Source organism: Mizuhopecten yessoensis, unplaced genomic scaffold (assembly GCF_002113885.1).
Source record: "Mizuhopecten yessoensis strain PY_sf001 unplaced genomic scaffold, ASM211388v2 scaffold2087, whole genome shotgun sequence".
Lineage (NCBI taxonomy): Eukaryota > Metazoa > Mollusca > Bivalvia > Pectinida > Pectinidae > Mizuhopecten > Mizuhopecten yessoensis.
This window is the reverse complement of record NW_018404371.1, coordinates 469053-541141: the sequence shown is the minus strand read 5'-3', so window position 1 is coordinate 541141 and position 72089 is coordinate 469053. Positions and strand designations below refer to the sequence as shown.

The 72089-nt window shown below is 36.1% G+C and overlaps 1 protein-coding gene across 1 annotated transcript; it reads left to right on the top strand.

Moving 5' to 3' along the window:
• Positions 1-20489: 20489 nt before the first annotated feature.
• On the top strand, positions 20490-54601 carry LOC110445115. Its single transcript, XM_021489526.1, has 2 exons — positions 20490-20728; positions 52644-54601. Exons 1-2 carry the CDS (start codon positions 20651-20653, stop codon positions 53952-53954), a joined length of 1389 nt encoding a protein of 462 aa, XP_021345201.1. The 5' UTR covers positions 20490-20650; the 3' UTR covers positions 53955-54601.
• The last annotated feature ends 17488 nt before the right edge of the window (positions 54602-72089 follow it).

The window sequence follows — 72089 nt, the reverse complement described above, 5'->3', positions numbered from 1 at the left end:
GTTCCCCGATTGAAATAACTTGTTTTATAATTGTTGTAAAACAAATAAAGGTTATATTTATACTGCGTTGCCTTTTTTGCCTACAATGTATCTAGAGCTCATTAGCTGTAAATTTATTATTTTGGCTAGGACCAGTCGTTAGCAACACTTTACCAAGTTTAAAGCCCCCGACAGGCGTCTAGTTGTAGAACAGCATGTGCTGAGTTAGAAGTTTAAGTCTGTCACAATCAAATGCTTAAAGGATAGTAGTTTTTCGCAGAAGTCCAATCGCAAGCCTACATTCCCTAAGCTAGCTAGTATTGTCAGTTTCCCAGTCGTGGGCGTACATGTACCCAGCTAGTATTTCTTTACATGCGTTGGTTTTGTACGTTTTACAACACTCTGCTAGCAGTTGTTTTCCAATGCCAAGTCGTTTGATATATTGCGCATGAGGGAACAGAGTTGGTACGTCTTGGTCGGTGTCTAGTTGTAGGTTTTAATACACCAAGCTACAAATCTAATACCTCTTGTCCAGGGTCCAGTACAAACGTAGAAATTTTAGCAGGTGTCTAGACGTTGGCATAATCACAATCAAATACTGTTTAATTGGTTATGATGAATGAAGGGGATGCAATTTCACAATGTTATTCTGTCAAGAGAATCTGTATCATCTATTAACAGACACTTAAGAAACCAGATTTGATTTTCGATCCCATTTTCAATATCGAAGATCTTTATCCTTTCATTTAGGCGGCCTCCTCATAGGAACCCGTCTTCATATGGCACTGAGTGTTTCGAGGGCATTTAAACAGAATCAAACAAACAAACAGCTGCCGAGATGTATATCAACATGTACCAAGTTGATTCCATCAGGCGTCAAGTCGTCCGTGGCTGCATTACGTGACGATCTCTGTGCGTGATTTGGATCAACTACCAGGTTATGGAGGTAATTGACTTAACGTCCGATAATTATTAACTAATTAATTCCAAAACAAATCCCGGACGGTACAATTTAACGTTCGTACATACGACAAGGTAGCACGATCTATGGTCTGCGGCATGAATAATTTACCGTCTCTGACTCGGTCGGTTACGTCCGCTGACGTCAAGCGACCCCGGGGGTACAGGTTTGAAGAGTTAATGCAGTAAATAAGATTATCAGGGTGATTGAATGATTTAACCAATATACATGTACCCAACACGGGACAGGCTGTCATAATTTTGTCGGAAGACTGCGTAGGGCAAATACACAGGTCTTTTAGAAAATCCAATATTGAGGTGAAACAGTGTTCCAGCTTATTGCTACAATTGAATTATTTTCCAGTATATCAACAGTATACATACATGTAGTTATCCGTCAATAAATGTAATGTGAAATCCATCCACCCTATAATATTTTCGCCAGGACACTTCCGGTGACCGGACAGCTCAGTAAGGTCGATTACCTGAAGTCCAGGGTTTGAATCCTGGTCTAAGCCGGTGAAGCTGTCACTCAGAAGTTTATTGTTGATTGTATTATTTTTATTTCGTTTTTGACATAATTTCTTTTCATAAAATCGCAGTAATGTATAGTTTTACTCTCAGAAATGATTCACTGAAGTCATGTCATGGACTTTAATGTTGCAGCTCCGACAACTCAAATATCATTATGACATCACATAGCACAAAACAATACTTTCATAAAAATAGAAATTACATCATAAAACGAAAAAATAAGTAGAGGAAAGACTTTGCTATCAATTGAGAGGATTTTCTAAAACAAATCGATACACGTTGGTCTTTACCAACGGTTCTGTTCTTATCATTGAAAGGTCAAACTGCATTATATTGTGCTTGTATGACCAACGTGTATTGGTCGGTCAAAGTTTTCCACTTTTGACACCAAAGCAGAACATGAACGCGTCCTTTCCTGAGGTTTGCCTTATTTGCTTATAATTAGCAGTACCCTAAAGCTTAACCAGGAAAAGACGGAACTAATCGTATTTTCCCCAAAGTGTCAGCAAATAATGGCTATCCAGCTCTAGGTCGGTGCGCGAACTGTCCCAGCTGTTAAAAACCTAGGGGTATTAACAAGTGAACGCTATTTCCAAACCCTATTACTACCAGATCAGGAACATCGGCTGTATCCGGCAGTTTATAAATGCAGATGCATGCAAAATGTTGGTGTATTCACTTGTTACCTCTCGGCTGGATTATGGTACATGTAACGCCCTGTTCTGTGGTATATCTAATTTAGCTAGTCGTCTACAGAGGGACCAGAACACTGCAGCACGACTGGTTACTCGTACTCGAAAGACAGAGCACATCACACCTGTGCTTTATTCATCGTACTGGTTACCTGTACGAAACAGGTCGCAGTACAAAAGTTTGGTGTACGCAAATAAGGCACTGAATTGAACCGGTCCCCAGTACCTACAGGAGCTTGTTACCCTGTATCAGCCGTCACGATCACTGCGGTCCGAGTCAGAATCATTGTTGTGTGTCACAGAATCTCGTACTGTGACCTATAGAAACCGGTGTTTTGGGAGGGTTTCGACCACGTTGTGGAATAGCTTACCATCTGTAATTAGAAAATTTAATACCCTGGCCAAATTAAAGAGGAACATCAAAACCCACCTCTTCACGTGTGAATTTTAGGCCCCTTGCAAAGACGTCATGAAAATACCACCCTTTATTTATTCATTTATGTGCACATTGCAATGATTATGTGCTTGTCTAATGTATTAAAGTGATTATAAGCCTTTGTTTTTGTTTCACAATTATAACTAATACTATCATCCATATGTTGTAAAGCGCCTTAAAGTAATTTTACAAATTATATAGGTCGCTATATACATGTTGTACATTATTATTATTATTATTACTCAAACGTATACGCGGGATATTGCAATTTGCAATGCTAAATGAATGGCAGTTTGCATCCCTTGAGGCCTTATATCTATTTGATCCACAATTTTCACTAATTGTTTTGTAATAATATATTCAGATATCCAATATGTATACCGATACTGTGTAATATGATAGACAAAATATTTTTGTAATGCGATGCATGTTAAATGATCAGAAAGCAAACTATCATCGGAAAGTCATTCGTTTTGTCGGATGACAAATATTTTAAATTTATTGTTATCACTGCTTGACGTCATAACCGACATATCACCAGGTATAAATCGTGAAAATAACTTGTTTGACGTCAGGAAAGGTGACTAGCTTGGAAAGTCCCCCCTGCTACTTTAACTCGAAGTTGAAACTAGCGATGCATCGTTGTCCTCTCAGACGCTGCGGCCGTTGTCTTGGAGATGCAGCTATAAAACCTATCAAATAATCAATCAATTTATTCCCCCTAAAAGGGGTTAAACCAATGAAGGTAGCCTATCTGTCGGAATGCACCAAACAGCACGTGAAAAAGAATTGTGATGTGCTTCAAGACAAACACCATTATTTTATTTGTACTCACTACGACGGCATAGAGTGACCTTGATTTCAATTTAAAGAGTTAAAAGAAACTAAAATACATTTTGACCTCCACGAACAACAGTAATAACATGCATTTGGATTCCACAATGAGTTTTGTTGTTTTCTTTTATACGTTGGGAAAGCTTCACCGAAACACGTTTAAAAATGGGATTTGCAGAAACAAGCACATCATCATTTTTTACTGAAAACATCCGTTTGTGACTTTCATGTCACGAACTAGGGCCGGCTTTTTGACAAGTTCATCTTAAGTTGCATTACTTGAACAAATACTCCATTACAATTGTTCGTGGCACAGGCATATTTATAGAGAGTTTAGTCGTTAGTTAAGCTTGATGAGCTCATGCTTATGTCTGAATATTTCTATTGAACGTATTTCGTATGTCAATATGATTCTGAAAAGATGTTCTCATGCTTTGTCGATTTTAACTCATACATGTATTCGACATATACACGCATTTGCCGAATAAAACGCCGATATAGTTACCTAGTGAAAATAAAAGTAGATAAGCGACAGCGAAGTGCTACTATAGAAACCTTGTTAATATTACCGATAGTATTCCCCAGTAAGACCTACCGAAAGCTCCAATCACAGTTGGTCGATAAGAAATCAGTTTACATGTTCTGGGCCGGAGGAAACTCCACATTTTACAGGTGTACAATCCACTTTATTGACATCACGACCGACTCCTGGTCTGAACAGAGCCACTGCACAACATTTGATAACCGGTTATCTACTTGTACCTGCGCGAACTAGAAATTAGTTTCTTGTAAACTAGATATTTTACACACTTTTTTGTTTAAAAATAAAGATCTTCTGTCAGTTGTAAATAGAGTTAATGCTCATTGAACAGACTGGTATGTAACTTAAACGATTGTTCTCTTACAGTTATTTACATGGCCATTTTATCATTATTTTGAATATTAAACGTGAATGTAGCAAAATGTCAATATAATGTATGGAATGTGAATCAAATAATTATAAGGATATGCACCACATTTCCCTGCAAACATAATCCATGATTGGCGTTAGAATAACCATACGTTGAAATGTATTTACCCGGAGCTCTCGTCTGAATATGACCTTGGAAACCTTTTTTCTCATTTAGGTTTATTCTGTGCTAGGTATGGAGGTTGTCAATGCCCAAAAAGTATTACATATACTACCAATGCATGAGCAATTATATACTAGTGCTTTCATTAGTAATTCAAAACTATTGGATGTGCCTCGCCGTTATATTATTAAGCTGATAGTTTTTATAATTGTATTTTCTTCGGCTGAATACAATTTTGATTCTAGCTGTTCTGTTATCCTGCCATATTCTCCGGTATACACCTATTGTTACGAATACATTTCTGCATTATCTGATATCATCAAGGATATCATGTTGTCTTCTCTATAGTGTCGGTTTCTCTTTGGTTTACTTCTCGCCATTCTGAGGTGAATAGGAGTGTTCCAATTTCATCGTTGTGTTAAACGCTTTGATATAAATTTAAATATATACCACTTCTCGCTTAGAGGGCCTGTCATTTGTTTGATTTGACATATATTTACGTGTTTAGTATCTCTGATGAAGCAGATTACACCTATACTTCTGAAACACCTGGTCTTATTCTCCTTATCGATTTCAATATCACACAATGAAAAGCTTACTTCCGTATAGATCATGATGGTGACCATATACTTGCCCCTATAGTTTTCATCAACCTACATCTTTGGAAATCCTGAGTTTTAAGCTTGTCCATTTCATTGGACGTAAAGCTATTTTTCAATCACTAAGAGAATTGATAAAATGTAAACCTATTAAATCAGTTACATCAAGGAAGCTTTATAGCTATAATATATATCTTATCTTCGAAAAGAAGAATACTGTAACAGAAAACGCCAACTTTATAAATGCCATTGATACATATGGAGGTTCCCTAACGACTGATGGTTGGTTATCATGTTTGTCTAACTCGAGTTATTGGAGAAAATTTGTTACAATATGTATGCAAAAGTTTGCTCAGGTTTTATTGTCGTTGTATTTCCTGAAATACACAGTCCCATAAAGTCGAGACGCGGATTCTTTGTCAATGTAGAAAAACACATTACTAAAGAACATCTAATAAGTGGAATAAAACGTAACAGAAACACACAAGAACCGGTTCTATATGTAACACTGGGAAGTATTAGACTAGAATGTTTTACGGTGAAATGAAAGCTCTGTGAAATAGTAGGCATATCTAAGATGTGCGAGTAGTATCCTTGTTTGCACACATTGCAATACAGAGTAAGCCTTACAATCCTTTCCTTTGGGAAATTCAGGTAGGTGTGTTCCGCCTGGATTCCTCCATTGTGATTTATAAGGATTATTCTGTCACACATTCTGACACCTAATCATTTCTCTGCCATTGCATATCATGGGAGACTCAATAGAAATCTTTAAACTATTCTTTCCTCATTTGTGAATAACCCCTGACTTGACGCTGAAAGATTGGCTTGAGGACAGGCCTCGTATTAGACCTGTTATTTTCGTATCACTACACTTGTTATGGACGGCCCAATCGATGACAACTAAATATTAAAATTTGATGTGGCGGTTAAGATCCTGTTAATGCCGAAAGTTACATGTCTTTGACGGATAAATAGCTATTTTCCCCAGTCGATCATAGTGATTAAACACAGAATATCAATAAACCGGAATTGATGTAATAATCTAATTTGCGAAACCATTCGACGGTCTCATATCTCCGGTTGTATATTAAATTATCCTCGTATGAACGATACTGTTGAAAAACATCTTGTATTTACGGGGCGAGAATATTAAATATTTCATGTACTATGCCTACATATTCACAACACGGACGAATCAACAGACAAGGTTTTCCGCACGCGCTTTGACCACTGTCTGATGATTGGTTAGCATACACTGATATGCATATCTCACAGGAGTCATTATTTGTTAATAGCTGTGAATTATGTTGACCGTATTAGGTTGGTTCAGCTGCTATTTTGTCTCGTTGGTCAGTGAATGATTAACCTGCATATAAAAAAAGTGAAGTGTAGGCTTTATTTGATCCATGTACATTTGACTGAGCAGTTCAAATCAACCGTACCAATGACTGATGAATTTTGCAATGATAATTGGAGTGCGCTGGTGGGATATATTAGATTTCAGGACTACATTATTGCACAAGTCCGTCAAGAGTTTTGTTTGCCTGTACTTACTTATTTTTCTATGTGTTCCAGTAACTGTTATGACCCTGTAAATATTCTTGTAGAATATAAATAAAGGATGTAAAACTTAACAAAGAGAAAGCAAACTGTGGTTCAAATATGACTTATTTTTTCTAACACCTCAGACAGGGATTTTGCACTTGATTTTTCTATCTTGTCCGATCTGTCTTGCACGTACACGCGATATTTTGCGGATTTCCACACAGCGATGTATTTATCCGCGCGGTAATGCAAGTGATACACTCGTACATTGTTTGAATTATGTTTCGCTGCTTTATGTACTGTTTGATGTTTTTGATACATAATGCTGTTAATACGATATAATCTCCATACGTCTGTGAAATATATTTTCGGCCTTTTCAGAACATTGTAAGCCCAAAAGCATTCAAAGGTCGTCATATTTATTTGAGGCCCGAAGTGATATTGAGTAGTTTTTCGAATTTAAAGGTGCGAAAAAAATATAGCCTGTACCTGAGCAAGATCAGGCTAACTCAGTCTCTGGCTAAGATTCTGTAACATCCCAACCTCGGCTTATGCCTTGGTAGGAATTATGTTGTAGAGTCGTATCTTTCTCTCAGATACAGGAAACCAGTTTTATTAGTCAAGTTACTGTTTCTATGTAATTAGTTACTAGTTAGTGTGAATTTAGCAGACTTCGCTGGTAGGGGGTTCCCTAACCCTTGGAAACCTAAATTTCACTACAATGTAGAACTAGAAAATTATTCATTTTATCTATCACCATTGTTATTGGGTTTTTTAAAGACATGTTTAGGCAGTAAATGTAAAAGAAACCTTTTAACTATCATAGTATTTAATATGTAAGGACAAAATTCAGGAGTTTGTTAGGTAGGGGCTGTCCCAATCACTAGATTCTCTGGATTGGCACATGTGATAGTTTGTTTTAATTTATTAATTTATTATGTATAATAGTTGTTCTTAACAAAATTATGATATGGTCTATATATTTTTACATTAAGATGATTGATCCCTGTTATGTAACTATATGTTTTTTTACTGTGTAACTATATACTTGTACGATGTAATTGTGATATATGACACTATAATAAACAAAATTGACTTGACTTGACTTGACTTGTAATATTCCCCATCCAACTGCAAATGCATATGCTTTTTTTCTTCTATCTGACTCTGTTTAATTCATTCTGTCTTTATATCTACCGTCTATACATTTTATTTCTTTAAAAACATATTTTATATAAATTGTTTCAAAACATAAGCAGAAACACAGCGCAAGTGGCAATTAACCTATATAGCTCACCTACAAACTAACAACTTTTGAGGCAACTTGTAAATTGATTTTAACAAAGAATTTCATATAAACAGACAGAATAATGTCCAGCTTCAAGATTGCATCCGACCTGGGGAACTGATAGTCCACCAGCAGAATCAACAACTACACAACATAAAGTAATACAAGTAATAATAGAAATACAAAGAAGGAACACCTTTAATGCAAAAGGTCTCATGCCAGGGGATTATCAAATAATTGCATGTCAGCATGGTTTTGAAATAAAAATGTAGTTGTTCCATTAACGTAGTTACAAAAGTTCCTTGGAAATTTGTTTGCGAAAGGTTAGTCGTCTTCCATACCATATCATATGGTTAACATTGGTTTTTAAAGATGTCTTCTTGTATTTGGTCTCTTTCAACAAATCGCTCACAAGCTACGCTAACACACTACCAAGCTACAACATAATACTTCATAATAGGTACATTTGGGAAATCACTTACAACAGTATCCCTGTGTTAGCAGTCAGCACTACTCAGTAATTCTCTGTTATATAGTTAAATTACCCCATTTGAAAACGGCATATTGTCTCAGCGACCTTTATGAGTACATAGATCTGTGAAAAGTGAAAGAAAACAACCATTGTCTAGGTACATGTAGCATCTCAATCCCAAAAAGCATTGTCTAGGTACATGTAGCATCTCAATCCCAAAAAAGAATGTCAAGATTTTTCGAGATTGATGACCGTAAAATACATAAGAATAAAAAATCTGGTAAAAGTCTGGTTTGCTTAACGAGTAGAAACTCAAGTTTTCAAAATAGAATTTTTTAATCACTTAATTTCAAGTTCTGTGCTGTGTATGTACTCTATCGGTGACACCTTGGATTACTTTTCAAAAATGTTATGTTTTAACTAATTCAATAGTTATTTAAGTAATATTATCTCCTTTTTTGCGTTAACAAATAGTCTTTGAGCACCGATTTTGTTCTGATTGTACTATCTAATATATATATATAATTATGTAGTTAAAGCAAAATGTTGAAAATGTACGTAATTGAATAGTACTTTATATTTTGAAAACGGATTTTCTGTCTAATCGTTCGTCAACATGCCTTTGATTTTGAGTCAAGAACGTTCTTCAAAATTTGTCCTCATATCTGGTATATGAATTCATGAAACCCAATTGTTTGGTTCAGTTTGCTTTAAAGAGTTAAGCGTTTTATTTACAGCTATGGAAATGCTTTGATGTTTTCCCAGGTGTGTAATGTATACGTGTGTGTTAAGGACGGAACGTTTTTGCCTACTTGCGATAACACTGATCTGACGCCAACCCTCAAGGTGCTACCTCACTGTTAAATCATACCAAAGGCACCATGCACTCGGTCACCTTATAACGACGACGGGTTAACCAATCGTCGCGCTAATTCTAAATACTAAACGTTTATAAAAAAAATGACTATTACAATTCTTAAGGATTTTGTTATGTCCTAGAAATAAAATATAAATAATAAATGTTTTCCAAGAGCCAAATGAGGACGGCCGCATCATAACGGTTTCCATTATAGCAAAATGTTCTTTTCCTTATTCAAACTTCTTGTCCTGTTACATCGCAAGAGTGTGAAATTAAGATAAATATCAAACAAACCATGAAATAAAATGAAGCAAAACACCCAAAACACATTGTTATGATGGCAGAGGAGAAATGTTTGCTAAAATATGTGTTCATGATAAACCTCCGGTATCTATCCGGTAGAAACAGGAAACAACAGGGGAATTTATTTGGCGATAAGACAAAGCAGTGTTCTGTTCGTAACACAGGACGCAGGTGTTGAAGACGATGGACAAGTTTAGTATATTTTCATAACAACACTATGCCGATACATTTAAAAGAAACTACATTTGTTTTCTGGCAAAAAGAGAGGATGTTTTGCTTTATTTATCAATCTTTGTTTCTTTTCCAAAATTAAACTAATAGTTTATAATCTAGTTATTCGTTTAAATAGTTTTGCTGTCAAAAACTGCGACTATTTTGTAGATATAACTTTTTTCTATTTTCTATGTATTTTGCCTTAAATGCTGGTATTATTGCAATATGTGGTAAAAAATATTGACATTTCAAATATCTGAAGGAAGGATACATTCAAATATCAGCTACTTCATACCGCTGTTTCAAAGCCTGTCACTGTGCGGTGTGATATATTGAGCCAGCAATGACTGATCGCATGCTGATACGACAGTGCTAATTAGAAATGTGAGTTAATTAGAATTAAATTAGCACGCAGCAATCAACTAGTCGTCTCCATTGTACAGGTTAACAACGAACAGCACTTGTATAACATGTAAGTTGAAGCCACATAATTTTAACTAGTCGGTTCCTTATTAGGTACTCTTCTTTAGCATTTAAAAAAATAATAGTTACACATTATATAGTTATGTATATAAAAAGACGGACTGAATATAATACTGATTGCTTCCTCGCCTGCGCTTTACTTCTTTTCTGTAATTAGGAAGTTCCTTGGAAACCGATTGGTATGTGTCAGAAATTCAACATATCCTCAAAATGTTCAGCAGTGCAAAGTTCTATTCTTCATTGAGTTAGGTGTATGGAACGACAGTATTAAAACATCTCGCCAGTCATTTAAATGTGTGAAACAACAGGGCTTTATGAAATGTTCAATAAGGGATATGTTAACCATAAAAGAGTTCAATAATTATATGTGGTAGGTTAGGTGTTCCTTACAGCCTTGTTCAAACATTCTCTTCAGTAAGTCATTGGTATGGTTCATAAGTGATCAACAACTGTATTCGGTAAGTTACGTTCATGATTCAACAGTGTTCAGCGAGGCTGAGTAAAGTAATGGTAAGTTGTGTTCAAAACATCACACCTTAAGTAACTAAATGTATTTTACAAAAATGTGCAACAATCCTCAATACTAAGTAAAGTGTAAAGAGTATACAAATGTTTATCAAGTATTTTTTCTGGTAAGGTAAGTGAATGGCGGTACATCGGTGTTCATATCAACAATTCTCGTAAGTAAGCCAGATTATATTAGTGTTCAAAAAGCTTTACTTATAAAGGTAAATGATTGAAAATTGCTTCATTAAGTTTTGCGTATGAATCATCATTGTTCAACAACTCTATTCAGGCAGTTAGATGTATGGTATACTTAATTTCAACAGCTCTCTTTAGAAGCCAAATGTATGATACAGTGTACACTAGATTCCAACACCTCTCTGACAGGCAACCATATTCATTTGCTTAGCAAGTAAATAGAAATAACATTATACGCATCAATTCATTCATACAGTTTGCATCACTTATTCGATTTCCAATTTTTAGGTGATGAATCAATAAACGACAAAAATATCCGAGCATATTGCTTTTTGACACAGCACTGCAACTGATTGTATAATTAATCTAACGGCAAATAGAAAATTGACGGCTGAATTAACAAGATTCCTCACCCAAATTTTCCAGAGAGTGCCTGACTAGCAATTATCTGATTACTCGTTCGCAACCATACTTCTTCTGTTGACCATCTTTCACACGACCAAATACTAATAGATGTAACACGCCTGGTGCAAACAGAGGCGAAAAAGGAAAAAAAAGAAAATTAAAAATCAAATTATCTAAATATGTTTAAGGCCTAGTGAATGTTAATTTATTTTGTTTTGTTTTGTGATTTTTTTCAATTTACCAGAACTTTGATTGCATTCTGTACTAAACTAAATTACAAAGCATTATTGTTGCAATACATTACACACAAAAATTCCCTTAAGGGAAACATAAGTTTGTTTCTATTCTTAGTGACTAACTACAAATAAGATAGAATGACTGAAAAAGGTCGTTAAAATCATCATAACAAATATTTCTGTTGGTTTATTACTTATCAATGTACCCAATGCTACTTGAAGCTTGAGTTGAATGCTAACTCTGTATTTTGGTATTTTTTGCTGTTGTTAGCAGTATTAAAATGCTTGTTCCTGTCTTGAGATTGTCCATCTGAATCAATAAGATTTAGTTGAAACATACATTGCATTGATACTTTAGTAGTGTCGGTTTTGCAAAGACTTGAGGTGCAATTCATAAGCACATGGTTGAACAGCAACGATCAAATGCGAAATATTTCAACGCACACATTACGAAAAGGTACTGTAAAGCCATTGGATTCCAAATATCACATTTGAGGATTTCTAATGGTCTTGGGACTGCTTATCTGAAGACTTTGTATTAAAGTAGAAAAGGTCTATCCTTTATTTGTCCATATGTTGAAAAATATAAAATGGATCATTATGAAAAATAAGCACATCACAAATAGAGGTGATTGCACCTATTCTATATATTTCTTTTGAAAAACTCGCAATAGTATCGATGTCTTTGGAACACGTCCTTTACCGAGATTACTTCTCAATGATAATAAAACACGGATAATTATACGTTGAGGCCTTGGTAGTCAGACTATTGCCAACTAAGACCTTATATTAATGGCAGGAATACAAGGTGTCCGAAACCGGTGTCACTTGTTCTTAATTATAAATCTTTGTTCGATACATCAATACACACAATACAAGAGTCACAATATCACCCTAATCGAAATTGTTTCCACGGCTAATAAAGGGCTTCAAAGCTGACAATCCTGTAGGTGTTCTAAAAAAAACATCAACTCATTTCTCTAGTTTCTTTCATTATTTTAAGCATTGTCTTATTTAGAAGGTGATTCCATCAAAATTTGGATTTCGAAAAAAATCATATTATTTTTGCCATTATCCTTAAAGGGGCTGGTCGGGGAAAAAATTACAAAATAAATGGGTCTAAATGCGCTCTCTGGCCTTCCAAAAGTTATCCCACGGCAATATGATGGTCGAGTTCTACTTGCAATGTCCAGTTTTGACCACTGAAAGCTCGGGGAAGCCCCACGTAAATTTAGCGCAGATCTATTTATATATGTCACGTGGTTGTTTCGAAAGTGAGGCAGTGAAGATAACAACAATAGCACGCCGTCTATCAGCCATGTCGGCCTCAACTTGCGGACAAGACAGCAATACTATACGTAAATAATTGTTTTCAAAGGTCATGTATGATGCAAGTGTAGTATTCATACCTATATGTTGTTGTTATATATAACGGTATTAATACCGCGTGCCTGTCATGACTTTTGCATGCATCTTTTTATTTCGTCGCGATGTTTACATTTGGCCTTGTTGATGACGCGCATGCGGTAAAATTATATCACTGATATGGGTTAATTGAGGGTTTTAGACTGTCAGGTGACGATTTAGGATTTCTTTAATATAATTATAATTTTTACTTTTAGGGAGTGAATTTCAGCCAAAATTTGAATCGGTATAAGAAGGTATTTTAAACATGTGTATGCCATTTTAGCAAATATGACATTTTTTCCCCGACCAACCCCTTTGATTTAATCAATCGGGCGCCGGAGCGGGATCGGTTCATATTTTTTATGCACTCATTTAAAAAAAAAAAAAAAAAAAATTTTTTTTTTTTTTTTTTTTTTAAAGGGAAGTGGGTGTTTTTTGTATTGATTTCTCCTCAGTCCTGTCACTGTCTTTTTAAGCTGAAGCGTATGATTCGTTCTTCGATTTTAAGTCATCATGCTGCACTATGGAGTTTGATTTAAGTAAAATTACTGTTAATATTCATAGCTGCAAACAGAGTATAAATAAGGTAAGAACAAGTAAGATAAATTCAATTCAATATGCACGGTACCCGTCAATAACGTTTTACGTAAACTGGTGAATGCAATATCGTGTTTATGACACGATTGACTATGCCTACTGCAACATTTGAACCAATCTTATAGATACAAAGGGGTTTACAACTTTAAATTGTCAAAAACCCTTTGCAATCTGTATGCTTAAGAAACGGGAGCATCAGAAATAAATTGAAAGGTTAAAAAAATATTTTTAACAGAATTATCTTCTCATAGTTATTTGTCCTAATACACGAACTGTTGAAAGAACAGTTAGTGTGTAGGTGTTTACTTGTATCAATAAGTATCAAGGAACCGACAAGAAAAAGAGCTTAACACACTAATACGTTTCATGATATTTATGAACTGTTGAAATCGGTATGTGACTCGTATACGTCAATCAGAACGGCCTTTAGCGTAACAGTTAATAGCCAAAGTAATGACCCTAAGTGACATAAAGTTTGTCTAGCATGACACAATTATCCCATTTATTGATGGCGGTTGTGTTTAAGTATGTTATAATAAACATTGCAACAATGTGTACTATGTATGTCCTTATAATTATCTGTTATGAATAATATCAATCACGCACATACAGTTGCTCCACATTCTCTTCAATCCGCGATATAACTCATCAGTATTTAAAATCATGATACAATGACACACTCTCCAGCGTACATACTGTAGCACGGTTAGTTGTTAATTTACAATATTATATGTGTAAATAGAATATATCTGAAGCTTTCCTTGTGAATACCATGTATAAATGCTCAGCAGAGTGGGGATATTTTTTCATCGGTGGATAAATGTTGTATATTCTGCCATAAGAATGGAATATATTTAATATTCGACACACATTAGCATTAGGGTTTCTCTTTATGACACTTTAACCCCGTTTATAACAACGAAAATTCATCGACACCAAACCAGTTCGGATTAAAAAGCGCCATACCCTTACAATATAATGCTTAAAAACAAGTGCGCGCATTCATTTTAATAGACTTCTCACAGCAATCATACGTTTTCTGCTAAAATTTAGTAAACATTGCCTGAATTATAAGTTGTGTGGTTATATTGATATCTTGTTTTATTCAAAATAGGAGGAACTAATTTGATGAAGGTTTTCTTTCAGTGCTTATTGATATGACAAAAAGCAACTTTAGTATATAGTTTATTTAAAGACATAGAGTATAGTTCATTACCACTTTTGATAGTTAAAACGCATCACTCAAAATTCCGAAACCTTCCAACATGCCTGTTACATGTACGAGAAGGTATTGTAAAGCTATTTGGATTCAAAATAGCAAATTTGAGGATTTGTGATGTTCTCGCAACTCCTTATTTGCTTACATAGCAGCTACGAGCCTGAAGACTTTATGTTGTTATAGAAATTAAATAATTCAACCATACGCTCTTTTTATGCGACCAATAGTAGTCTAGTCTCCACTTGCCAAATGTTGCAAAGATCCATCAATTATTTGTTCTCATATTGAAGAATGTAAAATGGATTATTATGAAAGATGAACGTTACACAAATACAACTGGTCGCATCTTGAAAATCAAGTAAAAGATACAGTTTACCAAAATGAATTACACTGCGTCACACAGCTGGTTCGTCCCTCGATGACTCTTTTGTGATGCTTGGCGGCAAAAGCTTTGCTCTAAACTTCTGCTGAAGAGGAACGGGTTTGCGTTTAAACCCTTGATTTTATTAATTGTAAAATCTAGAGAGGCACTGGTTCATTAACTAATTCAGAGAATGAAAGAAGACATAGAAATAGAAATAAAGACCATCAGTGTTGATTGGGATTGACGTTTAAGATAAGGCAAGTGCGCGTATGAAAACTATAGACGGCATATTAAGTATTTGGGTTGGATTAGGATGGGTACCCTTCATATATTAACAATTAGTTTAAAACGTCATGACCTTTTTAATATGAATTAATTTGAAGAAGTGGTTTATAGTCAAACATCTAATGAATTTTAAGACAGCTATATGATTTAATATTTAACGTGTTAAGAAAACAGGATGGAGAAAAGAAGGAACGCTGGAAGTTATCAAAACTAAGTGCTGACCGTAGCACTTGAAGATTGCATTGTTCAACGTAAGCGCTGGTGAGGATAGTCAATGTTAAGCAATCAACTTAACAGTGACAGTGTAATCCAAATTTGGAAAAACCTCAAGTCTTGCTATCAATCTCGCTCTACGTAATAGTCATTTAATGTTAGAAAGGTAAGACACTGTGTTATTTTAAATCTGATTGCCGTGCTCTTCCTCACGTTCAACAAACGGCCTGCTCGCATAAAACAGAGTTGAATTCTATAGTTTAATAGTATTACTCCAACCAGTAAGTGTTACGCTAGGATTACAGTTTCGTGCAAGTTGTGAGAATAAAAAAAGTTTCGAACAGTTTTTTCTTAACAGGATTTCTTTTCATATCAATGTTCCATATGTTTGCAGTTATTGTGTAAAATCCAAAAACGAACATTCATTAGTGTTTCTATTTTCAGGCTTAAGGTATATATCAACAGATTTCAGCAAGTGATATATATCCTATTGTGTCTAAATGTATATTAATGCATAGGGAATAGCCATATATCATTTAAAATTACAACTCGTAGTTACGACCAATGGCTAGACTAACGGGTTTTAAACTAAAAAGACACGCTTACAAGCATAGTGGCTCTTCAGGTTTTGTTATCGCACAGTTAATAGGTCATATATTCAGTAAAACTGAAAAAAGAAAATATTTACAAAATTTGAAAACGTACAGGTTAAATACAATACAAAACGGTTAAAGGGTACCAATGAGGGTATTATTGCTTACATATGCTTCTTATTATATATACAAATATGATATGGGTATATTCACGTGATAACACAGTATATTATGTTATAAAGTAATACATCTTATCTAATTAGTTTTCAATAGTTTTGTAGAACATTGCAGTTTCAGGAATCGGTTTGATTGATTCATAGACAGTTGCACATGTGTTGATTATATGGATGCAACACCATAATTCTAGCTTTTCACTAAACCGATATCCAAATTAGGATGCCACAATACCCGCATGAACTAAAACCGACCGAATACAAAACTAGCATAAAAAACGAAACGAAAAAACATTACCACTCGCGACCAGCACTATCTGCATCAACACTCCACGAACCAGTTACCAACAAAGCCAGTACCTAATAATGCAATCCGCCATAAACACCAACCTCCAAAAACGCTAACACTCTAAACATCATCTTCTTACATAGTACAAGGAACCAACATCACAGTAGCTCAGTGTGGCAATAACAGCCATTAAGCAGAAACAAAAATATTAGAAAAATAAAGGGTCACAAACCTGCAAACCATAACGATAGTACCACACATTCTGGTAGACAATAATGCCAGTGACCTTTTAAGCGACCAGCAGACAAATCCAATACTCATCAATTTAATAGATTACAATGCAAGTACAAATAACGTCATCACAAAACCATGCCAGTATATCACGCGCCAGAAACCAACAACTGTCACCAAAAAGGTATATACATCGGCTCAAACTCTTTTCGCGGGCAACCAACGAATTCACTTCATATCATTTCAAGTATCTAACAATGCAGGAACATAACAACGACATCACAAAACAACGCCAGCATCTCACACGCTTAAAACCAACCTCTGTGTCACCCTATGTTTCAACAACGAGAGTATCCCAGAACGCCAACACATATTAATGGTATTATCCGACGGACGATAGCAACACACAAATCTTGTTGCCCAAAACATCAGCTCAAAGCTTTCGCACCTAACTTATTTCAACACTGTTTTATAGACTTCGTATCTGATATTCTTTTTTTGCGAAAAACAAAGTGCATATGCTTGCTTTATTAACAAAAATATATATGTTCTCGTAGTGGAGAGTTGAGCATGACATATTTTCAGGGAAGCGATCTCTGGGTATGCCTAGTAAATTAGTTATTCACCTACTAATTAAGTATTCGTTTGTATTCTTCTACATGTGTGGGTGGTGTTTGTCGAGATCCAATTTTCTGCGAAAAAAAAGTTATCATTGTTTAAAAATGATTCATTTAGTAAAAGCACACGACGTTCTCGTAACTAACCGTTGTTTGAAGTTTCTTTTTTCAAACATAAAGTGATTGAATTGTGTGAATGAACAATATTGACTACGATACTGTAAACCATCATATTTTTTTTCATTTCATTTTTTTGTATTTTTTTTTTGTAATTGAGAATTAAAGGTGGGGTTCTTAATCTTCCCACACATGGATTTTATTCAAACATTGCAATTTTCATGTTCAGTTGACATCACTTCAGAACCTGATATTACTATTTTAAAGTTTGTAGAGAAAAGGCAGAAAGGGCATGTATTGGTGTTTTCTCTGAAAATTAGAGGATATCCCAATAGTTGGTGTTATAAGTACACACAATCAGGATTGCTTACCATGACCACACTCATTTACAAATAACGACCGAAAAATCACACTTGAACATTCAAAGTATATTTTTATAGGTTTTCTTAGATGTCTCATCTTCGTCAGTCTTTAACAATAATCTTAGAGGATTGTATACGTAAAATGATTTTTTTAAATCTAATTTAAACTGCGGTAACATAGTCTACCAGCCTTTCTTTAATACTTACCCCACTAACACATTCGGACTGAAAATGGATCTAGAGGACATTATTGGAGGCAGTTACCTTTTGATGCCATGCTTTATAAACCTTAATATTTTTATTTATTTATTTTTATTTTTCACATTTGTATTTTACATATACAAAAAAATACGACATTCTCTCACATCCACATTCACACGTTCAAAATAACACTTATTCGTCATCCTTTACCTTATTTCATCATCATCATCATCATCATCATCATCATCATCATCAGTATTTATACCCACCACTCAAGTATAAACAAAAATATCTTTGACTCACAACACACATTTGCTGCCTGACTGCCTTGCAAGCTATCCTTCCAACTTAACCTATTTTGCTTATTTCATATTTTATTTCTTATTGTCTTTTGATACACTCCCCTTTCATCTTCATTTAGTTTTTTTTTACATTGTCTTACACTAGTCTCTTATACTATACTACTATAGATTTTGTTTCAGTTTAAAACCTGTATACAGTATGTCTAGAACTTGTTCAGTAAGCAGCAGGATATATAGCGGAACAGTTTACTTCCTCAGGTGACTTTAAGGTTTGGGTGCATCACCATTCAACTGGTTTGGTCAGGGGTCAGATTCATTCTTGACATAAATCACAAACAAAATGCAATGTCTGAATAAAGTATGATGTTGCAGATTCCACAGATCCTATCAAAGACTATTACTGTTTCTGCCCCACTGGTAAGAGAACTGTTGGAATTTGTGCACATACTGTTGTATATTATACTTTCTGGAAAATTCTTTAAAGCAAACTTCATCAGAACTACCTTGTAAGCATGTTTCTAACTTAAAGGAGTCATCTTCTTAGATAGAGGCCAACTAGTATTTTGAAGGTCTTTGGAGTGTGTCCCAGTCTAGCAATTGCGCTGATCATTTATATATTGCCCCCCCCCCCCTCCCTTAAGCTAAGGGACGATGGGTGATTGATACAGAAGTATAGAAATAAACCAAACACTTATTTCTGCCAAAATGCAATACAAGTAGAACAGAAGCTGTCTATTTGTCCTAAAAAACTCTCCCCCATCCCCCTTCCTGAACTATGGCATGTGTTCATACTATCTGATATTCATTTTTTCGAATTAATTGATAGTGATAAAAGTTATGTATATAATGACAGTAAAACATGTTTAGATAAATGCAAGCTTGTGTTGCAGAGATTCAACAGAATGGAAAACACTTTCCCAGTTTTTCAGTTTTGTTAAAATATTGTAATGAGACACTCTATGGAAATTTGAAATTTGTTGTTCGAAATAACATACATTAACAATTTCAACAGAAAAATGATGACAATCTGGTCAGTTTTTGTTCATTGTCAACTAAACTATCTTACCGACATATTCAAAACTGGTATCATTTTAACTGCTAGCATGTCTGTAATCTATATAAGCAGTTTTCATGGAATGAAATACAGTAACAAAAATGTTATTGAGCTTCAAAAGGAAGTAACATGCATTCATTTGACAAAATAAAACTTATTGTTTCACTTGTAAAGTTTAATGAAAATCCGTGCGTTGGCAGGGTTTATGGGAATTTGAACATAGATAAGCACCCTCACTTTAGAGTTATACGTAATTTAATGCAAATAGGTATCAATAAAAAGTATGGTGTACATGTATGTTGATTACAATATATTCATATTTTTTTTGTTCAGTGCTATGTGTCCTAGCAAAGATTAAAGTCAAAGTCAAAATGGACAACATAAAAAACATAAGTTACATAGTCGAAATAGCTGGTATTGATATTTGTATTAAATTAGCATTTACAGTATCTAATCTATATGAACATATTTTTGTTTAATGTTTTTCCCGCTGCCTTCAAAGTTCTAGCATGAAAGATTAATTTGGTATCTGATTTTAGCGCTGTTAACTGTATTTCGTGTGAAGAGGTTATCTTTTACAGACAGATATAGAGATAAGTGCTTAATAGGGCTTTATTCTGTGTCAGAGTTTTCAAAGTTATCTGGTCTATCGCTATCATTGGTGAATTAAAGTCATGTTTTAAACATGACTTAGTCATGGTCTCTCTTGGAGCGTAGGTGTATTGGTCTGTCAAGCGTATAACAGACGTTTTGGAATACCAGCACATCGAAAAACCTTCACAATAAATGATGATGTCAGTATTTCCTGCGTAGGCGACGTCATTGTTCTGTGTGCAGACCACCTGACAACGGACTCATTAAGCGTGGCCTAATTGATGTTTGACAGCCAGTCTCTTTGTTAGGTTGTTACAGATCCCTCCCTAGTCGTTTCTGTACGGATCAATCCTGTTACTTATAAGCAGGCGTGAGTGTTCTCCTACCAGAGACTACGTACCTGAACAACCGACAACATGCTGACAGGAACAGCTGCCATGTGGCTTCTCACGATAGCCCTCCTTCTGGTCTGTGGCCGGATTAACGGTTTACAGGTAGGCCTTTGTTCTTTTTTCTGTTTTCTTAGATAGATGCATATTTGATAAAATATTTCCCAACTTATTTTTTGTATCTCTGGTACGTTTATCGATTTATAGACATCTTTGGAGTGGATTTTTTGTGTAGTTTTGATCTCATATGTCTATCTTTTACATCTTTAATTTGAAAGATTATTAGACAAGGTTGAAAAAAAATAAGATAAAAGGTACCAATTCATGAACAAAAAATCAACCGATTATAAAATTGGTACAGTTATTACGTTATGATTGCAAAATCAGAAAGTTATTTTAAACCCCCTTAACAAAAATGGAACATATATACATTACGGTAAAAATATTATTGTCAATCAGTTTTCAAGCAATTATTATTTAGGTTTTATATGACATATAATTAACTGATTTTAGTGTTTATTCGTGTTTGAAATTTGTAAATTAAGACATTTAAACTATTTTATCAAATAGTTAGACGTTCCACGAGCGCAGTGTTATATGTTTATTTGTTCATTACTCTTCAACTCTAACGGAAACCACATCGAATGAATAATAATCATACATACTATTTATGTAAGTCTTTTCCTTGATAATCAAGATATCCGCTGTCAGAATTTGCTTTTGAAAAAATATATGGCAGATATCATAATGATAAGGAATTTCAATACTTAACAACCATACTGAATATAATTAATTAACGTACAAAATGAAGTTAAATGTATGTTTGACATTATTTCATGATGCTCCTATGTGCCTTTAGTGATATTAATTAAAGTTTGAGCTTGTTCGTAACTATTAACTTAGTTATATATAGTTACTAACACGGACCTTGTTCACCAGTTGATTCTATCACTGATTTTTCGTTTGTTTCGTTGACTGTTGATAACGGAGCGATGGACAAACTGGGTTATATGTTAGCTTTTATAATAAAATTCCATGTTATGAATGTTATCAATGATTGAAATAATAACGCTTGACAGACACTAAAATTAATTGTAATGATAAAAACGCTCAAAAACATTCCGACCATGAGAAGATATTAGTTCCTACCTAAGGAACAGTCCGGGTTATTGTAATTAGTAACTTGGCGATATTCGTTTGTGGATATGCGTTCCTAATCATCATACAGAGCACCTCGAGGCTTTGTCGTATCGTAAACGCTATGTGTTTTACCGCTATTTATTTCCGTGTAACGTATAGGTTCCTGACCAGTTCTTGCCCGTGGTCCATCTGTGGTTCCTCGTTAACTCTGTCCCGAAGGTTAGTTCTGGTTCTTCATGTCTTCATTGCAGTAGTGCAATAATTGTTCCTCATTATGATTTCCCATCTGCAGTCCAACTATGGTGCCAAATAATGTATCCTTGCAATCCATATGTGGTTCCTCATCAACTCTTTCCCGAAGTCCAGTTAAGGCGCCTGATCTCTTCAATACCGAAGTCCAATAATTATTTCGTCTCATGATTTATTACCTGCAGTCCAACTTTGGTTTCAAATCAATTATACCCTGTATTCCATCTATGGGTTCTCTTTGTTATTTCTCGTCTGTACTTCATTGATATAGTTCCTCACGTTTTTTTTTCGGAATTCTAATATATAATATTATAGGTCTATAATATATATATTTGTTATCACCTCTTTCCTTCAGTCTAGGTCTTGCCCCTTTTCAAATCCCGTCTGCAGTCAAATGATAGATTATTTTCTCCTTTTGACTATTGTCAAGCTATTGCCCTTCTTTTCCCGTGTCCAGTCCAATGCAGATATCTCTTAACTTTTTGTCTATGTAGCTTTGATACGGCATCATTTATAGATTTATATACCCTTGCCACTCATTACTGCACCTGTAGTCTTACTTTGGTTGCCCGACGTCGATCTATGGTCAATGTTCACTTCTCGCGTTCAGTTCAATAATGTTTTATGGACAACGTCTTAAGTCCAGATATGCTTTCCCATTATCTCTTGCCTGTTGTTTTGCTAAGGTTCCTCATACCCGCTTGCTCTTTGTCAGCCTTTAGCTTCCTTTTTACTCCATGTTTTTAGTAAAATTATTGTTCTGCATCGGTTTATGTTTGAGTTTTTCTTTTTCATCTTTCTATAATGATATTGGCAAGGAAGTATCATGACCGGTGCCAAACTTATTTGGAAACACCTACCCTTTTCGGAGTAGTTTGTTTATATGTAGTATTGCATTACAATACAAACTACTGCCACCTCACCAATACCTATCTCTATGAAAAAAATGAAGACTACATTTCAGCAATGATCACCTTTCCTTCCCTTAGTAGAAACGTAACATCCTTTCCTTTTAACGGTGTTCAGGCACCAATATGGACTCAGTACATGTAACATGATGTACGGGATAGATGAATCATGTCAAATATTGTACTACCTATGCAGGCTATGCCTCTGTAATACTGTAAAAGCGAAATAAATTCTCGCTTATAGAAATCTCGGCGTTGAATGACTCTTTAAACTCTTGTTCGCGGTGTGGTAATGTTTGCACTGGTAATAGTCTTAAATCTTTTTAAACATACTGTATATTTATAAACTATATTTTAGAAGTTTTCGATGGATATCTTTGCAATAATTTACTCATCACAAATAAACGCAAGCTCTTCCACACAGCGAAAAACATTCCTTTTATAGTATGCCATGTATGGTGACGGATACTCCTGATCTTTTTGCTTTACAACTGGATCTTGATGTCTTTCCATTTGTTATGGACTTCTATCTTTTTGTGTGTTCTATAGCCACGTTCCTGGTATATCCGTATCAGCTCTCAGAGATCAAACACTTCCCCTTTTGTATTGACGCTGCGATATGTACTATTTGATATTTACCTTGTAAGTTAGTCTCCATTGATTGTTTTAACCTCTCAGACGAATCAATTACTATTTAAACTCCCTGCACTGGAGTTTTAATATTACCTGACTTGGGTTAGAACCCTAAACACCTGTACTCTAAGCATTAGATAGCTCAATGACATTTTACCGCTTAAGTTCAATCTAGTTATTTCTTATGTATTAAAATTAAAACCAAATGTATATAGCTTGAGTCGAAAAGCTAAAAAAAGCTTTTATAAAAAATAGTGTATTTCTGCAGGTGGTTTTGTTGCTTGTTTGTGCGGTCTTTTTGTTCTTTTTTATAAGACATTGGCAAAATAATTAGCTTTGCTGTCTTAATAAAAACTCTTTTATCAGCAAGAGTATCTCATAAATTATACTTTGTTGAATTTATATGGTAGTATGAAAAGAATATTTTGAATAGTTTCCAACTGATGCTGTTTTTTCGATTGATGATAAAATTAAGAGGTAGAATCCTATGATTATGCTATCTTTTATATTTTGCTGATTTTCATGTCTTAAGAGCCATTTTCATATCTTTAACCATAAAAAGTCTTTTTAGCTAGCTATTGCTTATATATCTAAAAAATAAATAAAAAGGTATCTAGCAGATGAATGAATTGTTCAAAGCTTGTTATGAATAAAGGAAATGTACAGTGATGATAATAGTCATATCCAGATACATAAGAACGGCCGTTATTCATTCAGAATAGTTGGATGGCAGAACCAGTAATAAACAAAATAACTCTATGCTGACTTAGCATTATCACTAGTAAAAGAAAAATAAATACATATGTAGCGTTTACTATTAATAATTGTTTCGTATAGCATCGATAACGTTAATGCAAAGCAAAATCTGCTTTTCGCCATTAGTGTATGCATGCTACAAGGGCGTCAAATGTCAAATTGCATTTCCAACACGCGCCTTCCACTAGCATTAGATACAGGTTTACAGCCTTTGGTGACCCCGGTTGTGATACGAAGCGCCTAAAAGTTATGAATTTGTTGCATAGTGAGTGAAATGAATACCATTATACAACTGTACATAGACAAAGAGGCAGTATTCATTTAGTACAGAAAAGACCCAAGTAATCAAAATCACTGCTATTGAACTCTCTATAATAGACAATGCACTAGCAGAGCCGATTTTATATCGCGATAAGACTATTCACAAATAATATTTCAGCACTGAAAATTGTAGGTTTCTGGGAAAACAGTGAAGAGTTGTCGATGAAGTAAATAATAATCAATTTGTGGGTAGCATATCCACTTTATAGGTTTCTATCGATAGGTGAACGTCCCGGGTCGAGTGACATACGAAATATATACAATTTCGTCACATCATTATAGAGGTAAACATAACAAATCGCTCACTCATTCATAGCTTCGCAAAGGAACCAGTCGGTTTTGAAAGGTTGCGACATGTTTCATACATACATTGTTTGTGTAAAAAGTGAAATTTTGATATGACGTCATAGGTCATCGCTCCGCTACTCCAACACTATCGAATGTTTCAGACTATTTATAACACACATATCGTCCTGTATGGTATAGATTGGTAGTTTCTTATATCACTAGAATAAAACCTTTTTCTGCTATCTCAAGCCGCACAAAGTTAATCAGACATTAGAAGAAGTGTGACGTAATATCGCCCTTATTACAATCATATCCGCCTGACGTTTGTACGTCTCGACACGTCTTCCGGTTCCAGATTCCTTTAGATATTCTAATCATTACGATCCTAATTCATATATCGTGTCTCTCAGCATTGTGTGCTCTCGGCTATATTTTCCCGTTTTTTTCTGTATTACTGTTAACGATTGTTCCCCACATCCTGTATTGTGTTCGAGCATGGAATCATTTTGGAGTTTTGTTCCAGCGTCAATCTGATCTCTTTTTGCGGTAAAAAAAAACGTTTACACCAAGAATTTGGGGTACAAGTCTTCGTTTTGACAAAAGTATTTGTTTTTGTCGTTACATTAATATATATATATATCAATTTTAGTTCTGTGTGAATACGATTATTTTGTTGATCACTCCCATCCTATGTGAATGGTATGTTTGTTTCATACTACATATGCATGCTCACAGTTGAAACATAGCACCTATGTGTGCAATCAGTGCTTTGGCCGTAACGTTTACGGCACAGACTGTAGAATCGTATCAATCTATAAAGATGCTATATATCTGATCCGTCACATATTCCAACACCGACAGGACATCAATGATCATCTCTTCGTTAGTTTAGTTCAAGGTTCCTTTCCCCACTACACTGTGGTGTTTGGTAAATACAGTATTCTTCCCTTTATATTTTGTTTTAAATGCAGCTGTATCACAGTTGGGCCATCAGACTATTTTGACTAGGTAGCTCAGTAGGTTATAACCAAAGTGTAACACTTTAAGGGATTGTTAAATGTATTATTCAAAATCAATCAAGGTCATGAAAATAACAAAAAGATGGTCAAGGTATTGAACGAGAAACCTAAAAATGCACACATGTGACTGCACTTTTAAAATATGATAAAAGATTCAGTTAGCAAAACAATAACTACACTGCACAATACAGTTGTCTCGTCCTTTTTGGACTCATCAGTGATGCTAGAGGCTGAACATTTTAAAATCCAAATGTGTTTTATCTAATACTACAATGTTATTACAAACGCTGACAGCTTACAATGCGAATTTATACACGATGAAATCAACAACTCCAAATCAATTTCACAACTAAGACTGTGACGCCAAAACCTCTGTTATAATGACGTGTTGATTGATGGATTAGGATATGGTTTCTGACACATCCCAGTCTTTTTATCAGTTTACGGTCAATAATCAACAAACTATTACAATCAAACCTATATTAACATTTGATAAACAGTAAACCAATCAATAGTAACGGTGCGCGTTGAAGTATTCGATCTCAAGGTGTATGTATCGATTACTTAACGTGTTTCTTCAATGGTCACGGTACGTTCGCTATTCTAGGTAATTCATACCTAGCTCATAAAGCGACTGAAAGCGCTGGACAGTACTGAGCCATTGAATCAATTAGGCGATCCGTCATTTAATCTACCAAGTACCATTTCCACTTTAAGACACAATCATGTTAATTCTAAGTAATTAACCTCCTTAATGTATTCTCCTCAGAGTCATGAAGGAGTGCAAGGTTAACATTTTCTTAGAGAATCCGGTTGATTGTAATATAATGAATACGAAGGGAATGTATTAATGAATTGAGAATTCAATCAAAAAATAATGTAATGAATGGAAACCGAATGGACGAAATATAGGAGAAATGTACTTGTTATTAATTCAACTAAAATAACAATATTAAACACGAGGCCATAGTAACGCACATTTGTTTCATCAACAAAATGCTTAACTGGAACTACTAAAAGATGATTTTAGCATCTTACTTTTACATGGAAAATGTTGAAATAAATGTATCTTCAAATATTTTCTTTACAACCTGGCCCGGCACTCTCAGGATTTCATTTGTCGGAGTGAAAAATAACATATGGTACTTTTAGCGGTTTCTCATTCTAGCGCCTTTCCGCTTTAAAACTGCGCTAAATTAACATGGCTCATACTTAGGTTTCTGTATACTTAATTATTTTGCATATATTGTTTGTCTTTAAACTCATCAATGCCAAAATCTGATAAAGTTTGGTAATGGGCTTAAATTTCACTGCGTGAAAATAAGAATGTTTACAGTATCTGAAACATGAAACGTTTATTACCTGTAGTTGTATACATAGATCGCTCTTGTTATTTATTGCATATTTTTCATTCATTGTTTTCTTTGTCAATAGAAGACGTCATGTATAGGAAGAACATAACATAATGCAAACATTTCGGAATATGTAATAATTTGAATATTATATTTTACAGTTGATATTTTAAGGAAAATTCTGTGCAGAAATGTTGTTAGTGTAACGACTTCATTATCACTTTACGAGTAATAAAGCATACATCAGAAAACAACATAGTGCTACTAACCACTAAACTGTATGATATCGTTCTTAAAACGTAGCGCGCTACCGGGCTTTCAAAATCTCCGTGTTCAACAGTTAATGTTTGGTCGTATAAGACATTGGTTTGATGTATAGTCAATGTTGTCATGTCAGCCACTCCCTGTGTGCCTGTGTACAGAGTATAAACACTGTTCTACACGCCAGAGAATACACATCAAATCAAATTTAATTATTAATTGGAAAATAAAAACCGATAGATTTTCTAGGCGGTTGTACCGTCGCACCTTTTGTTTGAGTTCCGCTGTGACCCAACGAACCATGCATTATGTGAAGGCTTTTTAACAGAGCTGATTGGAAAATGCGGATTTGCCTAACCCAGGGCACTTCTGGGACCCTTAAAAATCTCACTAATATAAATCTTCCAAAGCGTGAAGGATGTGTGTTTTTTAACGAATGATTATTGTAAATCGGCAATTTTGAAACCTATCTTCAGGATCTTTGTCAAAATTTCGATGAAAATGCAATGTTCCGTGAATGATTAGCAAATTTGAATCAAACAATGCGAGTAAAATCACGAGAAAACGCCTCTCAATGATATTAGTTTTACCTTTGATCGGCCAAGTATGACAAGAAGAATACAAATGGTTAGCCAAGTATGAAGTAGAGTGGAGGTTCCGAACGGTCGGCCAATTTGAGAAATGTTGTGAAATGTTTTTTTTTAAGTAGAACTAAGTATCATTGTATTCTGACTGCCTTCATCACCGTTCCGAAAGAGGAGTTCGATGGGTAATTGTTCCCGCTTCAAGTGGATTGAAAAATGGAGATTTTATGCTTTGATTCTTTCTCGAGAGAACAATTAGGCTTAAGTTTATACCAAATAATTGCTGTGAAGTGTCTGTACAGCCCAGTGAAGGTCTCGTAATCAGGCAACATTACAACACACGCTCGCGCGTCGTAAAGTGCTTAAAGTCAAAATGGAACAGAAGTTGTTTAAACAATGGTGCCAGGAGTAACACTAAAGTTGATTAGCTAGCTCTGTTGACACTTGTAGGTACTACGTCGTTAATCATACCCTGGCTTACAAATAAAACTTAATTAGATATGATGTTTATTATTGTAGCTTTGATGATGCTGACGACGTTGTTTTTTTAATTCCCTTTCTCTCGTGTATATACCTATTAAGAGTAATTACACCATTTCATTGTCGTAATTATGCAGCTAGGTATTACCATTATCCCAAGTGCTGATACATCATGCATATTTAACATGTGCCCCTTTAAATATGTTTTATTGAGTTATTTTCAGTAATTAGCAAATACATTTAACAGCAGGGTGGCAATTTCATTATCAGAATTTACATTAAGATAGATTAGGAGTTTGATTTATTTACGATATTCACAATAAAGGCAAACAAGCAATAAACAAAATATAAAAATGACAACAAAAACGTAAACCGGACAAATACCATGGACAAAATATATACTAAGGAAAAAGATTAACAAGAAATGCAATGACAAATTCCAAGAATAAGATGACCGTGTGCTCTGGAAGAGTGAAATAGTCTGCTTCATCGAGATCATTTGTGTAAAGTTATGTCAAATGAAAATTGGGTCAGGTCCTCCGAGGTCAAACTGGGGTAGTGACGGAGAAATAACAAGCCGCATTTATGAGCGTCGACTTTCATAATACGCAAGGAATATTTCCCAATCAGATCATACTGTCGACTATAAATCTTTCCAGTACTCTTCATCGGCTTGTATCTCTTGAAACTTGTTGTTAGTTTACCGTTCAGCAGTTTTCAAACAAACACTTCCTAATTATTATCAAAAAGGTTGATGCTTAATCACAAAGGACTAAAACTGCTTTATATGACAAAGACATTTAATGATATTACACTGTAATGATATATTAGAGATTTGATGGCAACAACTGTCTCAAGGGTGCAAGCAACATTTGATGCTATTTTTCGTGAGTATTGGTTGATTTCAGCAACATTTAGAAGGTGGTGACGTTAATGATATCCCTTTGTGTAAGGAATGTAAAAGATTTCCTTGGAAGAGGATCATTTGATTTATGTTTTGGGGAAGTAAGTTTTATAACATATGATTTCGGAGTAAGTCGTTTGATTGTTACTTTGGGAATACGTAGTGTTTGATGTCAATGGGAGTACGAAGTTTAATTGATTTTCTTGGAAGTAGATACTTTGATATATTTTCTCAGCAGTAAATTGTGTTTCGCATCCTTGTGAGGAAGTCGTTTGTTTAATTTTCTTGGGAGCAAGTAAAGTTTGATTTCCTTGAGAATGATTAGGGTCTGATTTTAAAGAAAGTAAGAAGTGATTGATTTCCTTAAGATTAATATATATTGTTTGTGTTTCTTTGATTTAAGTAATGTGTGTTTACAGTTGATTGTTCGTTTGTAGTTGTACATGTAGTTTTTAAGGGGCTAGTTCAAAAGGGATTGTGTTTCATGGAAAATCTTAAAACATTGATGCGTCTCAATGTTTTTAAACATGTTTTTAAGCAGAGGAAATATGTGGTCATGTGTTTTATCTTGAGAGTAGGTACCAGTGACCGACTAACGTCAGTGTTATGTCATAGACATTGGACATGTTGATATTGTTTGTGAAATTTTAAACACACATTTTAAGCACACCATTGTTGATCATCTGACATACGCTGAGAGTTCATCCGGTAATTGAGCAATACTCTAATCATCTTAATATGTACTGTTCGTACATACTCATTGGTTGGATTATAATCACGTGGGTTCGGCGAATTTTACTATTGACCCTGTTTTAACCATTTTCAGAACAACAGGTAAATATATGCGTTTTGACGGCAGTTCAATTGTAACGCCACACTGCTCCCTGTCTAATGCAGTACTTTCCTTTTGTTCGATTGCTCACACGTTCAATCGTGTGTAATTATTAAAAATATTTTGTCGCATCTGATATGACAACTAAGGACTTTCCTAATGGTGAATATGTGGTTATATGCAACTGAAAAAGTGATATTGATCTCGACTTCGTCAATATCACGAACGCATGTTCATATAAACACATATTCACCTCAACAACAAAAATCAGAATCGGTAAACAGTAGTACATGATCTCGATTTACACAGAACAGCGTGAGGACAACTGTTACATTTCGGTGTTTTTTTGTGTTTTTTTTAATGACTTGATTGCGAATAACGAGTCAATCGGGTATTATTAGGTACAAGTTGGTCTAGTAGTGGTACTACCAACAGGCAAGATCGTGAAGAGTATGAATAATAAACCGATCGTGACATGGTGATAAGGCATACGAGGAAACCCGGTTTTATTAAAGCATATATTGCCCTACCTGCTGCAGGCCTCGTACAACATTAATTGTTTTGACTGACATAGGGATTCTAGTATTTCTCTCGCTAGTGTGATAAAAAACGATATTTGATGAATGCTATGGTTTTTTGTTGAGCAAAACATCTCATTTAGTAATTGGTTTCAGATTTTGATTTGAAATATATACGAACATTTCTTTTTGCGAAATGTAACAACTACAACAATTAATTTAACACACGCCGACCATGAAACTACATTCATTTCTTTTTTAAACTATTGAAATAAAATGTGCATGTAACATTTTCTTTAAACATCCATGTCTACGTTGAATGATACACATTCGCTCAATGGAATATTTACACTGTAATAGCAAAATTGAAGGTACGAAGAAAGCAATTAGACAGGTCTCAGGTAGAACAAAACCTGACAAATTGCTAGGCTGACCCTGTCCTTTTAAGATTATGGAAGAGCGACACCCGTTATACTGCCCCGCTTTTTGTTTGAAGATTATCAACGGATCAGACTAGACTACAATTATCATCCATTAGGTGGTGCATACTGAGCCTTCGACTTTGTCGAGACATATTTCAGTGTTGCATACAGCGTAATTGAGCGTAACCCCTGTAGTATCAAAGATAGTGGGTGGGTGGGGGTATCGGTGACCGATATCAATAGTGTACGAATAGCGTATCTCGGGGGCTCGTATCACCGGTGTACGAACTAGAGGGGTGTCTCTCAGGCCCGTGTCAACATTGTACGACAGCGTGTCTCGGACCCGTTTCAATAGTATACTTGTGGTGTGTCTCTGACCCATGCTAGCAGTGTACGTACAGCGTGTCTCTGGCCCTTGTCCGAATTGTACGATGGAATTCTCTTGGACCCGTATCAATAGTAAACAATAGTGTCAATTGTGTACGTGGGGCGTGTCTAGGACTTGCACGTGAGAGCGATGTACGGCTAAAACCATAAAAATATATCATTGTTAATCCAATCATCTACAGCCTTTATTAATATTTTTGACAGACATTTGTCTTATTTGATACAAAGCAAACTACGTCAGGCGTTCATAAGTGTGTGTTTATCAGCAATATTTTACCTTGATTGGAGATTCCTTCACAGCAATAAGACACAACATGTGGTGCAGACTCATTAATTTTCGTCAAACGTAGCTACGAGGTTCACGGAGTCAAAGACGTATCGGAATTGCGAAATAATAAAACATATCCACGCGTCTTAAAATTACTGTCAATGACAGCTGAATAATGGTGTACAATAATTCTGTGTGATTTTATAGTCAGAGGAAATGACCCTATTGAATCGAGTCAATACGACAGAGTATTGATTTGTGATAGCGATGGAATGGGAACGCCATTCTGTATTGTTGTACACTTTAATTTAATGATTACATTGCACATGTTTATAAGGTACTATCAAATTAACTATATGTTAGCCGGCGGCCGATAATGCATATTACATTGCTACTTAGAAAACTCCCAAAGAAATATGTCAACTGCTCTGTCTGTGTCCGTGTCCAGAATTTTAGTCAAGCTAGGCTTTATAGGATCTCACGCGTGTTCACGTGAGCGTTGTAAAGATCTGTAGAAGGTAGCATTATTTTTCTATATGAATGAGAATGGAAACAAATCAGAACAATAGTCATTGTACACATGCATATAGAGTTCGATACGTGCTCTACGTGTATATGGACGTATTGTTTGTTTCAAGACACACATAGACTGAGTAAAGTAGGTGTCCAATATTTTTGTATGCAAAACTTGGCCTCCCACTATCACTGCGAGGGAGCGCTTTAAACATTACGCAGACGATCGCGACACTATCTCACTGACTTTTAAATCTAGTATTTATTAGAGAATGATGTATTTAAACTGTTGAACTCTAAAAAACATCACTTTAACTTCCCATTTGAAATCTTATTTTTCCAGGATGACAATAATTTTGATTATTCATTTCTGAAAAGGAAGCCATACAATGCGGAACTTTTATGAAAATTTACAATAAAACAGTAACAATGACGTCGACACTTTATGCGCTGACGTCGGCAGTTTCGTTGCATCACAACCAGGTCATTACAGGGTCATGTGCGTGGTATTAAGCAAATGTTATTAACTGCATTAGCACGGAGATTGTAATTATCTGTGTTATTTGAGAAATTGTTCATACAATTTCGACAATGTGTTATCCACGCGTTTTCCATTTTCGTCAATTATTAAAAATATGTTTTGAGTTTAAATCTCTCAACTTAAATAAAAATATATACCAGAAAACACTTGCACTCATTGGAAAACAGCTTTGCACGCTCTCATCGAATGCGAATTTCGCTTTTACTTGTAACTGACTACAGTATTACTTTCAATCAATCATATTGCAATAAAATCATAAATGGATTGGACTTAACTTTTCGCAATTTGTTAATGTCATTTCCTCCAAAATATTATGCATATTTAATTTGAACAACACTAGCGTAAGTGTTATAATTCTGATCATTTCAATAATAACAGATATAAATCCGATTTGGCCGAGTGAGATGAAAGGGAAAATGGACGTGTATCACATGTTGTATTGTCTTTCAATTAGTTAAGTGTGTTTCATGACGGAAGGCAGCTGACCACAAAGCTAATATCTGTCGACCAAGACGCACGAGTACGAAGTGTTTGGTCACTCACATCGTCTAACTGGTCTACTGTCGGTCAATCCCGTGCCCTGGTAAGCGTTCCACTATTTCACACACACCGTCCTTATCGACGCTGCTCCTTCTGTCGTATGTGTCAGGAACGAAAGATAAGCCTAGCGACCGTATTCAGAAATAATTTAGATAAATACGTAAAAAATAAACTTGTTAATATGACCTTTTTGTCCGGTCAACATTGCTGAAGTTCGGAGAATTAAGGTATAGGGCGGGGTTAGTATGGCAGTCTTGAAGATACTAAACCGTCTGATGGTAGTGTTCCCCGTACCATTGTTAGAAACAGTACCCTTGAATAGGAGTTACTTTACAGGTATGACAATAGATGTTTTTTTTTAAAGTTCTTTAAAGAAAGAGATATTGTGGGTATGTTTTGACAAAAGTACAGATGCATATGAAATAAAGGTAACGACAACAATATCCTTTCTGAGAGTAGTAAATACAATTAGATCAGATTGTGATTTTAACTCAGCACGTGAAATTCAAAATACTGTTTATTTTATCAGTGGAGCTACTTGCGCATCGGTAGTTTACTGGATCAGACTCATTTAAGATATACAATAAATTAAAAAAATGCGAGATTACTGCAAGTATAAATGATACAGTGAACTTCCCTCTTGTTTCGTCTGTATTCAGAATAATTGCCATCAGTTCGGTATGAATAATACAGAATTAGTTTGTTTTGAACACAAACAGAAAATAAAAACGTATTTTGCGAGCTTTCGAAAACGTGTTTCCTTTGTCATCAAAGAATTATTTGAATTTACACTCTTTGCTTGACAAAGGAAACAGACGTTTTCGAAAGCTTGCAAAAGACGTTTTCAATTCCTGTTTGTGTTCTAACAAACTTACCCTTTATATTGATCCTTTATATGATACATGTAGTGTTTTGTATATATTCACCAACATTGGTACATGTACTTTGTCCTATGAAGTTGTACGTGTCGTCAAAAAAGATCGTTCTGTGTTATACAGCAATACCGCTGTATCAGCCGAGTTTATACGCCATTCTATTACACATTGAAGTTGATAGATCGGACAGTTAAATAGGAAATAATCACAATCTCCTTTGTTATGTCCACATTCAAATGAAGAGTCTATTATCAACTTAAACCTATCGAGATCGTCATTTATAAAACTTGCACGGTTTCTCATTCTACAATATATCATCGGTCATTTATCATTGGATGTAGTATTCTGGGTCTGTTTTGATTGACGCCTCGTCGTGTGAGTAGTGCTAGACATACACTCAAAGCGGTGTTTTGTCACCTTTCGGAACCTGCAAGATCATAGCTCTGCCTGAGATTTTACTGGAAAATACAAAGTTGTATTTGCTTACAGCTGGCAAATGTCCCTGATCGGTCGAGATGTCTGTTTATCCATTTTTATACAATCATTTCACTGTCTGCTTCAATGATAAATCTCTCTTCCGCATTTAAAGGTAGAATATGTCGATCTATAACGCACGTGCGCGTCTCTCCTGTCATGCACAGTGCGATTTGTCTTTATTAACATCTGAAAAACAAATGACTTTTTTACGAATTGTCATAATGAACTCGAGTTTCGCATGGTAGTGTGAGGAGATATGAATGTTATGCTTAAAAAAACCCAATAAATACGCTCATAAATACCGCGTGATAGTTTCAGTTGAAGCTAATCTATGTTGCTCAAATAGGTTCGGAAGATATTCACTTTAAATTGATCTGTATAGCTCGATAACAAATAGCTTCGATAAAAGAAATGTCTCCACTTTACGTAAGATGTATGTTTATAAATTTCTTATTTCAAGCAGTGAAAACATCACGTATAATTATAGCATGGTAAACTATCTTTATGAAGTGTTCCAAAGTATCATTAACGTACATATGTAAGCGGTGGTCCTATCTAAGAGTTTTTTCGCACTTTCAATATTGTTCTGAATTCTGAATACGCTAATTGATGACCATGAATGTTGCTTTCTGTTGCGTAATTTGTGGTTTCACCAATTCATGAATGTGGCAAGCTGTTAAAACATAGCTGTCACATTAGAGGGACGGCAGAGGGATAATATGGATTTGAGATTCACTTAAATACCATATCGAAGGCATCTGACATAGTTCTCCACCCGGTCATATCATAGAGACTACGGGTGGACAATATGGCTTTGCGATATAGAGCGTAGATCATCCTGTTCCGGGTGTTCCCGTATACAAATTTCTGTTTTACTGCGTTCCGCATTGATTAAGATCTTTCATGTGATCATGCTCCCGGTTGCCCCCGTATGGAATGTCGTGTTAGTTTAGTTAAAACTTAATTATATTGAATAACCAAATATTTTTACATAAAATTTCAGATTACTGGAAAAACAAGCTTAGAACTTATTTGAATTTATTTCCCAAACATCTTTTCCAATGATGATTAAATATATCCTTACTTCTGTCAGACTTCCTTTTGTCTGATATTTTCAATTTAACTGTATATTGTCGTATCATGCTTTCACTTACTGGTTATTGGATAATTTGTAATAAATATAAAACATAACTAGAATTGATTACACAACTTGCTGAAGGTCGGTTCTACTGATTATACAGGTCCGTTTTCTAAAGTTCACAATGTCGTAAATATGTCTCCCACGTCCCAATGAACAGTCTATCTATTGGGGCGCCCGAAATAACACATGTTTACGATGTTATACAAAGTACAAAATGATAGATACGAACATTTAACATGAAAACCGATATCAAAATATTTCCTTCAGATCAATTTTTCAAATTTTATGTCATTGATGAAAAGAGATACAATGTGACAGAAAATGATTAATTTACAATTCTGAAAACCAAATCATTTGTCATTTGAAACAGATGAGTATTTGGAAACAAATCTGGAGCTTTGTTTATTGATTGACGTGTATTTCGTGTTTAACAGTGACATGAGACAATAGCATAGGGATTGACTCTTCTCATAAATCCTGGCTTCAAGTCATTGTCAAGTGCCAAACCGATAACATTTCTTTATTGTATATGCGTTTCAACGCTATCGGGATAGTGTGCGCGTGGCGCCATCGTGTAGTCCTAATATGCGGTATAGTGCATATTCAAGGATAGAAATACACTAACAAGGATTTGAATCAGCTGCTTACATAGTTTTCCATCATTGTTCAACTATCAGACCTCCGGACAACTTGGCCTGCATAATGTGTAATTTTTAAGATACACCACTGATCAGATAGTTCAAAAGCACACCAAGGATACATTGGTTTCAAATAACTGTCAAAACCACTAATAGTTCGTAAGTCCGATATTCTAAAATGTCTAATAGTACGAAATCTCGACAAAAATAGACACACTCCCTGTCAAATGTTAATTATTCAGGATTAATTGTCAAAAAACCCGATAGTCCGAAGGTCCGATAGTCTAAATGTAGTCTGAAAGCTAAACTTCTGCATGTTTAAAACGGAGTTCAAAGGTTGTTAGTTTTCACACTAAACTCTCGGGCTGAACGGTTGGTGAAGCGTTAAAATAGGAAGGGTTATTTTTTACCGTATAGTATTAAATTTCATTGGAAAAAATGTTAATACAATAACATTTAATTAATTTCCAATAGTTATGAAAAAGTTGCAAACTTATATCAATCACGTTTGTCTTGCTGAAAGCGTGAAAGGAGGGAGGTATGGTAAGAAAACGGAAAATCCGGAGGAAACACAACGGTCATTGCACAGGTGACCTCATACCCTTACATTGTATCATAGCCGATTTGGAAAATGAATCCCAGCTGTCTTGCTAACTGTCTATTGCACTAAACCACTGCGCAAACAAACATATAATTTCGCATAGTAAATTTGACATATGAACTTAAGCCCAAACATTAAATTATTGGGGATAAACTGGCTGGTAGCTGCGTGTAGCCTCTGTGAACAGGGATACGCCAAAGGGCTTAAACGAACATGATCAGGCGACAAAAGAGTTACAATGATTAGCTCCCTTGATATTTAAAATCTCTCGGACTTGTACCTCGGAGACATTGATAAAGACATCCTCACTTCGGAAAGCTCTGTTTTGTACGTCTGACATTTAACAAGGATTATTGACGTCTGCGCTTAATATACTTATTTACAGCACATTTTACGGCGGGCTGGAGCAGAGATTACCATAAAAAATGGGAGTTAGAGAAAAACGATGAGGTCGCACGAACGACGCTGATACATGTACTTAGGATTTAAATGCACAATCTGAACATTTACGGTGAAATGAAACCAAACCAAATCTAGTGGATAATGCTCTGTAGCACATCTTAAAGGACGTGTGAATGAGCTGTTGGTTTTTCTACCATCATGAATATGCATTGCAATCCTTACATACGCGCGAAATACCACAACAACGGAGCTATTTAGCGGTATAATTCACAATCAGTAAGGGGATAATATCGTGTTATCTCCGATAAATTGACCAAGACATGAAACGTTTGTAATGGAACAAAAATAACTCTTTTCGCCGTTACTCGAATTGACACTTACCGTGTGAACAGTAACTTACGGTTACATAAGAGTTGTTTACAGAAGGTATTTGAGTTAGAACCATACCCGCTTCAACTGCTGGAAGACCGATACAGAAGGGCCATAACTCTAAAAGTACAAAAACTGACATATTTTATTGATAAAAAATGTGTTAGTGTGATACTATTACCGAACTGCTAACTTTTCTTATCACTCGACATAAACATTTTCTGATCGACTATATGTCACGAAATGTGGTTACAAGTCGCGATCCGCGCTGGCCACCATCCAAGTCCTTAAGATCACACACATGTATCTTGTATTGACATGTAACGTATTTGCATAACAGTCTTATATCTGCTCAAAATATGTTGGATACAGCTGATAACATCATATCAGACATTACCGGTTGCATAAGTAGCCATCGAAGCAATCTAATTGACGTAAGCGACCTCGACAACCGGATATTCCCCCATAAACACCAGCGACCTTGATCACGACGGAAGTATGAATTTCAAAGCGATCTTTCAAGGCACAAGCGACCTTGATTAAGCCGGAATGTTAAATACAAAGCTTAAAAAACGATCAAAACGACATGCTTGCATCGGAATCTATAAAAAAAAACACATCGGATGTTTCCGATTTGTCTACTTAACGTTACATTTCATCTTTTATCATTTAGTATTTAATTTGCAAAACAGAAACTTCCGATATTTTTCAAAAAAAACTGCTGTAGCAACAGCAGACGGCCTATCCGGTAAAGGAAAAGTGATGAAGGAGAATGGTTCAATGTTAAGCGCGAGACTATGAATCTAGGAACAATTGGCTTAAAACAAAACAATAAAGAAGATCATCGTTCAAAACATGACACCATGCATTGCATTATTGGAACATGTAAAATATGGACTAAGGTATGTCTTGTCTAATTGACACAATGGGAGACCCTGTAATAGTCAACTCCAAGGTTTCCAATTACCGCCTAGCACAAATGGAAATAAATTTACTGTCAAAACAATTCACGATTACACTGCACGTCTTTGTTGATCTTATGCAGGCAAACTATATTTGCTTGACCGTTAATTTCCTTTCGATGAGAAATCTAAATTTCACCAATAATTATTTATGATGTTTTCCCCATATGGTGGTGATGATATATTGTTATTTTCTCCATTGCTCATTTCCTTGTTTGTTGGACCTACACACTACTCCAATTATACGGAACCAAGTCGATTTAATATAATTTAGCGTGACCATCAAAATAAATATTGATAGGGAAATGTGTTATTTTAGTCGGGATTCAGAGACAACCATCAAATTTCATTGTCAGATAATGTTCGACTAATAAATAGAGGTATCAATGGGTTTTGATTATTGAACGGCTAAATATAGGTTCGATTTGTACATGTACTGGGTGACCTTTATAGTTCATGGTTTGGTGAACGACCCAATAGAACAGTCACTGTAACAACAGTAGGTTACAGTTGTATGTTTGGGTGGACGACCCAATAGAACAGTCACTGTAACAACAGTAGGTTATAGTTGTATGTTTGGGTGAACGACACAATATAACAGCCACTGTAACAACAGGAGGTTACAGTTGTATGTTTGGGTGGACGACACAATAGAACAGTCACTGTAACAACAGCAGGTTACAGTTGTATGCCTAGGTGGACAACACAATAGAACAGTCACTGTAACAACAGTAAGGTACAGTTGTATGTTTGGGTGAACGACACAATAGAACAGTCACTGTAACAACAGTAGGTTACAGTTGTATGCCTAGGTGGACAACACAATAGAACAGTCACTGTAACAACAGTAAGGTACAGTTGTATGTTTGGGTGAACGACACAATAGAACAGTCACTGTAACAACAGTAGGTTACAGTTGTATGCCTAGGTGGACAACACAATAGAACAGTCACTGTAACAACAGTAGGTTACAGTTGTATGTTTGGGTGAACGACACAATAGAACAGTCACTGTAACAAAAGTAGGTTACAGTTGTATGTTTGGGTGAACGACACAATATAACAGTCACTGTAACAACAGCAAGTTGTATGTTTGGGTGAACGACACAATTTAACAGTCACTATAACAACAGCAGGTTACATTTGTATGTTTGGGTGAACGACACAATATAACAGTCACTGTAACAACAGCAGGTTACAGTTGTATGTTTGGTGAACGACACAATAGAACAGTAGAATACAGTGGTAGGTTTTCCATTCCTGAAATAACATTTCTTTTAGGAGGCACGGTAATCTAGTGGTAGGAAGCACTGGCTGTATGCTTCCCCAGGGAGTTGAGAAAGATATTGGCTGGTTGCAAATGCCCTATAACCACGAATAATAATTTATGAACCGCTTTGAGACAACCTACGAACTAGGTTGTGATAGAGTGGAATATAAGAACATCAAATTATCATTATTATTATTATTATTATGAAACGACAATGTCGTCTAAGTAAAATAATACAGCTGTTCCTGAGTGAAGATGACGTAATAGATTGAGTACATCAAGTGGTTAGCGGAGGTTGAACTCTTTGAATATAATTCTCCTATATTTCTGATATTTGCATAGTGTCTACTGCTCCTTTCGTGCACGATCTCGAAGTGCAGGTGCGCACATGTATTCATGTCACTTTTTTGTACCCAATCACGACTGAATTTCTTCTCGAATCCGGTTGTAGACGCAATGGCAAAATTGACAGCGACCTCTATAGCATCGAATGCAGGGTTTTGTGATATGCTTCTTTCGAGCGGGTACTCATCTCCCCGTATAGCTCACTGATGCTGTATGTTAGTAAAGTGTGAAAGTTTTCTCCTTTTTGTTTCTTTATCTCCTGGAGTATGTGTTAATTATTTCCCTCTTGAGAGGAAACATTGTGGGGTCGTTGACTTAAAGATCATACCCAGAAGTTGTACACAGCAGCGCTAGTGTCACACTTTCCGTTGTCCGTGACGTACAATTTACGATTTAATACAATTAACGTCGAAAACAGGCGTACTGGACACTCCCACTAAGTAACGATCGCGTAGTGCTGTTGTTAATGCGCATGCCCTGGAGGGCCATATTTAAATATCAGATTATCTGTTGAAATACTGTTCTTTCTCAAAACTCGATGGTCGGTTATGCTACAACATTGTTTTTATAAAATATTACGCTTAAATATATGTGTTGCGAATTTGCGCCAGAGCTGTTCATAACTTGACAAATACCAATTCAAATAAATACTATATAATTTAGGTATATCTATATTATTAATCTCATTAATAAAATAATTACAGTAATACTCGAAATAATGCCCTTAATTTTCCACCTCGTTTATCGCCAACATATTTCATTGTTCCTTATTCTCGTTTTCTTAAGAATTCCCGTGTTTATTATCCCTTATTTATCGCCAAACCTCTGTATGACGCAATCATATCTTCAAATGGAAAACTGATGGCCTTATAACGAGGTTTTACTGTAATACATCATTACTCTAATGATTACTGTGTTTTATATGAAACGTCTCCATTAATATTTGAGGTTATTTAAAGAGATGAATTCCAAAGCAGGTCTACATATTACAGCCAGCATTGAACTGTCCAATGAAACAATGTGAAAGGTTGTAGAGAAAACAACGATTGTTTAAAGGATGCGCGTTCTACTGCCAAGAAAGAGAGAACGCATCAGAAACTGTTTAAATCGCTTTTGAAAAGAAACTTTAACTTGTGGATTGTTTACGAGAAAAACAATGAAGATTAAACGGACAAAAATATAATCAACATTAGTGTACTGAACGTGAAACTTCATCGGGGTAAGACTAGGATTCGAACCCTAGACGTCAGATTATTATCCAATCGCTCTGGAGTTGACCCGATGGTAATAAAGTTATAGCAAAAACGAAATAAATTGGGTAAACTTCTGCACGATGTCAAGAACATCTAACAGAAACCAAATATCTCACCCTCCTAACCCCTCTGTACTTACTCGGTAGTTCGCCTTATCAATTAAACGTTAGCGTAATGTTACGTTGCCGAAGGACAACGTTTCGAGACATTTGTCGTGGTTTTCTTATCATAAGCGTTTTTATTGCCCATCAAAAAGTCTAGACTTGTCCCCGATGGAGCATTTCAGGGAAGGGCTGGACAGAAAAGCAAGAAAGGCGCCAATGTCACAAACCAAGCAGCTCTGCTTAAGAAGTTGTTAAACATCCCTCTAAGGAAAAGACATACCTTGATCGGACAAATGTATGTGTTATTGAGAAATGTTAAGTGTACCTTGTTTTAACGTTATCCAAGCTGTCTGTGACTATACCACGAAATCCATCAGGATTTAATACCCAATGACTGAATCATCTAAGCGTGCAAATAAACGAAGTAATTTATGCTTTTACCGCTTAAATTTTACCTCCGATATATATTCTCGCTTGTTTATCATAGGTTGCTTTTTCAACATACCTGTGTAACTACCTTTTTAGTCAGCAAATATGCCGATGGAATTCTGCCCTCAAAATCCAAGTTGTTACGCTTACTTCGTGCTCTGCGCCCCTGGTATTTAATGACAAAATCGAAAGCAGGCGATGAGCTATTTGATAAGATTAAGTTAAAATAACCTGATTAGTTGATAAGCTGACTTCAGTTTTTTGAAAACTAAAGAAGACTGACACCCGACTTTAACGCCGGTCAATTTTAACGTTACGCTGTCGTGCGATTCTTTCGATATACTTTTAAGGAAAAAACCGAATCTACTTTTATCACCCATAAGGTAATGAGTATAGAACCTTTGATTTCGTCGTAACAAGTTTTGTATTAAGAGGATGATGGGATTCCTGATCACTTGAACAGTCCACTTTTTGCGACGAATACATATGATGCAGCACAGACTGAATCTATACCAGCCGTTACCTAAAGCTTGTGATTTTGCGAAATGGGAAATAAATAGAAACAATCTTAAAATCAATAAAAATCCTTTGGCTACATCGTTTTACAAATCTAAAATATGTAGTAAGTTAAATGGAACTATAGTGCCCTGAATTATGTTGTTTAATCTATAAACCTCTTCGAAACATTCCGTCGGCAGTTTTTATTGAAATGTTTGTCATCCTAAAAAGATCAAAATCTGTTGAAAGACTTGACTAGCCGACTTGAAATAAATAATGAAATGAATTAATAAGGAGCAGTCTTGAAGTCGGCGCATGCGCAATTTAAATAATTAGGTAATAAATGTCAGTTTGCTTTGTAGACATTGTAGAAGCCATTTGGTTATTCAAACCTATCAAAGACAGGTGACCGATATATAATTCCCGATACGAATTAACATTTGATATAAACAATGGTTGTCACAGTGTCTATGATACTCGTGTTTCCCGTATTCCCAGAGACGTTAAGGTAAGGGTACCCTCATAGCAGCTAGTGCTCGACAGTTACATAATGTGTATACAAATGTAGACAAGAACGATAAATAATTTAATCAAAACGTAGACCATTATAATTATCTTATCTAATGCTGACATAACATCTTCTGTCGAGGTTAACACAATCTTTTTTTGTTACAAAAATAACATTGAATGTAAACATGTCCCAGTTTATACGGAATATCTGAGTGAAAAGCAGGATGAATCTTTGCATGGATGCCTTTTTTAGAAGCCTTTCTTAATTTCACGAAATGTAAAGATTTGATATAAGTATACCTTTTAAATATTGTTAATGGAACGAAGCTTCTGGTAAGGACACGCATGCGCTCACGTGTCTAAAAAGATATATATATATATACTCTTATATTTTATCAAAATTCAACAGCATTGCACTACTGTAATAAGAACTCAATTGCGAACAGCAAAGATCCCAGATATCTGGCTAATCCAGCTAATGGCCTTTTGGTTTCAGTTATCATTCTCAAGGCTTACTAAATGTTATTCCTGTGCCAACTAATTGTGTTACCGTACGTACATGAGCTGCCGACCCGATTTTACATATTGGAGATTCCATCCGTTATCCTATTAAAGCTGTGTCGTCACTAGGATAAGACTATTAGGCCTCGCGTATTATATACTGTATATGCGCTATGAGGATATGGAATCGAACTTGGAGGAGTCATACACTTGGTATTGTCTACGTACCTTCCAGAGTGTATTGCCCGATAAACCCAGTGCATTAGGTATATATCTCAAAGATATCCCCGGCTTAGAGGATTTTAAAGTGAACAAACGTGGTTTCGGGTTTCAAGAACGGATGCAACATTATGCTTAGATATACTTACTGAAGAGTTTCTTAAAAAAAAAATGCTGACGATTTCTTAAGGTTTACAAGATAGGAGAGAGCTTTTAATCATTGTGCGATGAACGAGTATGCGTTAGATCCTTTTATGTATTGTAACGACTAACAGTTAAGTTATATGTATCAACTAGATACCTAAGAAATATTCTTAAAATGACACCAATGGTATTATTAATTAGGAAACAAGATATTGGCTGATTACTACACCTATTCGTGTTAAGCCTTTCGAAGCATCATTGTTTTAAGTTCAAAGTGTTTCGAGCTGTGTTGTACATGTACGACGCCTTTCAAGGCTGCTAAAATCATAAATTATAAATTTCTACTTAAAACCTTTCGTAAAGAATATTGTTATCTAAGAAAGTACATGGTGAATGCGAATATTAGGCCTAGTGTCGTCAACATAAAAAGGTTTTGACCTTGACATTGTACGAGTTTGACCATTACTGTAGCATCTTGTGATCTTGTAATTGTACCGATGTCAAAATGATACCGCCCCATAGTCAGTAAACTCGACTGGAAGACATTCTAAGATAACTCTTGATCGATAATTGTGTCAAAACAGGAAGTCGCAACTATATAATCCTGGGTAATGTGTCACATAATGGACACCTGGACTAACTGGAGCTGAAAGGTTCCGGTCCGTGTGTACTGGCCTGATTCGGACAATAAACTATAACAATCATCTGTATTCATTTTCTTTACTTTCGAATAGACAAGAGACCTCAGAGGATGTTACGATAGTGAATTTTCGTTCTTTGCTGTGTAATTCAAAAGTGACTTTCTGAGAAACAAAATTTTAATACAAGATTCGTATTTTTGAATTTGCACGAGACTTCACACACTAATCACTTGTCATTGAAAATTCATCATTCCATGCTACATCTAAGAAAGATTTAGTGCCGATGGGAACTGATTGACTTTGATGAAACATTGTCCTTATCATAAACCCGACGTTTGTTGCAGCGACTACTTTGAAGCGTCAATCGCAGGCGAGATTTTTTTTTATTAATTCAGCAATGTTATAAACTAAGAAACTAAAACGAATGGTTAAAAACCATAATGTGTATAATTATTAAAATATTATCTCTTACAACACCAGGTATATACAATGTACTTTACAAATAGTGTGTAAATGTAAGCATGCACATTTGATGACGTGCAGGCACTGTTACATTGTCAGCATTTCATCATCCGGTAAATGTCTAATATCAGCCACTGTGACGTTACAAAGAATAGGGCAATGACGTCACGAATTCGCATTTTAAAGAAGAGGGCGTTTTTTCCCAGGGCTTTTTAGGGACATTTGTATTTTTTTTTAATTGATTTTTATTTTTTATTAATTTGGTAAATTGTGCCAATATCTTTTTTGATGTGATCCAATTTGCCATCCTATATATGACAAAACACAACCACCCTTAAGGAGGGAAAGGGATATGTTTTGTCTTTTTGGAGTAATTCTTAAACACGGAGAAAATTTGTTTCTAAATAGACCGAAAAATTACAAAATAGAAACGAAACGGCAGAAATTGGGGGAACGGGTGGGGAAAAGGAGCGGGGTGTCCTCGTACGAACATTCATAATGAAATTCACTGTCAAGAATAGCTCCATATGATGAAGTTGGAACGCCTTTGCTCAGTGCAGTCCAGAAATAATTTGGTAACATACGGTGCAATAGCATTATAACCATGTCAATGACTATCCAGTACCATTTGGGGACACTCCATTGATGTTAAGAGACAGAGTTGTCTAAAATTGGCTATGTGACGTCATTTAAGAGGTTTGTACCGTCCAAATTAGACCGCAACATCAGAATCAGTGTCCCAATACATTCGGAACGCCTCGGGTTATACATGTACTGGAAGTCGGCCGACCGTAATTATCCATTGATATAGTTATAGCGCCCGATAATACACCGTGATATTAGAGCCTTACATAGGTATTCCAGTTTGACCCCACTAACCCCAATTTCTCATTAGGAAATGAATTAAAGTAATCATCCAGCTCTGACATTAACCAGCTGCCCCGATGTCTCTGATATTAGCTTATACTGAGCCAATTACTCCGCATAATGAGATGGTTACTTTAAACATGGCGTTTTGGTCAGTACATTGTCTGGCAGAATTCATTAAACAGTATGTCTGTCCTAAACTTGTTTACCACCTCAATCAAGTATTGTTACAATGAGAAGCATGGGTACCATCAATTTACCTGTCGTCTCCTTCAAATAAATTACGTTGAAAAACCAGGCTATCTTCAAAACAACTAGCACTTGTTATTACTCAGTTGTTTGTGTTTGTAAGGGGTTGTACATTGTACGTCACCGCACCCTTTAAGGTCACGTGATGACGGGTGCGTAGAGAAACAGTGCCAGAAGAAAATAAAGAAAAAAGACAACAATCTCAAGTGTTGCATTATTTATTGTTTCCTAAGCACAAGGGGATACGTTGGCCGAGTGTTCACCGTGTCTGACCGTCTACATTCACAAGCCCTCTACCACTTGGTCGCTTGGATGAGACCTACGTGCACATGGGGCAGTCGCCAGGTGCTAGCCGCAGGTCGGCCATTTTCCGGGTTCTCAAGTTTTCCTTTACTTCTCAAACTTGGCCCGTCAGTCATTAAATGAAAAGTAATATCAATCCAAACCCAAAAAGAAAGAAAAAAAAATTCTGCAAATGTCCTCACATAAGTTGCTTCGTATAATACCATACACTGAGATTTAACAGGCCCATTCTTCTCAAAATCTGTAGAGCCTCATTTACAGACCACAAAAGCCTATTTTGATAATGATCCAGTATCTTTTATTTCTTTAAAGCTCCACCAAAGTTGAGACAAATCGAAGAGACGTACCAAAGTAGTCAACTGTTTTATTTATTCCCTTTATTATTGCCTGGATTTCCAAAATCATAAAACGTACTATTAGTCCGAACGGACAAACTCATTATTGAATTATATAATTATATATTTGTTAATAGAAAGGGGTGGAAAGAAGCAAACCAAATATTTTTTTTATTTGGTTAATACTAACAATACCAATAGCATTCGATGTTTTATGTAAATGATCAAGCCCCACTTCTGCCTAATTTGCAGAACGATGGCGACGTTCCGAAAGTACATTCACAAAAGTTGGCGCTCCGCTATACCGGGAGTGAAGCCCATGCCTACCAGCATGGCGGCACTGGTATTTACACATTGCCAAACGCTCTGTACCTGAGAGCTTGAACCTGAAAGCAGGGGCCGGTTATGGAATTTAAAAACCCCAGCGCAAAACTTGATCATTGTGTTACGTGCACTCGTAATCCGTAGGAAAACAGTACGAAGCATTTACGCCAATCTCGATATCACCCTAGCAACTACTACGATTTACACGTGCGTTATTTCCACTTATGTGTGTTGACGTGCATTAAACCAGTCGCGGCAATATCCATATTACGTCATAGCTGAAATGGATCTTTGATTGGATCATATGAATCGAATGAAACGCAGATATCAGCAGAATAGTGAAACTTTTTCAAGGTTATCTTTTAATCCCCTTCCATTATGTTACAATTCATTTGCATTGCGACTAATGAATTAATATGCCATATTTGATTAATCAAATGGACGATAAAAATATCCCAAGAATGCATACAAAAAGAGCGCCTGCTGTGGAATGGTATACAGAGGGCGTGGATGACGGCAGGATGCATGTGTTTGGGTCAAGCATTACGGGATAGGCGCGGTATAGTCCGAATTATTCTGACGTTTTATCAACTTTTTTCATATCGGTCTGTCGTCGATTAACGTCGGAACTCCGGCCCTCTATAATATGCGGGAAATATGCGACCCGCGCCCGGAGCGCACTTCAAACTGATATTTTAGAAACAAATCGTCACTTTCACACACATGTCGCACATGGACCGAAAGATCTATTCTTTATGCACAAGATGAACATACATAACATGCCCCAAACAACTAATACAATCACTAAAATCATATTTTTTCAAACTGACTCTGTTTTACTCTAGTTTTTTGATAGCCCCGCCTTCCAATGCCACGTGACTAAAATCTCGCCGGCCTACGTCATAACGTTGGGAAATACCTTCGGTAACGCGAGATCTTGTCAAGTCATGTGACATTTCTCATGGCCTAATTTCCATAAAAAACATGGGTTGGTATAGAAAACGTTGGAAAATGCTTTTCGTAATGATCTTTGAAACATGTTATTGATACCACCTAGTGCATAAAGAATAGATCTTTCGATCCATGTGCGACATGTGTGTGAAAGTGACGATTTGTTTCGGGCGCGGGTCGCATATTTCCCGCATATTATAGAGGGCCGGAGTTCTGACGTTAATCGACGACAGACCGATATGAAAAAAGTCGTTAAAACGTCAGAATAATTCGGACTAGGCGCGGTACTGTGTTCTTATCATGCTAATGATCCGGTGTCCGGGGACTGCTATAGCTCAAACACCGATACACCTAATTATCGATTAACTTTCATTTTAAATAAAAAATTACTGAGAAACGTCTTGCATTATACAAGACAATTTGTAATTCCTGCCTTGGAGTGATGATTTTAAAAAACACAAATACAAAATGTACATGCAATTTTATTGATTTTAAGTCATTTCGAAAATAAACATTATGAAAGATTACTGTTTAAGCTATCAACAGCGTGTTAACAACGATTCGAACAACGTTTACGTATGTCGCGTGATTCCAAATGTCATCTTTTACAATGAAACATGTAGTGATTTAATCGAAATGTTGTCATCGAGTTCATTCGGATCATTATGCTGGAGTGACAAAATCGGGCTTCATCTTAATGGCTAATGAAATACTGATTATTTTCTCTGACATGACTTAATAGTCATTATTTAGTAATCATAACGAATTTGTATTGTAACAATGAATCAACTTGATATAATTATGGTATGTGTCCGGATATTTTTCTTAAAATATGAAAATTATTTTATTCAGATAATAAGGCGATCTAGGGCCAGTTATTCAATCATTATTGGTTAACGTAACGAGTCGTTTTCTAGCTTTTTTACTCGAATTTTGAGAATGTATTTTGAATTTGTTATTTATTGTATTTCTGTCTTAAGAAGATGAATTTGATTTCCTTTACATAAACTATAATTTTGAGTTTTGATATTTTGTTGAAAATATACTACAGCGCAACTTTGTTATAACGCCGCTTTTTGTTCAGAGAAGATTTCAACGTTATAAAGATGTCAATTTGAAAAAAGTTATATAAAGGAAATCTTAAGAAAAAATGTAAAAGGGACTTCGAAACTTAATGCTCATAAACCAGATGCCAAATTTCACAAATGACATTATATCGAGGTTTTACTGTATATGGAAGTTTTGCGTTGACACATTTTAAGAAAATCGGGCTGTTGTAAAACCTGGCCCTGGTTCACTCCATTTTAACACGTACAGTGCCCCATCGTTCGACGCCTATACTCACCCAAATGACAAGTCCTGTACTAATCAGTATAATTGCCTACGACTCGGAACACCTGCAACCCAGGACATCACAGATGAACTCACGAGGTTGATTATCATTTCCAGTATTTTGCTTGGCAAACGTGTACAGTGTTAAATTATACGTTTGGCTTCAAAGCTGCCATTTATTCTTATATATATACACCAGCTCGTCAATTTTCAGGGGCAATATCATAAATGTCGACGAAGTTGGGTCTCGCGAAATGAAATTTGAAGGAAACAGCATCGAACCAAATCGAAACCTTGCATACACTTTTAAAATAAAATGTAATTTTCACATGTCACTTCAACTCCTTTTTATTATCTTTTTCGAATACTGAAAAAATTCAAATTTTAAAAGCATTTGTCATGTCAAGCTTTTGCTCTGTTACAAAGCAGAGTAGTAAAATCTGTATGCAGAAAATCGTGTAATACCCACCATCCAAAGAGCAAGGGGATCCATAATTGGGGTTGGGCTGGGAGGGGCCATCTCCCCCGAACAGAGGCATTTATTTGACGTAATTGTTACATTATTTCCTTAGTTTTTTCATGAATGAATTAATTGATTAATTCATTTGTCTTTGTGACCATTTTCTGTTTAATCGTATCAGTACTCGCAGCGTCAAATAGAAGTCGGTTAGGGCAAGATAACGTTCTCCAAAGGGGAATGGGGGTAATGGGGTCTTTCCTTGAAAGTGGACTTGATTGCATTTAGAAGCACTCCAGGAAGCGATTTAAAGCTTACAACGGTGACAACTGTTTAGTCCTGCACAAAAAAAGACAAATACATATGATGCAGTAAAAAAGTTAGATGTGTCTCGCTTTGACCTTTTTTCCTATCTTTTTTTTTCTAGTGAGTATCATAGCGTTTGGGAAAATACAGCGAATGTACACGACCGTTCAAATATGAATAAGGGTTAACAGAAAGTACCAAAAATATCACCCAACTTTTTATTTAATTTTTAAAGTGGAGGATTACAAACTAGAAAAAAAAAAATCTTGCATGTTCCAAATGCAATTTGTTATACAGAATAGGAAAAATCATTTTTATTCAAATCAAACCAGATGAAAACTGTCCCATCAGTGTTAGATCTGTGGTGCCGTATGTAAATGTATCCATCAATGTCACGCGTACCAGACACATTGGGTGATGAAACAGATCAGCGACCCTAATACAAGCAGGTATTTTACACCGGAAGTTAATTAGTCAAGAATACACACCGGATGTTAATTACTTCATAATAGCCAATCTGTGCCCAACGTTACACGTGATGATGGTGATAATTACACGAGACCGTTGTCAAGTCATTACCACCTCCAATAGTTAAATCACGGGTCTGTAATTGGTTCTTGCAAAACACACATTCCAAATCTACCTAGCACATCTCGTTCCAGTTTATTTATACATTCCGTAAAATATACAGTACTTGTCTAACCTTGACAGAATGTGCGCATGACTGGTTCATTTGGTCATTTCTTGACCATTACATGGCGTCACTTTATCTTGTCTTCAATGTGATTTATGTTTTTCATTTTGTCATCGGTTTTCGAGCAATCACATAAGTTACCGCGCGTAAATATGTTATTGTCTGCACCACGCACGTGACCTTCGATAATCTATGTCACAACTATTGATAGGTTAATCGTGGTGGAAAAATAGTTTTGAATAAATGGCATAAAACCTATTACATCAGCTAGATTGGATTTTCTCATTGCACAAGCACACGCGAGCGTACCTTGGCTAGCGGCAAATGGAGTTAAGAGGCAGCGCTCTATAAGTATGGGGCGTATTTGTAATATAAACATGTAAACGCTCTCGTAGAGTAACACTTGGATAACACAATTTAGTCGTTAGTTTGTCATATGTGATTGTGTGTTACAGTCGGAGTTCTTGAAACACCTGGATAGCCATAGACATTGGCTGTGCAGACAAACCTGATCTATTTCAGAAAGACGCGTAATAATGACATACATTGTACGCTGCCTACTCGTGACAAGTTTTATATAACAGTTATTCATACTCAAACTCACGTTGATAATTGTAGGTATACAAATAGGCATATATGACAGTGTACTTAAAATACTTTGTTATATTTCAAGTTTACACAAACGTTTTGATAAAAGAAATCAAGCAGAACCTACCTTGCAATGTACAAAATGATTACCCCTGGTTCAATATGAACTTCAAAGTATCTAGTCTTTAATCCAAATGATATAACCTTTTTCCATTTCCATTTTTTATTCCTTTTATTTGAAGAACTATTTTAACTAAAAATGTAGATTGTTTTTTCTTCAAATTAAATATTGAATTGAACTAATAAACGATGTAAATCGAATGTAATTGTTTTATTTTAAATTAAATTTTTCTATTTTAATTCTTATGTTGATATTTTCAAGTATATTTCAACGTTAAACATGTCATAAATCTAATGCAAACCTACAAGCTGATTTTTTTTCAATCTAGTGCTAACATGTTTTCTGTTGACTGTGTCAGCCGAGCAGCCATGAAACACGATAAGATGGCCATTATTATTTCGATCTTAGTATCAAAACATCAGACACATGTCGTCTGACTCGTCTGCTAAATTACCAAGAGAGAACAAAATCACATCCGACCCCGATATAACAGCTACCATATTTGGAGAGTATATGTATATATATATATATTTGTTAATATATAAATTGATTTGTGTTCAAGGTTTTTAGACCAAGCCTCTGTTGGCCATTGACTATGGCAGACGTTTTACTTGCCTATGTGACCTTACGGGGACGTACAAAAAGTGATGTAATTACCCTGACCAAATTGAATCAGCCATCCCTGTAATTACCTTTCAACAATATCAATCAAACCTTGTCCTTTTTTTATCTTGCAGGCAGACCACGAGCTCGACAAACGCGATGCTGACCAGGACGTAAGCGTAGACGAACTTCCGGTTGATGAAAAACGACAATTCGATTCTATCTCCGGAAATAGTGGATTATCAGGATTTGCAAAAAAGACATTTGATTCGATCTCTGGAGGTCATGGAATGCCCAGCTTTGCGAAACGCACCCTTGATAGTATATCTGGAAATGGTGGCATATCTTCATTTGCAAAACGCAAATTTGATTCGATTTCTGGAAATGGAGGAATGTCCGCATTTGCAAAACGCAACTTTGATTCGATATCTGGAAATGGCGGCATGTCAACATTTGCCAAACGCAAATTTGATTCGATATCTGGAGATGGGGGAATATCTTCATTTGCAAAACGACGATTTGATTCGATCTCTGGAAATGGTGGTATGTCACCATTCGCTAAACGCAAATTTGATTCGATCTCTGGAAATGGTGGTATGTCATCATTCGCTAAACGCAAATTTGATTCGATATCTGGAAATGGCGGTATGTCATCATTTGCAAAACGCAACTTTGATTCGATATCTGGAAATGGCGGTATGTCATCATTCGCAAAACGCAGATTTGATTCGATCTCTGGAAATGGTGGTATGTCACCATTTGCTAAACGTAAATTTGATTCGATATCTGGAAATGGTGGTATGTCATCATTCGCTAAACGCAAATTTGATTCGATATCTGGAAATGGCGGGATGTCATCATTTGCAAAACGCAACTTTGATTCGATATCTGGAAATGGCGGTATGTCATCATTCGCGAAACGCAGATTTGATTCGATATCAGGAGATGGAGGAATGTCGACATTCGCAAAACGACGATTTGATTCAATCTCCGGAAACGGAAAATTATCTGGATTTGCAAAGCGACCACTCGACTCGATCTCTGGAAATTCTGGAATCTCTGGTTTAATGAAAAGGAGGTTTGATTCAATAGATGGTTCAGCCGGACTGGAAGGATTTAACAAACGAAAGTTTGATTCAATATCCGGAAACGGTGGTCTCAGGGGATTTTCTAAAAAGAACTTTGACAGCATCGACGGAGGCGCGGCATTCCAGGGCTTCGCAAAGAAGAGCGAACAGGACAGTGACACAGACGAGGAACGCAACTCTTTGTCAAAAAGACGTATGGATTCGATTGTAGGTGGGGGTGGATTTGGACGTTTTCACAAAAGAAATTTTGACTCGATAGATGGAGATGGATCCATTATGGGATTTGCAAAGAAATCCTTCGATAGTATCGACGGAGGAAGTCTCAATGCATTCGTGAAAAAGGATGACGAAGCTTGAATGTCTTGTTTCGGTCCAGTGACTAGTGTAAGACGTACACAATAATGTACAACGAAGTACAACAACGTACAACCGCGTACAACTGAAAGTGTACAAAACCCAGAGTACACTTATTCTGTACACAGATCATTATTTTATTTATGAAGTTGTGTCTACATTTGTATCACCAGAGAGCTATTTTAATTATCTGTAAATATAAATATGCAAACAGAAATATACGGACTATTTTATTACGGCGAGATAAGGCGGTGAATGGGAGGATGGAATGTCTGGTTTGTCATGTGATATGGACTAAACTCACTATAGTAGATATATTTAATTTTACTTATTTTGTAATTGCTAACGAGGTGACCAAGCAATGTTTACGTTCTGCATGTTCTGTGTCTGAGAAGACACCCCAAACTTTTTTTCTTTTTAAACAAAATATTTTGTTTCCATTGCGATTTTTAACATGATTCCACATTAATTATCTTTGAATGAGTCATATGAATATTGGTTTAACCAGTCTATTGGTTTAAGGGGGTATGATGCGTGTGAGTCTCGTTGAACGAGATTTCATGTCCGACTGTTTTTTCACTCACAATCTGTAAGACCTTTCTTCATCATTTATGTACATTACAAATAAAACACATCTTACAAGTGTAAAATCGTATTCGTTATATTTTAGCATCTGAATCAGGTGATCTAAAACAAACAGCCGAATGAAAAGATGATGGGTAAAACAAGAGGCACATTGATATTAAGTACAAGTAGAATGAAAGGAAAACATTGAGGGCCCGACAAACAAAAAGGAATTCAATTGCAGTTGGGTAACGCAGTGGATAGCGCCTTTAGGCAAGACGGCCAGGATTCAATATCCCAATTGGACGTGAAAAGATACATACGTGGTCGGTCATCTGTCCGACCACCTGGGGTTTCTCCAGCTTCTCCGTTTTCCTCCCACATAAGATCAATTACGCGCTTTCATGCAGACCAACTAGAGTAGAGTGATTATAAAACGTTGACATAACTTGTTTAGCAAATTTTGAAAATTAAATAAAAAAGAAAATTAAACCACGAGGAAGTACTGTTCCGAACACTTGTAAGAAAACATTCACCTAAAAGGTCAAAGGACCTGTAAATTAGCAACTCATGTTTACAACAGTTTTGTCCGCAACTTTGATCCAAAATGATGTCTTAACATTCATGGTGTGTAATTGACTTCCAACCTCTTGAATCTAGAGTTAACAAACCAAGGAGAATAATTCCTGAACAGTATTTCTACTTTGCAAAATCCTTAAGCGTAATTATTCTCTGTAGCATTTGATCATTTTGCTTGATGAATTTATTTTAGGAGATTTTATTTCATCTGAACAACGTCGGTCGAGGATTTTTAATTCCCGAATACCTAAAAATTTAAACATTCTTTGCGTTTTTACTCAACAAAACTGATCTCGAAAAAAACATTAAGCAGTTTCACAATTAATTTGACATAGGATTTCGTTTGACTTACTACAAGAGTGGGCATTATTCGAATTGAAATGCTCGATTTGCTCCTTAAAATTGATATCGGTTTAGATTTGTTTCACGTTGGTAGTGGTTCTAAAATCTATATATTTCACAAATCTATATATTTCATATATCTATAAACTATAGTGAACATAAACTATAAGTAAATATTCGCGTGTTGATATTAACGCAAAAAATAGGAGCACTACAACACCAAGTAAATTTCCCTTTTTCAGTGTTATCATGATAGCATAGTCACTGGACAAATGCTATGTGACGCGTCTATTGAATTGTGTGCTACTTTGTCCCGACAGCATGGCATTGACCTTTTCACCGCTCCCGCACAAGTCTTCCACAAACGACACTTATATTTTATCGAATTAAGTCGCGTAGAGAGCCATGATTGGCAGACAGACGGACTGGATTGAAAAGTAAGTAAAAACGTCACTTAAAATGTGAAAAACAATGTGATGCGGCAATGATGCGGCGGTCTCTGTCTTGGCTGTTTTGCTGAAAGTTGAAATATGGTCATTTAGTGTCGGTTCAGTCTCTAAACAGTCAGACCGAAACAGTGCATTGCCCTGCCATTAAGTTTTGCTATACACAATTGATAGACAAGGACAGAAGTAACTTTCTTATAGTTTCGTGTCTAGATGGTACAAAAGAGATCGCGAAGGCCAATACCGGGTTGTACTCTGTTGTTGTAGACAAGTTGCTGGACAGAGAGGGTTTACTCCTGGTCATCATGTGTTGTATTAGGTAACCAACTGGTCATTCTAAAGCCTTTTAGACGCTAAACAGAAGGGAGAAAACATGTCAACATTCTACTATTCTTTGTGTAACATCTGGTGTGTGTTGTAATAGGTACATTGTAACTGTCTGGTCATTCTTTGTCCTGATAGACGCTAGACAAGCAAGAGAAACAGGATAACATACATCTGGTCATTTGATATCATAACACAGTTGAAAAAAACATATATCACATTCCGGTTTATTCTGCATCATATAGACGTTTCCTACACATGAGAGAACATTTCAAGGCCAAGTTACAGTTTCTCGTTTGAGACATTTGATAGACAAAAGACAGTGCAACTTTCTATTCTGACATCGACTGTTTCCACGGAATTGAACACATTTTCCACAGGGGACATGCCTAAATTCCACGTTAAAATTTGACTTGGGGTATGTTTTCGATAGGTCATATTTCCACGTAAACACTGGACTAAATGCCATTTAAAACGACGCGCAAAACCTTAATTCTAGTATAAAACATAATAATGCAATCACAATAGCAATCCCAATTCCAAAAAAAGAGAGATCACATAATTACTGTCCATATCATCGATTTGTTTAACGAGAAGAAGAGTATATGAACAAGGGGTAAACAGAAATACCCCCCTCTCACACACACACACACCTTTCGACTGAATCCCGCCCTCTTTACAGGTGTGTCTCCTTTTTAAGCCGGAAACGATTAATATAATCTTTCATAGGTGTGTACAATTGAGAGGGACATCTCAACCCGAGGGAAAGAGTTTGGCTGTCTAGTACGAGGCTTTATCAGGGACCTTACCCATGTTTGATCCTTTTTCCAGCGTAAATATTGCGTGACCTTCATATGCTTGTATTCCATGTCGCGCATGAATACAATTATATACAATTGACCTATTTTCATGTGAATAGGAGGATTTATTAACCTGAGAAGGTAATATTTCCCGAGGCCGGAAAATATTTCTCCTTCGCGGGTTAATAAATCCTCGTATTCACCTGAAAATAGGTAAATAACTGTTTTATTATATGACATTTTTATAAACTTAACCATGTGCACCAATCCATATTTAGCATATTTCGCCATGATTATGGCACCTGCAATGAAATTCTGCATACACAGAATATGTGTCCCTGTGCAATTAAAATGACCTTATATGAGCTGTTAATAAGATCAAAAACACCATACTGCGTAATGTGAGTAAATGGGAGAAAACTCAATCGAACAAATTTAGTATTTATTTAATTTAACAAAATTTATATGCATTGAAAGTAAACTTTCAAGGATAAAAATACAGTACCGTGTTACGGTTACGCCCGAGTTGTTTCGTTGCAGCATCAAACACTTTGTTGCATTCAGCAAATTCAGCGCCATGCGCTATATCCATGTTACAACCGACGCTCGAAAGGTATCGGTTGATACCATGCTGAATACTTAAGAGATAACAACGTTGATATTTCTAATCGTCTTTCCTACTCATTTCCACATTAAACTTTCGAAGAACATTGCAGAGTTCGAGCGCCTGCATGTCAACAAAGTCCGTGTCTATTGCTTTTTCTTTCAAATGTTCACGCAATATACAAACGGACGTGTCGGTAGCTTTAACAGTGTTTCTAGTATCCTTTTGCACCAAGATAGTTTTAAGTTGGTCATCAGAAACAGTTCCAAATCTTGACAAGCCGGATTTGTTTACACTGCAGTCTGCCATTTTCTCTCCAGTGAGGCAACAACAATCCGTGCCTCTGATTGGTCAAAAATTGCAGCACAGGTTACTGGATTGTAATATTCATCTGCGAGGCGCCAGTCGGGGTTTTAGATTGTTATTTTCACCTCGCGTGCACGGATTCTGTAGGTTTCGGGGTAACATCGCAATATATTTAGACCTATAAGAGGTGTTTTGACCAATCAGTGTGTGGGAAAAATGACAGTTATATAATAATGTTAATTATAGAGGGGTGATGAACCTTTAACATACAATCAGAAATCCAAGCACAATGTTAATGACATTAGTTCTGTAATTAATAATCCAACAACTGTAATATATCAGTTAATATATTTTATAATAAACGCAAAATAAAACGAAAATTTAACAGTCGAAACAATGGAACTATTCCAAACGCCGACGTCATTTAGGGAATTCGCCCGGCGACAATAACTCCAATCGTCTGTTAATCACTGACGTAGTAACGTGATATCGTTGTGACGTCATAGTGCTTGAAGGCTGTCTTTCCCTCACGAAAGACAGGTAGTCCTTGCATACTAGGCTGAGATATCCGCACTTCCGGCGGTGCTGGAAAATTATATGCCACCCACGGGTCTGGATCGCTTACACGCGCAGACTGCCGGGGGAATTGTATGACGCTTACCGGTCAGTCAGTGTCATTGACGTCATTTACAGTTGCCATCTGGGCTTCATATTACATGTAACTCACATCAGGGATGGATTCTGTTAATATTTTCATGGGCCAATTCCTGTCTTTTAAGGGCAAGTATGTGGGAACAGCTTTTCTCACTTATTTCACAGTGATCCCGTTGTTGTTAGGGAAGAGATCACTCTTTCTTGCATACTAGACCGAGATTTCCGCATTTCCGGCGGTGCTGGAAAATCATATCCGACCCACGTGTCTAGATCGCTTACACGCGCAGACTTGCGGGGGAATTATAGTGACCTTTCGGGATCACGCTATTGTCCGTGACGTCATTTTATGACGTTTTGGGGTCAGTCAGGGTCTTTGAAGTCACTAACAATTGCCATTCGGGTTTCATATGCAAATGAGAAATGTGCTGACAGTTTACAACTGTACTACAAGAGCAGCTGTGTTTACGGGTTTTAGGTAAGATATAAGGTAAGGATAAGGTTATTCAAACCACCGGGATAAAATATTGAGCAAAAGACCCCCGGCAAAGCCTCAGGTCTCCTGCTCAATATTTTATCCCTTGGGGTTGAATAACATTATCTATACTTCATATCAGGGGTAGGGAAAGACAGCTGACACGCTATGACGTGATAATAATGAAGTGTCGATGTGACGTCATTGTATTGTTTCCATGATATTATTATTCTATTATTGCCCTTTCCCGAGGGAGTTGTTCTCTTATAGTGCTAGGTCACATACGGCTCCCCTTTCCAGTAGGAAGTCTTTAAGGACTGCGACGTCAAATGGTGTCGCTTGTTTCGCCTTTATGCATTGCTGAGCTTCTGCAAAGCAATCGGCATTCCTGGCCCCGAGATTCGAAGCCATTTTGGCAGACAACAACAATGAAGTGAAAGTAGAATATTTACAGCGCCCCCTAGGAGAAGGGGCGCAACTCTTAGCGTCACGCTACTTTTCCCGCAGTCTCAGCGGTCCAAAAAAAATGTATAGTGCCCATTTCCAGGTATGGTTCCCGTTGTCAAGGGCGGATGTTAACTATACCAAATAGAACAAGGGTAGTTATCCAATAGCTATCCTAGAAATTATCATGTGATGTACTAAGCAATTGTTTTGAATGGGTAATCCTCCGTCTCATTCCAAGGGTTTTGTGGTCGATCGAATCAGATCGATGTTTATTCCGACTGGAATTTGTTTATTTGTAAGTATGTGCTCGTGAAAGAGTTTGGCTGGCCATCACTCGGCAAGCCTCGCGCTGACCAGCCAAACTCTTACATTCGGGTTGAGATATCCCTGTCCAAGGAACAGACCCATGTACGATTGAATTAGTTACCCCTTGGGGGAGATTATAAGACTCTTTCATATGTACCGGAAGTGGATAGAGATTGGGGTAAAACCTCGCAAAGCCTCGGGTTTTACACCAATTATGATCCCCGAGGGAGAAATTCTCTATCCACCTCCCGTTACAAATGAAAGTGCATTTTTCTCTCATATTTAACATTAAAAACAAATACTTCAAATCTCAATGCCCACAGACGGTCGCCATCTTCCGGTTTTTTGAATACTTTCTTTGTAGTTTAAAAACAAAAATAAACCGAAAAAATGAATTCTCCATACACTCAAACCACAACGTCGTTGAACGCATGAAAACAACACATTTCCACGATAGCTCTATGGTTTAGTTGTTATTAAACTTTCTATTTTCCATACGGCATTTTCTAAGCGCCATCTTTGAACCTCAAAATACTCATTTAGTGCGCGCAGAGAAATATTGTTCCTAGTTGAAAAAAGATAACAAATTATAGATACAATTAACAAATACAGAGCCGGGCGTAAGTTTTTTTTTTGTATTACTATGCGATGTGATTAGCCCATGTAAGATAGACCCAGCAAGCATGGTTATCTTACATGGCCAGCGTTATCTTACATGACTGGATATGTGAGAAAGCCTCATGCAGAATGGCGCTATCTAAGCCATACCAAAATATTGACGTCACGTCAACAATAGCAGACAAATGGAAGACAACTCTGGATTTGCTAAAAAAAAAGCTTAAATTTCATGCAATCACCGCTTGTCGGCGGATTTGTGAGTGAAACAGGATAGGAGAAAAACAAACCATCCCCTACCTTGATGGTTTGACAGAGAAATATCCAACCCTCGGAATGATATTCTCATGGGTACCCTCGGCAAAGCCTCTGGTAAGACAATCAAGAATATAATCGGGTTGGCTTAGAGATGTATAAAATAATTCGATAATAATAATTCGAGAATCCTATATACCGCTTTATCACAACCTACATTTAGTAGTTCGTAGGTCGTCTCAAAACGGTTCACAAATTAGTATCCGTGGTTATAGGGCCTTTGCAACCATTCAATCTCTTTCTCAACTCCATGGGGAGCATACAGTCGGTGCTGCCATTTCGGCGCTCACAGCTAGCATTTAACAATACTAACGCTGACCAACCACGTACTCATTTACAGCTGAGTAGACTTGGACAAACGGAGTAAAGTATCCTGCACAAAGATCCAACACAGTACCGGGCCGTGATTCGAACCCGTCACCCTTCGGTCAAGAGCCCGGCGTCCAACGTATACCACTAGACTACCGTGTAGAGGAGGAGATGTTAAAAAGGGAAGCAACTCGTAACTTTACCACATTTATTTTACTTCCACAAGTGGGAAAGACATCGACAAAAACTGAACAAAAGTGCATTATAAGAGAATATACTAACAGGTACCGAAGGAACATACAAATCAAACATGTCCATTTCCACACAAGAAAGTGAACAGCAGTCAGTTGTGCCTAAATAACTTAAACATCACAGGTATGTCACTCCATGTCATGTCAAAGACTATTACGGAATATTCTTCCATTAGCTAAACCAGTTCAAACAATGGATCAGAAGACATATTTAGTATCCCCGCGAAACTTTAATGAAAAATCAAATGAAATTGATTCCTAATGGATAAAATAAACGTAGCAAGGTAAAGATTCGATTGCCAGACCTCCGATTGCAGTACGGCTGTTTTAACCAACTCAACAACCGGACAAGCGACGCTTTCCTGGCCAAGCTAATCTACATGCAATTATATTAACACTTAAATTGAGGGGAGGTAATTCTATGTTTGGAAAACAACGATGGAATTCATTAGTGGTTTTGCCTCAGTGGGTCGAGGGAGCCTTAAGTGTTCGAATCCTAAGCCGATACATCTAAAAGAACTTAAACTTAAGCGTCGTGTGAGTACAGAAGCGGACGCCGTGTACTCTTCAGGGGAGCCCGCACACACACCACTCCTAGACACTGAATCTTCACTGGTATACAAAATGTTACAAATCTACAGACAAATTGAAATGTAATAAGAATTTAAAAGTCAATATACGTTCAAATTGGGATCAAGCACATGCACCAGTGTTACTTATATTGATTATTAACGATGTCCCGTACAAACGGCAGGTTACCTGGAACTTCTTTTCTTTAAAATTGGTCACCCCGACAGAATGGGCACAGCGCCATAGAGGTAAAGTTCATAAACGTTCAGCAGAAATTCCAATTTAGAATCAGGAAAAAAAAAAAAAGAAAACTAACACGCATATATATTGCTGTACTTGACATTTCGGGGAACAATAAAGATACGTTTGCTAATAAAAGACAGTAGCCACCTGTAGTATTTGGAATTGTAACCAGTGCTATCTTTGATAAATCATTTAAACATATAAAATATATCTGTCGATATCATCTTTTGATCCTCGTACATCAAATCATATCCCGATACGGCCCCTTTAGATATTGTTGTTGCTGCAAATCAGTTTGTGGTTGTTGAAGAAATTATAATGTGTTTGTTTTGTGTTTTTAAATGAAGACTGGACAGCCATTCAATTTCATTTTTCGTTTGTTGATTACGAGCAGCACACTTGGCGACTTACTGCTTAATAATCAATCAATCAATCAATCAATCAATTAGAATATCAGTCCATTGTATATCTGTATTTCTCAAACCAAATAAAAAAAAAGACAAATGCATTGTAAAAAATGATTTAAACAAAAAATATTGATCATGAAACGAAAAACCAAAATCAAAATTAAAATATTGCCTACCGACCTACCCTATTTTTCCAGTGATTTTTCCTGAAACACACATGCGTTTCAATTTCTGTTTTTACCTCAAACAGACAATGCAATATATTTCAAATCAACTCACTACTGTATAACAGAGACATCATTTGAACAGTTTAGTTTGCTGAAGGAAATGCATGTCTCGGATTTGGTTGAGAAATAAGATTTGTACGTCCGAATGCAATTAAAACGGAAAATTAAAAAAAGCTTTTCAATTAAAACATCAAATATTATGTAAAGAGAAAGTATAATGTTCATTGTGTACATTGTATTTTAATCAGGATAAATTGTTCGAAAAATATCATTCTCTGTTAAATCTGTTTCACTATAGTGGACATGTTGAATACCACACAAGGTTTGATCTAAATTAATTTCAAATCCAATTATTAGTGTTTATACGAGTTACCTCCCATGGACGACTAATAGTTGACCATACACGGTATTGGTGTGTTGTGCGTAAGCAAAATCTACTATTAACTGAGTAGAGCTATTTATCGGGCAGTAAATGAAAAAAAGGCAATTTACAACGTCACAGTTAACACAATAACATTAACTTATGGTGTAGAGAATATCACAAAACTAGAGCTATGAGCACTAGCACATTTTGTGATTTAAGACACTCTAGATAAATGAGGAGGCAGACGACATCATTGATGATACCAGGAAGGACGAGACCGCTTTATGATGCTGTCTAATTCATTTATGGCATACTATATCCTTTACCGAATTTTAAAGGTGTAATCAACTGTGTGTGTGCTATGTTCATCCGGTATTAATGGTTTAAGGGGAAAATAAACAAAAATATAATCAAAAACAAAAACAACTTTCGTTTTAATACCATCAGTGTTATATACATACATGTATCAACTTGGTGGTGCAACACAGTGTAATATACACATGTGTACTACATTACTGTATATCATATACACCGATGGGCTCAATTAATGCATTTTATACACGCACGTACGTGTGCGTGTAAACTGATATTAAGTTATTTATGTTGTACAGATTTTACAATGTATTCAATTATAATAAGACGTTTCCTACTAAATTGGAATGAGACGTAGAGAGAATTACAGTAATTTGTATGCAAAGAAACAGTGTATATGTATTTTTGACTAGATCAGAAAATACCCATCTCAAAATAGTCCGAGTAATGATGTAATATGTCTTAATTTAAGAATGGTAATACTTTTAAGAAAGGTTGCATTACTGTTTAAAGTTCTGATGAGACTTTTGCAGGCGTGGGTCGATAGATCGGCGTCAACTCCCGGTACAGTACCAATATCACAAGCAAAATTAACAAAATAGTTGTTCAAGCCAGTGCAATGCATACAGTCCATATAATTAGATATAACAGTGTCGTTCTCGGAAAGTACAACAGACTGGTCATTATTTAATTAGTTTGATACGATTTGGCCAATGAGATCGTTAAATTTGGGACGACCACCATGTCACCCAAAAAAATATGTTTGCATTGACTGCGGTTTAAATATAACTACCAATTTGATTATGCTATTTCTTATGGAAGCCCGGCTACTTTTAACGTATTTGACATTCCTTTTTTGTATAAGGCATTGCATGATAGATCTTCAAACTGACCGTTAGCCAGTTTTAGGTATTTGCGCTTTGATGCGTTAGTGTTGAGCCTAGTAAACGTCAGTGTTATCATTAAAACTGTAAGTTACTTTAGATACCAAATGGTTGGTATCTTTGTGAGGCAAAGCGAGGCACGGTAGTCTAGTGGTACACGTAGGACTCGTGACCGAAGGGATGCGGGTTCGAGTCAGGTCACAGCACTGTGTTGTATCCTTAAGCAAGATACTTTACTCCGCTTGTTTAAGTTTACTCAGCTGTAAATGAGTACGTGGTTGGGCAGTGCTAGAAGTGTTGAATGCTAGCTGTGAGCGCCGAAATGGCAGCACCGGCTGTATGCTCCCCGGGGACTTGAGCAAGATATCGGGTGGTTGCAAAGGCCCTATAACCACGGATAAGAATTTGTGAACAGCTTTGAGACGACCTACGAACTAAAAGTGATAAAGCGGTATATACAACTTTAAATTATTATTATAAACATAATCCGGATCGAAATGTTCGCTACTTTCGGGTATTTTTTCCTGGCGTTTTTTATAGTAAAGGAGCAGTATCGTTTATTATAGTACCTAATTCAAGGCTTTCAGTAGTGACTCTTTCTTGCCACTAGACAACACCAAGAAAAAATATATTTTCTTTAAAGTAGAACAATTCGGGTTAGTTGGATATTCCTGCAACGACTCGGAAATATAGGGTACTTACTAGACAACCATCTAGGTCTCGCAACTTTTTATCTTTGAGACAAAGTAAAGCCTGATCAAATAGATCGAGGCTATAATTGAATTGAACATATTCTTATCCGTGGTATGGGTTGTTTTGCATGTGTGATACTGCTAGCTGTGTATAGGCTATATTCCGGACCAATTTAACTTCCGGTTCAACACTTTTTCAGAAAAAATCACATCTTAAGGTCATAGGAGTGTATTGCTAAGCGGAATTAGGAAGTACATTCCTAGTTTGAAATCCAATGTAGGGAGTCAGTATCACAATTTCCGCATATTCTAATGTTTAACATTAAACTGATGAATATTGTATGTTGTTTATCGGCAGAACAGTGTGTTCTTTCAATATTAAAGTATTTCAAAGCAATCCAGGCATTGATTCAGTTGTTTTTTAATCAATTAGTCACATGTGTCCATTTTTCTGTCATTTTTTATTTTACACAATTTCAGCATTTATGAAATTGATATACATTAATGCAATACTAATCTATGTCAGTATCGTTTTTATTGACATTATTTTGCAAAAATTGTGTTTCATTTTTTTTTTCAAAATTCACTCTTTTTTACATAAATTTCCATCTAAAATCCTTAAAATTCTGGCAACTTATATTTTTTGTGGCAGAACAATTTCTTTAAATCAAAGCAATATAACTACAAAATTTAAAGAAATTATACTGAGAAATGGCGACACACCTTAACCTGTATAGGCTAGTCTGTTCACGGTGTTTTATTTAAGGTAGAATGTGATTGTAGTTAGCCGCACGAAATAGCAATTGTCTGCCAGTTATATGAGTTTATTGCTAATCCTTTTGATGTTATAAAGCAGTATATAATAAAAAGGTTACTCTGTGACCATTTTCATATCCTACTCCGTTTCAGCCCTCGGGCATCCGCCCCTCGGCCTGGTAAGGGAGTCTCGGGTTGATACGGAGTAGGCTATAGAAATGGTCATAGGATAACTTTCAAATATAACACCCTTCAGTTAACCATGAAAATGTTTCATCAGCAGTTCGAAATGAGTCGATGCTATTTCTTCCGGTTTTGAATAAACTGTCACTACAGGCATTGCTTGTGTCTCGTGCTGACTTTCTCAACCAATCAGAGTAACGCTTGAGGCTGTGACAAAGATGTGCCACTGTAAGGAATATTATGTAAATTGTGTTATTTTAACAGGTAATCAAGGATGTTTACTTATAGCTATATCTGGCAACAGTTTCGATGACACATAATCTAATTACATGGTTTACACTTACTTTTGCAGCATACTAACATGTGTTGATGTCATACATTCGTAGCTAGCATCTGTTGGCACACGCGGTTGTTCATGCATAAGCAAATAACACCAAGAAAGAGCTTAATATGATTCAAATATTTTTGGTATGAAATTATAATTAGTTATCTTCCCAGAACGGAAGTGGAAATCGATAAATAACAAACTAATACGGAGTCGGTAGTGTTTTGTCAGGAAACTTTAAACTCTTAATTGTAGTATCGCGGTAGAATGTGTAAGAAAGGTATGTCTTGCCAACAATAGTGTGAATATAAATAATGATATTGTCGTGTTTCCAGTGGTAGCCGAGGTTACCAGTAATAACTAGGTTTTGTTACCAGGGATACTGGGTAGGTAAGAGGGGGCGTGGTAGGGAGGGGAGCAAAGTATACAACAAAAGGATCGGCCCTATTAGAATTATATGACATGATGTTTATAAAAGAATGGAAACATGATCGCAGTATGCAGCTGGTTAAGTGCTTAAACACTGAACTCAACTAGGCTTAAAAAACCACGGAAAAATAATCCTCTGTGTTTCAGTAAGCCTGTGACAGATGCAGATATCAAGTTTATGGGGGAACCACAATACGCATAGAGTATATCGCGATATATTGCAATACAAGAGGAATATGTTGTGATAGTTTCTCGATATGTTATTAAAGGAAAAAAAGTCTTGTCAGAAAATTATCAAACTGAATCAAATAGCATGTGTATCACATAGATTTTAAGAGTTTCGTTAAACTGACATCGATTATGAAATTTTAACTGATTTCGACCACAAGTTTTGCAAAGTTAAAACTCCTATCGGGTACATACATGTTGCAATACGCTACTCGTGCCCATGTACCACGATTTACCGGTTTTCCGATATATTGTGACAGCGTAACTAGTTATAGTGTTACTCATAACTCAAAAAAGAGTATGAGAGCATATATGTTAATAACATTGATTCTCTAATATACCTTATACAATATTACATTTAGTGCTTCATACACGTTGATATTTAAACAAAGTTATTCACCTCTTCAGGATCCCTATCCCACTGCATAGTGAGTTTTTATATACTGTGCCCCACCCCCTTAACATCCGTTTGGATATACCTGTAGCGTAGTTAGTCCAAGACATCGCAGTTAACTTAACTATGAAGGTCCATCGGTAAGAGCGATAGTACCTGTATAGCAATCTGAAGTCCAGAGTTCGAATCCCATTCTGTTCTCGTTAATTTTTTGTTTCATTCAGGACTGCTGTTGAATACATTTTGTTTATGCCATATTTATCTTTATCATTTCTCATAAAAGTCCCGGAAGGTATGCTTTTCTTTTCAGAAATGATTTATAAAAGCTACAGTATAGTCATACTATAAAATAGGTTCTAACGTTTAGTGTTAGTTATCGGTAGTGGTACAGGCATATTTTGTTTACTTGAGATCCGTCTTTTTTTAGCCCCTTTTCTGTTCTTTCCTTTCGGTCGCGTTTCCTATGGTCCTCGTCTTCGTACGGTCTAAACTGTTTAAAGAACGTTCAACACCAGAAAAAAACAATGGAAGAAAAATGTACTTAAATTGCCAAAAAAAATTACTCATCGACGCCATGATGGAATATCATGTTTTAGTTAGGTTTGGTTTCTAAGTGCTTAACGCCATCCAAAAGCCGCCTGGGGTGAGACAGGTTTTGGAAGTGGAGGTAAACATGAGTACCCGAAGAAAAGTCATCGGTCTACGACCATTATCTGGCGGCAATCCAACCCAGGCCTCGGACTTGCAGTCCCCTGATGGATGACTAGTGATCGTATACTGTTAGACGCCTTAATAACTCGGCCACAAACACCACGGCCTTGGACAAAACAAGATAAATCTAGTTGATACAAGCATGAACCTAAACAATAAAACATGCTCCTATGTGACATTCACATCGGCCATAAGCATGAGAATAATGAACTGAACGAACAGCATCATGACCTGGAAGGACAAATAAGTGGGTCTAACGACACCGCTTTCAGAATACGAAAATCCACAGGGTCTATTACGATAGAACACGCGGTATGCGACAGTTCATCTCGATCTGATTTATACCAACATATGTATTTAAAATGACAACAGAATTAATCGAAAGCCATGATTTTAGTGATAGGCAATGAATGCTGAATGATAACATAACAGCACACTTTTCGTGAGATATATGTCGATTAGAACTAAATATTCAATTTTCTTTGCAAGATATAAAGATCGAAGTTCTGAAACACTTGTACTTATTGAATAACATTTTCAAGGATGTCGATATGAATTTTTTCATTCGTATTTTGAAATATTTTTGATCGATTTTGAGTTATAATTCCTGTATTGCTCTCATAGTTCTTTTCCTTTTCCTAAACGATATCAGCATTAAAGTGAACGATAACAAACGTAGAATTACAAATTATAACGAAAGTAAAATGCATCTAAATGATAACCAGATTTGAAAACATCTACATGGATCTTCTCAGCTTCACAAACACGAAAATGTTTTTTGGATTTTAAAATTGACACACAACGGACTAGAGTGTATACAAACTATGTTCACCGCTACTGGTCACAGCATTCTTAATTATAAACCTTCTTTATTTTACAACAATTCTGAAACAAGTTATCCCAACTGTCATCGATTACTTGCGTTGGCCTTGATATGGGAGAAAACCGGAATACCTAGAGAAAACTGACGTGGTCGGACTGGTGATCAGAGACATTTTCTCGTCCGAATGGGGAATCGAACTCCGGTCGCCTCGGTGAAAAGTGGGTGCGCTATCCAGTGCTGAACTCTGACCACTAATCATTCTTAACATTTGGTAGGCTACTTAGCCTGTTTGAGTTCATAAGTCATAAGTCATAAGTCGGCTTTTATGATAATCATTTATGTATCTAGAATGTAAACATACCCAAATTAAAACAAAACCAGCATGATACTATATAAATGAAACCTAAGTGTTTCGAACTCAATCAGATATATAATTGAAAGATGTACATGGATACCATTGCAAAATAACGAGGAGAACACAACTCAGGTGTTCAAGAAGGGTAAGCGTCTTCTCCTTCATCTAAGACACCCGCTATATAAATCTAGGTCAAATCCATGCATAGTATGTCATCAGGGTGATAACTAGCGTAATGACAACGAAACACTACAACACATTAATAAGCGTAATTTTAAATCATTTTTTAAGAGAAAGATAGCAAAGACGAAATTATCAGTCATCCCGACGAACCACTTTGGCGTCGTCTGTTTCACCAAACAGAAGACATCATTGTTAGGGCCAGGAAATGACGTACTGTAACAGAAGTTTACAACAACCGTAACTTATGGCTCACAAAATGCACCATAGTAATGTGCCCAGATCTGAGAGAGATCCACATACATTGCAGATCTGAACAATATATGTTCATGAAACATGATGACACCGATAAAGAAAACACCACCGGCGAGGTAATAGAGGATATAATATGCAATAAAATCTATTATATACTTTGGTCTTATCTTTTAGTGGACAAACTAATATGAAGCATTATTCCATATAACGTTACATAATTAATTGATTGTAATGTACTGTATATAACATAATTTACAGAAAATATATCATTGTTAATATTTCGACCATGCAAATTAATCTGACTAAAAAAAATAACCTGTCAGCGCATTTAGTTCACTTGAATTAGCAAATGATTCATGGTATTGACAAAAATGCTGATATTCAATTTCTGAATAACCGTTAACGGGATATAGCATTATGGAACGACCTGGCGTGTATGATAATTAATGATTACATCCGGTAATGTATTGGTTTAACAATACCTTATACGATGCCCTGTTAGTACACATGACCCAGAACCTCGTGTGTTCTGGTATTCAACAAAAAATGTAATCAGGATATCTTCAAAAAAGAAATTTCAAATTGCATTGTATCACAATACAAAACAGAGACACTGGTACTATCACGGACAGTTTGGTTATACTACTGGTGTGTGATACGACGAGGCTCCCTGTCTTTGATAAAGGTGATTACAACCCGGAATACAAAGTCTTTACTTCTGAACAATATACAATAAAAGACGCTAATATGATAGTTTCATAAAGATATCACTTATCGCCGTTTGTATCATAATACGTTTTAACCATACCATGGGTAGTTGACATCATCGTTCCCCCACCTAGACACGGAAGTGTACTTTTGAAGAGCGCAAGGCCCACCGGAAACACTATAATGGGCCTAATAAGCTTACGACGACATGTCCTTGCATTTGGATGTTGTTTTTTGATAGGCTAATTGTTAAATGTTAAGATGTATTTTTACTTTATAAATCTTCATCAGAAATTATATCTGTTGGCACATTGCGTGTTTGTCATTAAAACATTAACAAGAATAAGATTAAAATTAAAAATATCGCATTTAAAATGATTAGATATGTACTTGTACATGCATATAATAACTCGAAAAAGTGAGCTTATACATTGTAAATCAAACTAAGCTTTAAAGAAGGTAAGTTAAACCTCGTTATACTGCCATCACTTGTCCAGAGCAATTTTGGCGTTATGTGGGGTTTGGCAATAAATTGAGGGAAATGTGTAGAGGAATTCATGGGAAAAGAAGAAAAAAGGGACACTGGATTATGTTGGCGGTAAACGAGGTGGCAAATGAAACGAGGGGAATTATATCGAGGTTTTACTGTAGTTAAGTAAAGCACTATTTATAGCAGGTATCAGGTAGCCCGTTCTGTATTCTTGGTAATTAAGGAGTTGACATGTAATTGCTTCACAAAATACCTAATTATGACACTTCATTGTTTTCCGTTATATCACCGAGGACGCTGGAACACCACTGTTAAAGCACCGGTGAAGGGGAAGCCTGTTGAAGAGATAGAGCAAGGAAAGCATTAACATAGATTACTTAAAAATAGCTATCACTTAATTGCATTGTCGTTTTTTTTTGTTTTTTGTTTTTTGTCACCACACTAAAATTCAAAATACTGAAAAAGAGAGAGTATGACGTAACTCTGTTACATGAAAGTAAATTGTAACTTGGTTACACGAGAGTATGACGTAACTCGGTTACATGAGAGTATGTTGTAAATCGGTTACATGAGAGAATGACGTAACTAGGTTACATGAGAGTATGACGTAACTCGGTTACATGAGAGTATGACGTAATTAGGTTACATGAGAGTATGATGTAACTCGGTTACATGAGAGTATGTTGTAAATCGGTTACATGAGAGAATGACGTAACTAGGTTACATGAGAGTATGACGTAACTCGGTTACATGAAAGTATGACGTAACTCGATTTCATCATCCTTACCAAGTGCTAAGCTATCTAGAGGTTAGTTGGTTTGGTTATTACGTAACAGAAACACTGCCAGCTACGGAAGCCCTGGAGGGCCATTTAGCCAGCAGTTTGGTCGCACTAATGATATGGTGTTAAAAAGCTCCCTTTCATAGATGAAGGGGGTCAGCATCCGAAATACTAAGTATTGACTGTTGCACCATTATTTAAACTGCTGAGTTGCTGGTTTCTTAAGGTCATATTTATCATATCATCCATGGTATCGTATTACCTATAGCATATACCCTAGAATGCACACGACTTGTGACCCCACACGAGAGAACTTCTGACGAGCGCAAGGCTGCTGTAACATTTGAACAATTCTGATCAGCTTGCAACTACCTATCATAGGAAGTTATTTGATAAGCTTATTTTAATTGTTTATATCGTATTCACATTCCTCAAAAGCATCCCTTGTTGCGCGATTGATGAGTATCATTATACGATGATTACATCA

Coding starts and splice junctions, on each gene's coding strand:
- LOC110445115 (XM_021489526.1), top strand. CDS start 20,651: ATGCTGACAGGAACAGCTGCCATGTGGCTTCTCACGATAGCCCTCCTT. Junction 20,729..52,643: donor GCCGGATTAACGGTTTACAG/GTAGGCCTTTGT, acceptor TTTATCTTGCAG/GCAGACCACGAGCTCGACAA.